This window comes from Paramormyrops kingsleyae, chromosome 19 (assembly GCF_048594095.1).
Source record: "Paramormyrops kingsleyae isolate MSU_618 chromosome 19, PKINGS_0.4, whole genome shotgun sequence".
NCBI classification, from domain to species: Eukaryota; Metazoa; Chordata; class Actinopteri; order Osteoglossiformes; family Mormyridae; genus Paramormyrops; species Paramormyrops kingsleyae.
The window spans coordinates 19,774,986-19,836,473 of NC_132815.1; the positions used below are offsets into that span (position 1 = coordinate 19,774,986).

Sequence of the window (61,488 nt, forward strand, 5' to 3'; positions counted from 1 at the left end):
GACTTTGGTCGCCATGGATAAAAGCAATAACAATGTAGCACACTGGTGTTCTTCAGAGCTATTTGAGAGCACATCCAAAGAGATCCCTGACCGCGTTCGGTGACTCACACACACTTAAACGCTCATATATGCCTAGCGACCACAGTGTCAGGCTTACACCTTTTAATCACTGCGCACAAAGGCAGCGATGCATGAACTTTGTGTCGCATGTCACTGTTCAAGCAATTCTGAAGAGGCGGGCTTCTGGGTCACACATGGGGAGCAGTGCGCTGGAGTGTTTATCACTGTTTATTAGCAGAGTGACCCCTCACCCAGAGCCATCTACTGTATGTAGCTTGTGTTTTGTGTATGTTTGTTCATTTATACAATGGGTGCATTTTTTTAAGCAGGCAGTTTGCGTGAAAGGCTCAAGGGTACGAGCGACGAGCTTCTGGAACTTGGACCACTTAGTGGGGGGGGCCCATTATGGAGAGGGGGCACGCTGGCGTTCCTGCCAGCATCAGCCGTCCACCCTGCATGGCAGGGCCGAAGGAAGCAGGATCGCGGCAGAGGTGCGGCCTCCGTCCTTCATCCACTAGACCCCGAAACCGTTCCCCGAGGAGGGCGGGCGGTGACGGATGACCCCGAGCGGTGACTAACTCCAACAGCGGCATCTGCTAACGGGAGAGAGTGCTGGGGAGAAGCATGAGTACGTGCCAGTCCCTCGGCCCACAGAGACACGAAATCGCTCCTATTCAAGCGCGCGAAACAAAGGGCTGGAAAGTTTCCGCAAAACCCTGTTATATGTGATTCGTTCTATTTTCTCTCTTATGGTGACTAATTGAGAACTGCGTCGTTGGTGCTCCCATCCAAGGCTGGCAAACAGCAACAGCGAATCCCTACATCAAATTATTACAAAAGCAGTTTTACTGAAGAAAGCGGAACAGCCCGTATCGCTGGATAATAGTCTTCATTTCCATCGCAGGAATCTTCTAGAATCTGACTGGAAAGTACAGCAAAAGCACTTTTAATAACCAAAAGCAATTTTGAAATCCGCCACCCCCCCTTACTGCTAAGGGTGACAGAGCGTGCAGGACAGGGGCATTACACCTGCAGGATTGGGGGTCTGAGTCTTGCCTTGGTGGGGAATGTTCTCCTCACGTTGTGGGGATCTCCTATGGGTACTCTGGCTTCCTCCTGCAGTCCATGCAGTTAGACATGCAGTTAGGCTAAGTGACAGCTCTTAATAGCCTATATTGATGTGTGTATGTTCCCCAGTATTGTGCCCCGTGACAAGCCCCGGGTCACCCCGGAAACCTTGAAAACTATTGGATGATGGATGGACTTAACTATTATATTCAGGACTGGAGTAGTAACGGTATGTACGCATATACCATCCCCTTTGAAAATATACCATCACCCTCACCATCCTCCCAAACTGTTCTGCGTGATTACACTCAAATAAAGGTTAATCTACTGACTTTATCAGTGGTACTCAACTGGTGGACTCTGGTCCCAATTTAACCGCATATTTTGTCATCAGCAATCCACTCTGTAAATTTTATCATCCAGGATACCCCCACCAACAAAGATTTGACCCCCACCATCCCCCTTGAAATATTTTTCATATTTTATTTACAACTCAACCTTTGATTCTATTGCAGCAGCGATATTGCTTTTATTAGTATTTTAATGCTGATATTTCTGAACTGAAAATAGCTTTATGAACAGCTGAGGCAGCTGAACCTTCGTGTGTATGAAAACAACTGCCCTTTCTTTTCTGCTAACTCATGAGGATGGCCCGAAGAGAGACGATGTGTATCAAAACTTAATTACTTCATTAAAGGAACTGCTTAACCAAGTGACCTCACGTGGTATTACAGGTGTGAATCCGGAATCTATTGATAAGCTTTGTAAATAAGGTGACTTCCTAATCCATGTCAAGGGGACACTATGAGCTAGGACAGGGTTTGCAAACTATAGTTTCAATTAAAAGGACTTGGATTTCACTAAGTTCTTGCTGTGTGCTGATTGGTCAGTCTCCTGCCTGTGTCACTAATGTTAACATGAAACAGCTGGATGAGGCTTTCAATCAAGGAAACAGTCCAATAAAGGCACAAGAATAAATGAATTTATTAGCCAAGTACAGCAGCCTTTCAGTCTTTTTTCAGCCATGGGTATTAAAACAGAACCATCCTGCAGTTACCGAGCAACCACAGGAAAGCTGAAGGTTCTGTTGCATTTCAGCAAGGTGGGGGGGGGGGGTGCAGTGACACAGTGATTATCTGTGAGCAACAAAAGGGCATAGTGCACATCCTAGAAGAGCATTTGGCACGTCTGCTATATTACTCATCAAAGCAGCGTTTTTTTCCATCTGAGAGGAATTTTGGAGGCATGTTGAAACATTTGGCTGGTATTCGAGTCTGACATCTTTGGCCTGGTACAGCTGTCATCTGGGTATGTGCCACGGTGCTACGGTGCGGGCTATTGGCCCAGGTGCCATTGTGCTGCATTCTAATGGGCCAGGAGCTGGAAGAATGCCATTGGATGGACAAAAACGGGGGCGGACTTTTCAACATTTTGCACCTAGGACTTGATTTTATTATTTTTAGTATAGTAAATTCTAATTTAATTGAAAAAGAAATTGGCAGATAAAAAAATAAAAATTTCTGTTCAAGCATTTGAAGAAGATAGACGGGTGGATGATGGATGTATGGATGGAATAAAGATGTTTGAGAGCTGATTTGGACTTCATGATAACTGCCACTCCTGAAATCTTGAGCCATGGGCTCCTTGTTGATGACCTTTCCTGGGTGAATGATACTCACTCAATTGGACATTTCCAGTCCTGGTTCCTCTTCAAAGTTTCTGTATTGTGAGTTATCAGGCACTGACTTCTTTCCTTCTTTCATTCAGTGTCTGCCATTGCTCCAGGCTACAGTTACCTTAATAGCTTTATAGGGCTGGCGTGGAGAATGAATGAAAAATGTAGTTTTGCTCTTGCAGATGCCTTCAGAATGCCCAAGCAGGATTGTTTCAGTGTGATCAACCCTGCTCAAATGCTCAACCCCGCTTAATTAAATGCCTGTTTTGTTTTAAAGAGAACACGTGCCCCCCCCCCCCCCCCCTTCTGAAGAATGGAAACGCAAGCAGAATCTCTCAGATGGCTTTGCATTACATAGTGAAGAGCATTGTCCTCCTGTTTATGCGCTAATTAGGAACAGACACAAGGCTTCTTATGTAATTTCCTCTGGACGTAAGAGGCTACAATTACAGACAGGACCGGTTATGGGGCTGACTGGCAGAAATGCTGCCTCCATTTCAGTTACCCACATAGGCTGCCTATAGGGGAGACACGGGCGTGCTTCAGTGCTGCTCACTATTTCCTGGGCCAGCATCTAGGTTGCTGGGGCTGCTGACGTCTACCACGATGGTCACACCATGATAACCACAGACATTTGGCACAGCATTGACCATCAGTGGTGCCAGTCTGGCTGTTTTCACCGCCACTGAGGTCAAATTCAGCTTGTAATGCACATTCCTCAATGCTTGATGAATCGGCCAAAATGAACAAGCAGAAATGAACAGCTCCTTAGAGTGTTTCTCCAGCTAACAGAGAATGTGTAAGTGACAGAATCCTGTCTTGCTCTGTTGGGATTTTGAGCCTGATGAAGCCACCTTCACTGGATGTTGAGCTCCATGGGCAGGCATGGAAAAGCCACTTAGCTTTGTGATTTGGTCTTAGCTCAGGTCAATAGGTTACCTTCAGAGAAATGGTTTCTCCCAGTGCCCCAAAACCACACAAGGCACCTCAATCCACCTCAGTCCATTTGTCCCTGATGATCTTTTCATCACTTCTGATTAGGTAATCAGTTTGCACATCAAAATCCCTCCAGAACTGATTGGATCTTAGCAGAACCCTCGCAGTCCCAGTTTCCTTAAAATCCAGTTAAAATAATTGGTGAAATTACCCAAACAGGAAATCCAAGGAATCTTTAAAATGCATCAGTCGGGAAGTAATTTCTCCGTTATCATTCTTGACTTTCTGTAGACTAAGCCAGATAAAAGCAGGCCGGTGTGTGGCTCAGGGGGTGTTGACTCACATCCAAATCCTGTGGTTAGCAGAGTAAAGTGGACTGTCTGACCCAGGCTCTCTCGCAAAAAAATGTATGTCACTCTGGAAAAAATAAATAAATAAAAAATAAAATAATAATTTAAGAAATGTAAAGGAAACAACCTCCCATTATGGTTTCCTTGGAAACCTCCAGTTCACTTGTGCAAGCTCTGATTCCACATCCCCGAGCCCCTGGCACCACCCCGCACGTGGGCAGGAGAGGCTTTTAGAATGGCGTCGCCGTGGCGCCCGTGTGATTGAAGTGCTGAGGGGGAGAGCGCCTCTGGTGTTCCTGGCGCCCGCTGTCCACGCTGGCACCGCTGATGACTACTTCCCGGGTGCACGTCAGCGATGACGTCCTCTCCTGTTACCACCGGCGATACATCGCCACCCCAACAGAGCCGGCGATGGTCACCTTTATGACATGCATTTAATTAGCAGCTGAATGCCATTAAATGACATTAACCTTGCTCTGGCATCATTTGAACAGAAGTAATAACGACAGAGACTGGCCAACAGTCAGTCTAATAAGCATTTGTTTTCAAAAATAGTTTTGCGTTTTAAATTCATTACTGAACATAATCTGCCTTTGTGTTATTGAGTTACATGCTGGGCCTAGATTCTCTGGAAAAAAAAGTACATGAATTCAAAATTCAGAGAGACAGAATTATCTATTAAGCTCTCTTTCATGTTTGACAAACACGCATATGCTAATTTTCCTTTATTGGTCCTGTTTTCTTAAGTACTTCTTTATTCTGTCAAGAAAATGCATAATTATTATTGTGAAACCAGGGATGTCATGATGTCACTAAGCGTCACTCCGAGCGGCTTATTTTAGCAACCTTGTTTTCAGATTACTGCCTTTTTTATTTTTGTGAGTGTCTTTATCAGTTTTAAAATGCAGATCTGTGAAAGCTGCTAAAATTAGAGTGAAAAGGGGAAAAACCTAATGTGATAAGGCAGTGCCAAGTCTAAGCCAGTGAATAAGTCTTTTGACAGTCTGCCGTTAGACACAGCAGCAGTCTACGGAACAGAGCCCGCCTTTATTTAGGCCTAATGTTTAGAAAAAGGCATTCTGCTGATTCAGACCATCAGTGACTTTGGAAACTCTTCCCCCAAGGATTCCTCACACTATTAAACTGCCTAGAGGATCTGTGAGATTCAGCTCTGCGCCCCCCCCCCACGCCCCGCTTGCCTCCTTGTGTGGGGAGGGGGGCTGAGCAGGGATACCCTCAGATTCACCCCGCCGCTTGGTGTCACTCCCAGCCATCAAACGTTACATCGGCGGTATGCTGCACACAGGGGCGTAGGTAGAAATTCTGGGCCCCCTGATAAAATGTCACTTTTTTACTATTGTTTTGTTTTCAGGGGACCCTAGCAAGTCCTGGGCCCCCTGAATCCGCCAGGGTATCCATGCCCCTCCGACGTCCCTGGCAGTGCACTGCCAACACAGCTTTGGAACATCACATACTCCTCTTCAGGAGGTTTTATTGTCGCCCTTTTCAGGTACGAACTCACGCTAATAGAGATCTACAGTCATTATATTGTCAGGGGGGGGAATCTGAGGGACAGGGGACAGGAGTGTGTGTGTGTGACTGAAGGCTCCCTAAAAGGTTGTGCTCATTTCTGCTGTGATGTGATTAACAGAGCCATGTGGGTTTGCAACAGGAAGCCGTTAGCTGTGCGAATAGAGAGGCACGTGTAGTTTCCTGTGCCTCTAAATATGGTGCATGACCTCAATGGGTGTGAGAAGGGGAAAGTGAGAAAGTCAAGATCTGTGTTCATAAATGTCAGCAATCTGGAAGAGAAGCAGCAATTTGGGAACAGGAGCTACCTTTTGTACACTAAAGGTTCACATTTGAAATTTAACTCAGGGCAGTTTTAGTTTGGTTTTTAAAGTGTCGAATTGTGAAAGAGTGTAGCTGAGTAGTGCTTCCAAATCCCTTCTTCAGATTCCCTCCATCTGCGTGTTCTCTCACGAGACCAGAGCACTACAGACACCTAATCAAATAATGTCCAAGCCCATGATTGGTTGAGAAGGAGGTTTGGGAAGAACTGGATGCATTATCTCGTAGGATTAACCGTAACGGGGGGGGGGGTTCAGAGCTGGTTCCAGTCTAGTCCATCAATCAGAGGAAGCTGAAAGCAGGAGGAGGCGGCTGGAGAAGATGCTTGTGGCAAAGCGCTAGCTGAGCCCCCAGTACAAGGGCTAGAAAGTCAGCTCTGTCATTCACCTTCAAATTCACATGAAGGACGATTACAAAATATTTCATGTTGTACTACAACAAAAATATCACATTACGTTGCATACAGTCAGACCTCGGACATTCACAAGCTTAGGTTCCACAACCCGTCGCGAATGAGGAGGATTCGCGGATGTTTGGTAGAGTCACTAAAAATGGTAATATGTGCTTATTTCTATAGTTAAAATCATAAATATGACCCTGGTGATGCTCCCAAAACACTTTAATTTCATTTAAAGTTATGAAATGTATTAGCTTAATACATTTTGATGTAAAAATACAGTACAGTATTGCCTAACAGGTATTTGTCACACTAGCACATTTACAGTACAGTATATTAATGTTACCCCTACTGATTCATAGAACACGACATTGGCTGCTGTTTTCTTTTGCATTCACAGTAAGGTAAAATGAATAAACAAACGGGACTGTAAACTTATTGACAGAAGTCATATACGTAACCAGGTAAAATTCAATAAAATAGGAGACATGTACTGTACGTACAGGGTACAGGTATTCAATCAATTAAAAATTATGTAAAGACGTACTGAAATAAGTTGTAAAAATACTATGTGCGCGCTAACCAGGAAAGAGAGAGAGAGAACAAAAATACATACATAAAAAATACTTAATAAAAAGCAGTAGAACGAAATTTTTGCAGATCTATGAATTTGCGAATCACGAAGCGTGAATGCACGAGGGCTGACTGTATGCGTCTCTCGGCACGGGGACATAGGCTGCTGCTTGGATCATAATTATCTGGGGTGATGCAGGGTCTGTTCCAACCCCAGTGTCAGACTCTTCCCAGTTAGCCAATATAAAGATGTAGATTCTCTATTTTCCATAGCAACTTATTAGTAGAGATGTTGTCAAACTACATGAAACAGAAAGTGGAAAAAATGAACTACGTTTAATGCATGAACTTCTTTCTCAAACCACCCTCCCTTCACAGATGTGTCCTAATGTTGATGTGAAAAACCACGAGTGATGTGACACTCAGAAGGTAGCTGGATGACTGGTAGGGAAATTAATAAATACTAGTAGCAAAAATTCTTACACCCCCCCCGACAACCTCCCTCCACATCCTTGTTGCACAGCACAACATTGTTCATCCCCCCGTAGAACACGTAGGGACAAGAAGGCATCGTCAATGGGTGGTGGACATCACGGTGACGTAGGAAGCAAGCAGACTGAAGGAGACGTGGACGATTAGCCATGCTGACTGATGACTCCTGGGGAGGGGGGAGCTGACTGATGACTCCTGGGGGGGGGGGAGCTCTCCTTGTCCTTTTCTAAAAGCACTGATGTAAGAACGAGTCCTGCTCTTAGCTAAGTGGTCCCTCAGCGTGGGTGTGGAAGCACAACCTGCAAGGCCAGGATGTAAAGGAGGGAGATACCAAGCCTTTCAGATGTTCTGCATGCTGGAACGGTTATGATCCATAAACATAACCTAAAGCATGGCTTTTACATGCACCACTGCATCCATTTAGGCAATTCCATAATTACAATAATTATCACAAGACAGCTAGGATGGAATGGTGACTCAGCGTGCTATGCTGTTGCCTCACACCTCCAGTATCTTGGATTTGAATCCCACCACAGGGGGGTATTCCACGAAGCAAGATTTACCCAGTTAGCTGGATATTTTAAGATAAATGTGAGAACTGCCCAAAAGGAAGAGAGATAAGTGACATTCCTATGGGACATTCACATTTGGCTTAAGTTATCTGGCTAATGAAGATATCCCGCTTTGCTTGTATGCAATCTGCATGTTCTCCCCATGTTGTATGTGTTTCCCGCTGTAGTCCAAACACATGCAGTTAGACCAGGGGTCTCCAACTCCAGTCCTGGAGAGCTACTATCCAGTAAGTTTTCTATCCTACCTGGCTTCTGATGAGCCACACCTGCTCCTGATATTTACCTGAGAACTAGTGTGGCTCATCAGAAGCCGGGTAGGATAGAAAACCTACTGGATAGTAGCTCTCCAGGACTGGAGTTGGAGACCCTTGAGTTAGACTATGTGTCATCTGGAGGACTACCATCCAGGATGTCATCAGCCTTGGGCTCTGTGCTTCCAGCTCCAACTAACCCTGACCAGGATCGGAGGTTAAAAGAGAAAAATAACATCAATCAATTTTCCATAAGTTATGCTTATCCAGCAAAGAATCACAACGTGTGTATATATCGGTATGTGTAGATAACATACCTTTTTCAAAGGTACCATGAGAAATCTCTGCCAGATCCATTTCCTTAACCTGCACTGGGTCTCCTTGTTTGTTTCCCAGCATTCCCACAGGGTGTTTCCAGGATTCTGTAGAAAATGCAGCTTTTTTGTTTACTGATGTGGGCTAAGTCTTTTGATGTTTAAGAGTCAACATGACTGGGGAGGGGGTGTAGGGGGGGAGGCAATGGGAAAGGCTTGACTCAGCCTTCCTCATGCGGTACTAACGGTGTTTTGTGTTCCGCCATGTTTTTGTCCCTAACTCCAGCGATGTCAATAGGCTTCCATGGCGTGGGGGTCGACAAGCTCTATTAGTGGGAGTGTAACAGCCGCCTGTTAGTAACCCAACCAAGCCTGTCACCTCATATCAGCGGAGACTGAGGGCGGCCATCCAAAATGCAACAGGGCAGTGAGTCATCATTTTAACAGGGTGACCAGACTTTGTCTTTAACTTTCTCTGTTTTTAGCGTTGTACTTAATGACATCGTTTTTCATGTAAGGAGCAGACGAGCAGTTTACATCTGTCCACCAGATACTCGTTGGAATAAAAACTCTTTGAATAACATGCAAGAAACAAATGCTACGATGATGACAATTCAAATCATAAATCACCAGCTGAGAATTTATGGGAACATGGGCGAAAAATATGGGAGTGGGGGGGGGGGGGGGGGGGCTAGGGTAACATACCTCCAATAATCAAAGTAAGTGTCTTCGTTATGATGCCTTACGGAAACCTAAACGCACACATACACAACCCTTATTTGCCATTTTATTTTTTTTCATTTTCTGGCCTATGCCTGAAGAATATGGAGGAGCAAACATGGTTGATTCTAAACCATCAAAGTCTTTGGAAACATCTAAAAAACAGCTTGTCATTTAGACAAGTGGAAATTTCTAGGCTATATTTTGGTTGAGATTTTTTTACTGATTCCAGTACAGGCTGCTCTGGCCAGCAGTAACAATTCCTCTCGCTTTTGTGGGCTGTGGCCCAGTCGTTGTCCTTGATCTCCTTCTTGACACATCTATTTATAAAACGAAAATACGTCCTCATAATTTCGTAACCTTGGGACCGGCTTGACTTGGTATCGATGCCTGTCAGTTGCTGTACATTTAAGAGGAATTTAAAGGAGGTTCCAGTCCCCATAGAGCTCTGTGCTTTTAGCATGTAGTATGATCCCACTCAGAATGCTTGCCTTAAGAAAATCACCTTTTCCAAGAATTGACACCAACCTCCTCCTCCATGAAATGATCTGGGTTGCTGACACTGGATGCCACTATGCCCCCGGAGACTGGTGCCTACCGTAATCATGCCAGTGAATCTGCCAGTCAGTTGTGTGTGCTGGTGTTATGCCGGAAATAATAAGCATGCTTTGGTATAGTAATGACGTTGGTGTACAAATGTTTATTGTAGGCATATTAAAAGGGCATAGGGGCCGTGTCACTTTGGAAGCAGCACACTGGCCTCTGTGGGAGGGGGGGGGGGGGCAGGTTCAAACTGAGGCTGTTTAAGGGACAGCTGACTCTGAACTGTAACACTGACTATACGTGTGACTGACTGAGATCTTGCCAGAAGGGGCTCAGGTCCATATCGATCACAGTTCCTGAATTGGGTGGGTGGATTAGAAATGAATAGTTTAGGTAACGTTATAAGCATTAACTGACTTCTGCTGGGTTGGTTTGTTGTTCCCTTGCCTGTGATTGGCTAATACCGGCACTTGAAAGCACTTCCTCATAGCACCTGTGCTGTATTTTTTGGGCCTGCCTCGCCTCCAGCTTATTAATAGGCACCAAGGCCTGCTGTGATAGATGCTGCCACAATCACGCGGACATCTGTGGCCGTACTCTTGATTATAGAATGCACAGTCATTCTGCCGGTTACAGTGGATGCCGCTGATTTGCCAGCCTTTTGTTTTGGATACAGAATCCAGTTTCCTTTGCTATGTCTTTCCATCCGGCCTGCTTCTGAGAAACAGGAGGTCAGCCAAGATGGTTACCAAACCTAGGCATTGACGCTGGCTGTGGCAGGCCTCGTGTGCCTGGTCTACATGGTCTTGTTTTTTATTCGCCCACAGACAGCCTGTAACGATGCCGCAGGACTCTGGGTTGCTGTGTGTGTCAATAAACATTCTCATAAACTTTCTGTGAAAACAGGATCTGCAGTGTTTCAGTTCCTTATGGAAGGCCCCCAAGACAGCCTGCAATTGTCACAAACTCTAACGGCCTATCTTGGTATATGTGTGAATTTTAACTGATACAATATCTGCCTGTTATAACAAGTTATATCCATTTCACCTCCTTCACTGCATGTACTAACTTTCACCAGCAGAGGCAGTGTTGGCCCTTCTTCCTGTTTCCGCTGGACACAGAGCGAGTAGACACTGGTTAAATCCAGTGTCATGTCTCGAAGAACGCCAGTCCCTGGATGGGCCATCGACCCAGGTCAGGGATCCTTCATGACCCAACAGGCAAGCAGCATCAGTGTGGCTGAAAGAAAAACAGCAAGATAGAATAACGGTCACCTGAACTGCTCCAGGACGGCATAAGGGGAAGAAATGGCTTCTTGGCAAATGCCCACGTTATTTTTTAGTTTGTTGAACTCATTTGACTTGATACCCAAGCAGTTTGTACAACCACAATTTCCCATGGAAGCAAGATCGACAAACATTTAATTATAAATGTGCAAAAACCTGCAGCTTGCACACAAGCATCACTGGTGCTGATCAGTGCTGATGCAAATGATTTCAGGTGCTGATAAACCCAGAATGCCTAACGGTGCTCGATTTTTTTTACGAAGCTGACGCTGCTGAGACTCTGATGACGTTTACAGACATGGGTATTTACACGTGTGAATCCATAACCCTGTGCTGCTTCTTAACGCTCTGGATACGTTTATGGCAGTTATCAGATCCACGCAGGGGGTGGGCTTCTGAAACAGAAGTGTGTCATTGGCACCGACTTGCTTCTGCAGCCAACGGGACGCCGGAGACGTGACACACGGACAGGGTGTTGAGCGAACCGCCCTGACCTTGGTCACATGGGTACGGGATGTCACTGCCGGCTCCCAGAAAGCGGCTGTGAGTTGCCAGATGAGGCCTTGAGGCTGTGGGGTGTCTCCGGCGTCCCGCAGCACCTCCGGATCCTTGCTGGGGAGTACTGGTGTTGGGCCAAGGACCCGTATCACCTCAGCAGCATTGGAGACGATCGGAACGGACACGGGATCCCATCTTGGAGGGAACGGACCTCTTTGTGCTCCCCGCATTTGCAATCTCAGATTTCCGCCTGATAGGCCTGCTGCCCTTTGTCTGTGTCGAAATTTGAAAGATATATATTTTTTTAATACTCCTTTTGTGTGCGCGTAATCCTACGCTGGCCTTGAACTGGCTGCGATCAACACCTCTTGTCTCTGTGTCACCCAGCTATTTTTAAATGGGCCCAGGCCGGCCTAGCACACATCTGACCCTTCTGGTGTCACCGAGGCGCATGCATTCATCCCAGTGGGGCTCAATTCAGGAGTTGAAGCTGGCTTTTGGTTTCCGTAGCTAAAGGGTTCTTTCATTACCATATCGCTGGGATCAAGGTGTTTGAAATGGCAAATTCATTACTATGTAAAGCTGCTAATTTGGCACATCTTAAAACAGAACAGGTCATAATTGAACTGAACAGAAAAGGTGACATTTTTAATGATTATGTGACTGTATTATTATAATCAAACAGTCAGCCGTCAGCTACTTGCCAAAGCATGGCGACTTACTGTACAGGGTTGAGGACAGACATGTGACTCATACCCAGCAGTCAGTGCACCATGTCACCTTTTTCCAACTGCGACAGCACGCACCCCGTCCCCCTCCTTAGCCCACTGCCCCATCAAACTCACACTCCTCATTTTTTAGTTTCAGGAATGCTGGACTTGGAATCAGCAGGCAGCAGGTTCGAATCCCAGGTGGCAGGGTGATCCATGCTGTTTCTCCTCAGTGGACGCGAACCCTCATCGCAAAAATGGGCCCCGGGGATTAAAAATTAAGACTCATTCCACAGGATTAGATTTTGGACATTTGCATGCATTCATTTGGCTGAAGCTCTTACCCAGAGGGGCTTAAGGTCTGATCTATGCATTTAGCAGGAGAGATATGCGGATGCGGAAACGGTTACATTAGCAGTGTCACAATATTGACCGTCAGGGAGCTGTAGTGCCTCAAACCCTCTAAGCATTCGAAGACATGGCTTTCGCAAAGCCAAAGGAGTAATGGCGCCTTGGCTTTCCCCAGAAAAAGTGGGAAAAGCGAACGAATGGACATCCAGGGAGCTGCGATGTCTCGTGTCAGATTACTCGGGTGGGGGGTCTGAGGTTACCGAGCGTAGCAGCTGGAAGCCGGTGCTCTGAAAGGCGTAAGTAATCGATGATCGCGCGGCACTTTCACGAGCCCCGATTAGACCCCGCGCCCCTGTAAACAGACCTCAGTGACCCCGCGGCGGAGGGCCTCATTAATACAGAATGCTGGCCGTGGGTCTGTAGCAGCTCAGAGCTCCATAACACAAGAACGAGGAATAAAGGAGAAGCCGAACATGATACCTTTCCCTGGTCATGCAGGACCCGAGCCGTCTGGCCCAAAGAGGTATGGAGAGAAGTCCCTCATGAAGCATGTGACAGGCTTATGGTCCCCTTAGGATTCTTCCTTATAAAGCAATGTCACCAAACCGCCACTGAGCCAGGTTGCGTGGGCCCGGCTGCCACATCATCTGTGATATTTCTCAAAGTGGCCCAGCTTGATGCCAACAGCAAGGCGCTAGTGCCCCCACCTGGTGGAATGAGTGCACTGCAGGATGGTGCTTGTGACGGACACAATCTCAGTGGCCATTAACCTGGGTTTTGCAGACATAACCTTCTGAACGTAACTGCATGGGATCAAATGGGCAAAATCTGGAAGCTGGGATACTTGGCGGAGTGCGATTATGGGCGTAGGTCTAAAGCGGTCCCACGCAGGTACAGGATGAGGATGTGTTACAAACTGCTGAGCTGGACCTCTGAGCTGTGTTCCGCCAACAGAAGAGGCCCTACTGCCCGCAGTCAGTCAGCAGGTGCGTCTGTCACCCATACTGCCCTGGACTATGTAATGCAAGGACACACCAGTTGGCAAAATGCTGTGTCTGCCCTATATTTGCAGGGAGAACCACAGCGAATCTGCAGAAAGTATCTGAATTACATGGATTAATAAGCTTAAGTGGATGAGTGCTGCCATTGCAAGTGATGTGGCAGTACAGTAAAACCCATGATGACATAATGTTAGAGACGGAAAGGTTTATATATGATGGCACATCCAGGCTCCGCCCACAAAAGGCTATTTCTTAAATGTTTTGCTTGACTGTCTGCCTGACCAGTTACGGACCCCACAGCATTTCACCTACGACATTCCCAGGTCAGGATGGCACACCTTTCAGTCACATGACCAGCTTCTCAATCATGCCCAAGAGCAGCACCGAGCGTTCCCATCTGAGTGACACTTGGGCAGCCTCTTGTGGCACTGAACAGTCACTAAATGTGTTTGGCAGTTTAGCTGGCCAATGAGATATAGGGGACTCCGCAGCAATCAGGCACAGTGTGCTGCTTAAGCATGAACATTACCGTTCCAAGTCATCTTTGTGCTGTTAGTGTCTGAGGTTACTGATCAAACCTAGCATGGTACAAAAAGCAGTGCTGACAGAACTAGGAAAGGCCCAGGTCTAATGCAAGTCTGTCCTCCACTTATAAAGACTTTTAAGAACACAAAGAGTGAACAATGCGCTCCTCAGCGTGATTCACCTGGCTCAACATTTCCAGGCCGAAATTCATGGTACATCAAATGGAAATAACTGCCGCAGTTAAATTAGCCCTGAGTCATTGTGCTCCATTTAATAAGGTGCAAATGATTTTCTGGCAGTCAATGGTTTACCCTTAATTGAAGTAATTAGTGCCAAAGGACTCAACTCTGTGAGATGTCAGATGGAAACAGTTCAAGCTATGTCCAGGGTCTGGCCTTTTCACATGCCAGCACTCTAGTCCCCTTTACCATTAACTCCCTCCATCCGCGTTTCACTTCACCTTGACGTCTGTAACATGTCCACTCAGAAGCAGTAACAGTTAGGTCCATAAGGGGGCGCTGTACATGGGAGGCCCCTGTATTACTAAGCATCAGGGCAACTCAGTCATATGACCAGCACCGAGAACAGGACCGGTTTTCAGTCCACAGGCCTGCACCTCCCCGCTGGGATAGCATACGTTCTCCAGATTGCCGAAACAGGAACATTGCTTCAGGAACCAAGAGCATGACAGGGAATCCCAGTGTCTTTACTACTAAAAGGAATAGATGCCTTGATCACTTGCTATGTGGGCATCATTATTGTTTTTAATGATATCATCTACCACAACATGCAGGGCAAAGGTCAACCTCGATGTCATTATTCAGAATCAGAGACAAAGAAGGTGTGGTAGACATTTTATTTTACAAAAAAGAACATAAACATTGAGAGAATCAGTTGGACTTCAATGCTATGGGCACAGAAAGCGACCCCCCCCCCTTCACAGTACGGGTTTCCTGAAGCATCTGACACCGCTCCCTACCCCAGGTGGGATCTCCGATGGCCTCATTTTGAAAAGCTACACCTATAAATTCAATGCACAAGTCAGTGTTTCTCAACCAAGTTTTTGCTCTTTCCCAGTTCCCTGCCAGATAGTCCACATTTCTGCTCCCTCCCTACTGGGCACTGGGAGGGAGCAAAAACATGGACTGTCAGAGTCCCTGCAGACTGGATTGGGAAACCCTGCTGTTAGTGATGCTTCTGTAACATTGTGCTCACAGCCTTTTTCTGTCCATGGCGGTAGAGGAGCAAGGCACAGACCCGAAAGCTGTACAGCGGTATCGTTCATACCTCTGGGACAACGCAGCATGTCCCTTTTTACGCAGGAACATCTGCAATTGACGTGATTCATACGGGGAGCGTGCCACACGGAAAGCCGTTTAACCTCACTTAATACAGAGCACCCTGTTGCTCATTATTCATGATACAGTACAGAAAACACAAAATGCAGGCACTCCAGAGCCGCTTTGTGTCACGGGGAAAAAAAACACAAAGAATCCCGTTTAATAACCCAAGACTAATGCCAGCAGCTGCAGCTCAGAGCCTTTTCGTGTGACGGTGGGGGGGCCGCCATACCTTCACACAGCAGGGCGGATCGACACACTTAGGACGCTTCACAGTTCAGCACTTCATTGGGGGGGGGGACAGCAGTGTGGCATTCCGATCTGTTCCCTTTCTGTTTCAAATACTTGCATATGGAATGGAAGTTGGGAGCCACAGGACGATCAGGGTCGCTCACCGACACCCCCCCAGAGGGGCAAACTGAAACAGAGCAGGGGAAAGGCAAACGGTGGCACCAACCAACTGCTCTCAGACTAACTGCAAGTATCTAAACTGAATACAGTACTGACGATGCGAGCATGCAAGTGCATTACATAATAATCAAGTCACATGTACCGTGTAACTGACCAGAAAGCCAAACACGCTCGGCGCTAACCAGCCAGCCACAGGGCTTCATTCTGGGAGCCTGACCGCTGTTCTGAGAGTTAGCCAACAACCCACAGGCGTGTCCCCCAGTACTGCCGGGGTTTGAACGGAGTGGACGCGGCCCCGCATTCCCAGCACTGCCTGAGGGGGCCCTCAGCCAGCAGTTCAGAGGGCCGGGGAGCAGACCGGATGTCTCGCTGGGGTCTGGCCGCGGTCTGTTGGGCTCCGAACCCACACCTCCGTCAGCTATGTTTGCCACCACCGACACCGACGACCTCGGTCAGCCGGCGAGGAGGACGTGGGTGTCCCGAGAATAAAAATCAACTGCAGGTAAACCGACCTTTGGGCCAAGAGGGAACTAGGGCAAGGGGGACTGTTCTGCAGCAAAAGAGGCAACGGACTCCAAATCCTTTTTACAAAGGCAATGAAGGAAAACACAAGCATATGTGAAACATGGAGAATATGTAATATTTATGTGACATGACAAGCATTTGAAAACGGATCCTGTAAACAGATAGAAAAGCACTCGCGGTATTTCCTCTGATAAGGTCAGTCTAAACTGGAATCTTCCGAACACTTATATGGGGGGGGGGGGGGGGGAGTCTGATAAGGTCAGCTGGTCATGTGACATGAACCGGAGGCTGAAGCGGGTCGAGGATGCAGCTCCGATACACCACATAATACTGCATGGGGAAGGACCGAGAGGAACGGGGGAGAGAGAGAGGAGTAGAGAGAGAACAGAAATAGCAGATAAATCGAGCCCCGTGCGTGGGTGCCGGCAAGACGCGCTGTGACGGTGTTATGGAGACCATTTGGCAAGGGCTGCTGCAGTGAGGAGGAACGGTGCGATTCCCGGAGGCGCTCAGAGCCTCGCCACGCCATATTTAGCTCACATGGTCGAATCCGAGCAAAGCACTAAGTAATAACGTGCACGGATCCACTGCGGTGGGCCAAATATTAGCTTCCCCCAGTCCCTGATTCGCTCCCCTTGGCAGCCATCGCACCACTAGCAGCGTGGAGAGTCGCAACCCCACACATGCGAGATCAGAGCCGTGACTGACGATCATCTCGCAGCTGGAGGGAAGAGTAAATGTCTCCAAGGGGCAGCTGTTCAACTACAGGTACGGGTAGCGTAAAGACAGGACACGGCCTGTCGTCAGAGTCACTGGGGCAACACAGAGGAGGCGGGGCCAGTCCGGGCCCCGGGCCCCTAAGAGTGCTTGATAGTGTATTTGCCTTTCTGCAGCTGAGAGATGTAGAGTTTCGACTTGCTGCCGTCGAGTCTCTTGAACCAGACCTCGTCGTGGTTGATCGTCGTGATGACAGCGCTGAGGGGAGGAGGTGATGGAGGGATTTAAAAGCAAAGAGAAGTAGGGCACAGCAAACAGGGAGAGCGGACAGGAGGCTCCGGTACCTGGTGGGGTACTCGTCCTTCCGATCGATGCATATGGTCTGTCCCCGGCTGTACCACTCGCCGTCGTAAAACAGGCGCCCGTCTTCGGAGCGCACGCTGTGCTGGTGCTTCTCGCTCTTGGCAGGGACTGTCAGGAACAGAGAGGGAGTGTCGGGTTAGCCGTCGCTGGCAGATAAGGCCCCAAAGATTATAGGTTTGAATCCCGATTGTGCTAGGCTTTAATTATCAGCTGCTTTAAACATTCAGAGCTTATAGATGGACTATTTAAAATGTGTAAAAGATACGAAATTCCAGTGATATGAGCATTCTGCTTTTCAAACAACACAGCACATTTCATCACCAATGTTTCTTTTCCCTAAAGAGGCACATAATCTCACACTTACCATCGGTCTTCACTCTGTGCTGCCCCAAGCTAGCTGTCGCCTGGAAGATAGACGCCGGGGGAGACATTAAATGGGAAAGCAAACCACCCGCGAGCCATGATGAAATTCACACCCCCCCTGTCCCGCATGCCACATGCCCCTAGTACTACCTTTCTGATAGCGGTCCAGTCTTCAAGAATGTCCAGGTCTTGCAGCATGTAAACAATGTAGGGTCGTGACATGGTTAAGGAGGAATTTTTCATCTGAGTGCACGCAAAAAACGCAATGCAATTACAGAGCACAAAAAAAAAACAAACAACTAGGGCACACAAGCAAAAACCACCTGAATCTCACCGGCACCAGCATACCGACAGCACTGCATGGGAGATATACCAAAAGAGTAATAGAAGAGTAATGCAGCACTGCACCAAAAGAGTAATGGAAAAATGCATGGAGCCTTATTGCACCGACGCACAGAAACTAGATTAACAGGATATCTGAAACAACCACTGGTTTCTTCTTCTTGTCAGGGCTGAAGGGGTCTTTCTTCTTGTTTTTCCTAGACTGCAGTCCGTCATTCCACAGTTCTGAAATGAAGCAGTCGATGATGCATCAGCACATCGTATCCCAGAATGCCAAGCACCCTTTGTGTATCTAAGGACAGCAGAGTTTACAAAAGGCTCTCCTCTCACCTTCACCCCTGAATAGCATTGTACACAATCCCTGAAATAATATTACGCTGAAGGTATTGTTATTCTTAGTTGTACTTTGGGTCATGTTCATACTACACCAGTGTGCTTTGCAGACCTTAGCTAAGAGCCATTATGTACTGTTTGACTGATGGGGCATCCCATTGAAGTTAATGAGTATAACATATCCACAGCATAGGATGCTGGGTATCATGTACCTGAGGTAATGTCTATGCTGTGACGGTCCTCCTCAAGTCGCCGAATCTTCTCCTCCAGCTCGCTCTGCACCGTATCGAACAGCAGCAGCTTCTCACTCTTAGAGGGGTAAACGCCACAAACATGTCAACCCGCTGCTACGCTGCCATCCGAGAGACTTCATTAGGTGCAGAATCTACCGAAGCATGAGGATAAAAGCCTTCCTGGGAACCAAACTAAGTCCTTTTCTGCGGTCGTGAGTCAAGGTCCTTAAGCAATAGGCCGCTTTAATTGACCAGCATAAAACGGCGAAGCGTGCAAATGCGGCGGCAGAATGGAGTGGTGATTAATGGCCCGTGAGCATGCTGGCTGGCCCTCGACGTGACAGCCTACCTCCCAGTGCTGGAAGGCAGCCTGGATCTCACAGTCATACTTGTTCTTCACAGACTCCAAACAGAGCTCCCTATAGATCCCTGTTGTTGAACAGGGTTTAAACAGTCTTAAAGTCGGTCACAGAACACAAAGACCTTCAGAAGGTCCTCATCCAAAAACGATCAGACAACCCGACACATGGGGAAATACGCTACAAGTCAAATGTTTTTGCACATAGAGATTTTCTACACTTACTAAAAATACACTCAATATTCTTTGCTAGCAAATAAATTCACAGTATGTTCACCATCCCAGTACCTTTATTCGCAAGAAAATGTCACGTCTTTGATCCATCAAACTAACCTGCTCTAGCAGTTATAACAGCAGAGAAAATTTGAGGCATTCTTTCTACAAGGGACATTAAAAACTGCTCTATTTCATGGGATGAAACAGTTAACTAGTGCATTTAAAGTTAAAGGACAGCCTATAATTTGACTATGCAATCACCACACAACTAGTTAATAGGATGTCAGACATGCACTGTTGCAAACTCTTTACACGTTATAAAGGAAACTTTTCATTTGACTAATATTTTCATTTACAGTTGTTCAATCAACTGCTTAACAAAAATAAAAAATCTGCAGTTTACGAAATGAATGGGAAAGTGGTAAAAACCTGTGGTGTGCAAAAACTTTTGACTGGTAATGTAATATAGTACAACTAAACAGAAGTGAATGGTAGCTTAAACTGTTCATTAAAAATATAATAATTCATAGCATCAATCATTGCAACAAGTCTGCAGTACCTGCTACTTTGGTTCGGATCTGCATGTTCTCCTGCAGGTTGGCGAGGGGTTCAAGGTACTCTGCAGCATTGCCAGCAATGACCTCCTGCAGCTTGATGTCTACCTGACTTAGTCTTTCCTTGTAAAGCCTACACAGCACGACAAAAACGCGTAGGTGTGGGGGTAAATATAGGACCACAGCACAGCAGACAGTGTAGTAACATCGCTGACATGCGGAACGCTGCGGTGTCTTACTGGTCTTTCAAATCTGTGAACTGCTTCTCTAGGTTTGTCATTTCGTCTAAGCATTCCATTCTCCTCCTTTCGCAATCTTCATCGTCCATCTCTACATCAGAGAAGAAAAAAACAGCCATACTAACCCCATCGTCAAAAAAAAAATTAACAGCAACACGGGATGGCAATGCATCCCATCCCATGGGCATTGGTAGTGTTAATACATTAGCGGGCACCCTGCAGATGTCATTGCACGGGGCTACCCGCAGACATGCACAGCTTTAGATTTTAACGCCAGCAGATACAAATGCAGCACTGCTAACATTGGAAACTATATCTGTGAATGTAGGTAAAGGGGGAGATGTGGCCATGCGCTCAACTGGTATCGTCTAGCTAGTTTTCTGTGGACACCGGTGGCTGGATCGTGCTCTGCTTCGGACGCATGCTGTGATAGGCGCCGTGGCCAAGGCCATCGTGTCACCGAACACCTCACAAACGGACACGTCCGGTGCTCATGCTGATCGTGCCCACCTGAGCTGTCCCCATCTTCAGAGACCGACGAGCTTTCCGTGTCCTCCTCGTCTGAGCTGCTCGCCTCCTGCTCTTGGTAATCCACCTCCATTTCTTCGTGGTTGCTCTCTTTCTTTTCCCGTGAGTGCACCGGCATTGTTCGCAACTGGAAAATATACGCGACGAGGCACAGACGAAAAGGATCAAACCGCGTTATTAACTTACTTACGGATTGGTAAACAAAAACAATTAAACACCAAAGGAAATGAACTACGAGTTCGAAATATGGCTACTTACTGTGCCCAATCGGATTCGCTGTTTTACGAACGGAAAACCCTCTATCCAGCCAATCAGAGTGGCGAACCTGCGTTTCCGTTGACGTATGGTATGTGGAATCTGGGGCTGTTATGTAGGGGATTGTAGTTTTCTGTAGCCGTAAGTTGTACCGTCTAGGCATCAAAACTACAAAAAAAAATACAAATATGTGTGATTTGCTATCTGCACAGGATAACGAATAAGCAACGATGCTTCCTTGAGTATAATTCTTGCCTCACACCTCCAAGGGTTAAGGTGCGGATCCTGTCCATGTTCTCTCTCACTCACTCTGTTTGCGTTTAAGTGATTTGCAGACTAATACTACTGCCATTAAAAAATAGTATTTACTTATATTGAACATGTAGTATATTTAGACAAAGCATATAAGATACCCTACTGCATTCCGTTGTTTGCTTTGAAAGATTTTGCCATAAAGAAAAAAAAAACAATTTGAGCTGGTTTAATTGATTCACATGTGACAAGTCGTATAACAATTTATGCGGGCATTGTCATGTCGACTGATTTGAGATATGCGTGACGTTTTTTTAAAAAATATTTTATTTAATCCTTATTTTATCAGACAAGTCACTAAGAACAGTTTCTCATTGACGTGATTATAGTCATTCCACTCTTTATTAACGATAGGACGAATATGTTTCATGCAATTGTCTCTTTATGGTAATATTATCAGATATTTCCCCGTTGACGCGACCTGGATGTGAAGATGTAAGTGATTATCTTCTCTGCGATTGTTTGTGAAATTCAACCAGCAGAGGGCAGTCTTCAAAATAAATGCAATTCACTAAGCATATTACCCCAAGTTTCCCAGACGCTTAGGGTAATCAAGACTGTGGTTGAAGGAAACTCTGGAAGGGTGAGGCTACAGTAATTACACCTAATGGACAACAACAGAACATAGAAAATGGGCACATAATTTCTTTTTGGTTTGGTTTATGTATGTCTGCTTTTAGAACAACATAAACATAAAATGTAATAAAACAAGCATTCCATGATGTATGTTGGTTATCACTCAGTCTTCTACTTTATACTATTGTCGCATATATATAGTGTTACGATCATAGATTTGTTTAGTTGTGTTATTTTTATCTATTTTTTAAATTCCCTTGATTGCTCTGACATTCCATGCCAGATTCCACACACACACATCGGTAATAATAAAATTGATTGTAATATTTCTAGATTGTTCCCCTAAACTCAGGGCTTGAGATGCTGCTATGTGACTTCGGGGCTGCAGTATACATAGTAACACGTGTCCTTGGCATAATGCCCTCACTGAATATGAGAAATGCTGAGCTGTATTTGAATAATAAATGTTTCACAGTTTATGACTAAACCCGAATGAGAGGGCATTGTAGTTTTTAAATGACTATAGGTTAAGTTTAACTTGTGGTCACTGTAGGTCTACATTGCATTCGGGAAATTGACCACTTTCACACATTTATACAGGCACTACTGTATTGTACGATTCTTTTTTCAGTGATCCGAAACAATTTTTTTTTTACCACAAAGTCAACAGCCTACACTGGATGCCAGGCCATAAGAGTCACTCATACACAGATGGTAACTATGTGAAATCAAAAATTCATCTGAATCACAGTTCTGTGGACCGAGAAAAGAAACCAAAGTACCTAGAGGTAACCCACTTACCAAAAAAGGGGGGGTTTCAAACCCACAAATTACAGCCCTGGTGGTGTGCAGTTCCAGTTGCGACCACTGTGTCACAGCATTGCCTTACTACACTACTAGCAGGAAGAAGTCTGTGTCAAGCAAGTGGAAATGTAATGACACTCATGGCATATCCCCTCAGACTAATTTGTTTACCCAGCAGGGATTATTTGTCTCCTGTTTTCATTTTTTGCTTTGAATAGTATGTAGAAAATTTAATTCTTCAGTTCCGGAAACTAAAACCGATTCACATTTCAGATTTTTATTCATGCTTTTCCACAAATTCCCCACACTGTTTATATAACATATATTTATAGATCTGATAATTTAGTCAATAGGACTCAGTTTTTATATAGTTTTATATAGTATTGTGAGTGCCTAATTTTCTTGTATAGATATTTAATATTGAAGTATTACCCTGTTAGATTTTAAAACAAAACTTACCTTGATAATAAAGCTAACTATGATAGCATTTGTGTGTCTTCTTTTCCTACTTGGCCATTAATGTTAGAGTGTCCTTCTATCGATTCATTCGACAGATGCTTTTACTCAAAGCGACATTGAGAAAGCAGAGTTAAGGGCCTTGCTCAAGGCTTCAACGGTGAAGTCATTCTGCCGACCACGGGATTTGAACCAGAAACCTAAATCACAACCCACTGAGCCTGGAGCCTATCCACGGTGTGAATGGTAGGAGACACCTTAGATAGCATGAGAAGTCCCTCAGATATTCATATAAGACAGGGCCTGTGCTTATTTGTCTTGTTTTGCTGTGTAATCATTTGCTAATTTATTAGATACTGACTTTACCCTTATCTTCATACATGTAACTATGTATATGTACTGTAAGATGTATGCATTCATTTATTTGTTTGTTTATTTATTATTCTTATTAATTGTCTTCTCCTAATTATTATTATTATTATTATTAATAATAATAATAATATGTCTTTTTTGCCCACTGTCTCCATGTTGTTTGATTATTGTCCTCTTCCTATAATTGTATTGTTTAATTTTTTTAAGTCCCTCATATAAACAGAATTAGGGTTTGGATAGATAATTATAAGAAACCATAATTTCTCTGAAAGTTTATAAAAGAAAACTCAAGGGAAATGGAGGTTGAGTAGCATGAAAGCTAAAATAGTCAAAAGCTCACTTCATGAAATACGGTTCACCACAAGCTGGCTTTTGAGTTCTCTTTGTTTTCATACAGAGGCTGCGAAACAGGAAGTTTAAAGCTGAACTGTAGAGAGACTGAAGGTAAAAGTCTTTGCTCTGCATCTCGCCCTTTGCATTCCAATCTCAGTGAGGTGTTTGCGGGGGCGACGTCGCACAGACGACAGTGGAGTCAGCTGTGTGCCTTCCCAGAAACCATGTACACCGTGCGATAATACCTGCAGTTTCCGGCCGGAGATAAACTCTGGGTGACAAAATAAAAACAGCAATGCAAAATGCAAAGATGTTTGATGATGCACCCTATGGCAAGAAGGAACAGAGAAGAGTTTTGTGATAAACCCATCGCCTTAAACAAATAGTCAGAATCAGTGAGGTGACAATGTCATGCTATGAGCAAAATGGATCAAGGCTGTTCATCGTAGCAGGTGTGGGAGAAGACTTCCACTGGTGCAGCGTGAGGCTCAGACCTATCGGGAGACAGATCTCAACAGATCCCAAGCAGATATGCTGCTGTTTTGTAAGATCGTCATCGAGTATGGCAGTGTTAGAGGGCTGGGAACGTGCTGCGCTCGAACCCCACTGCCAGTGGAATACGCGTGGGCTGTGCGTGGCAGGTCAGCCCCGGCTGCGCCTACACATTCCCGAAAGCGCGTGCTTGACACACTCACTTTGAGATCTCAAAAGGCGTTGGCGGGGGGGGGGGTTATGGGGCAGCTGACTCGCGTTTTTGCCATGCTTGCTGTAAACCTGCCAATTATTGTAACACAGTATGAAACCAGAGAGAGGTCCATGACTGTAAACACGCTGGGAGTCTGACCTATCGGTGCTGATGACACGTGCGGCTAACCCAGGCCTTGATCAGAATGCCACGGATGCTACATTGTTTCATTACTGACCCAGTCAGCTAAAGCAAAGCCACTACTCATAACAAGGGGTTTACCTGTGACCAAGGCTGCTGTCAATCAGGCTGCTTTGCCTCTGCATTCAGAGCAGCAAGGGGCAGCTGATTGGTTGTTAGCCATTAGGTCCATCAGCTGCTATATTAATAACCTGCTGTTTTTAACAAATTTTATAAAAAGGTTTCAGTGAATAAAGGATCAGATTTGTTGCTGTTTTGCACCACACACTTGGCACCATGCTGTGCTCCGTAGTTTAACTGGTCAAGCAGGAATGCAGATCCAGATCCTGCCAGTCTTTGTGAAACAGTCCTGTCAATACGTCAATATTGTGTCATCAACAAGAACGTCTTCATTGCTATAGTCTAGTTTCTCTTGGGTTTGCCAGCATTTGGTCATCCTGTTAGACAGAGCCGCCTAACAGAGAATGATTCATGTTGTGTGTGCTTGCTCATTACCTGGGCTAGTAATCTTACAAGAACTTAAGACATTCTGGTAAAGGTAGCTAATGGCACCAATGCTGTCACTTCCACAGTGTCCTGACTAACATTCTCAAAAGTGACTGTCAGAGCCCCCACCGCAGAGCGCTTACCTGCTGAGTAAAGCAAAAAGTCTGTGTAGCTATCATACTGAGAGCATGTGTGCTGATTTTTTTTTCCAACAGCAAAACTGAAAGGTGCGGCAGCTGATTGGGATCTATTCATGTGCCCCAGGGTAGGGGGGGGGGAGTGACACGTTTCCTCTGCTGTGTTACAGATCTCTGATGATCCATGGTAATTTCCACATAAGTGGAAATGACCTGCTGTTGTCACCCTGTCCGGCTCAGTTCTGTGCTGGGCTGGTGATTCTGACCCTGGGACTCCTAAGAACGGGCATTAGCCTGATGTTGAACCAGTTGTTTGTCATGTGGGCAAATTATGCAAGGAGTTGGATGGCTTAAGTGGTTGGTGATTGCAATGCTCTGTTGGGGGATCTGAGTTCCAACCTTTGTATTTCCCAAACAGTGCTGCAATGGTTAATGCATCTGTTTACGGATCAGAAGATTCCTGGTTGGATTCCTGGCAGGATTGAGCATTTCCCCCTGCTCTTCTCCTTCGGAAACTCAGTTGATACAGCGGAGGATTGTAGGAGCATCATAATAAACAGTTTTAGGGTCAATTCTGACTTAAGGGGAAGTGTTTCGGGGCAGTGTGTGGCTGTGTGTGTTAGGACTCTGAATCTGTGATCAGCAGGTCTCAAATTGAAATCATTTTTCATTCAACAATCATGTTTTCACCGTGGACCCTTAACCCTAACTGCCCCAGGGACCGTCTAAAGAAACATAAATGTTATCATGACGTAGAAGAATGGAAAACCTTTCAGAAACATGTTCTGAACATCAGCAAGGATGTGAGAGAGGAAAAAAAATAACATCTTCCCGAAACACTTACTTAAGAGAAAAACAGGATGTACCTGAAGATGTACCTCAATGTGTTTCCATCATCAGTTTTTGCTTTCCCTGTGTATTTTTTTTTTTTACATTTTCCTTGGCATAATTTCATGTGGGGTAATACCTGGAGTTCACAAGCCGGATTTCAGTTCTCATTTTGTCAACTCGAAGAAGTTTTATTCCAGTTTCTGTCCCTAACAAGCATTTTTTATGATTCATATCAGTACGGCAGTAATGTATAGATTTTCTATTTCTATATTTTTTGCATATGATTGGAGTCGTTTCTATGTCCTGTAAGTAATTCTTGTAGGTCCCCTCTGAAGTGATAAAGCTTTGTACCCTTTAAATGTCACAGGTTTGCTATGACCAAGCCGTCACATATCAGGCTCTTGGTTTTGTGCAAGGTATTGCAGACCCCTGAGGAGACAGAGATAGGCCGAGGGTGGCATCTCCAATCCGCCGGGACTATTGATCTCAGTCATTTGGGTTTTCACCGCCGGGGGCCATGTGCTAATGTGCACCGCCAGTGATTCCACGCATTTCCCTGCACCGTGCCACATCTCGGCAGATGTGGGGGAGAGCGCTTTGTCATCAGCGCAATTTCAAATCGTTAATGTGCCCGATATTACTCTTAAACGCCAAGTTGGATTTAGCTTTTAAAAAAAACTACCCAAAATGTAGGTATAGCAGAGATCTTTTTTTAGGGGGGACTGGGCTGGGGATTTTTTTTAACGACGCATTGTCCTTCGATACCCAGTGTATAATTGCACCATTCAGTCCTGGTCAAAGAGCAAGGGATTGCAATCCTAAGGCATTGTGAGAGCCCGTTACAGACATACTTTCATGTTGCTGCATTATGCACCCTCGAAATGGTCCACTTTGCAGTGCAGAAAATGAAGACCATTACTTTTAAAAGTTTGAGGCCCAGCTCTTTGGAAAGTGAGAATACAAAAGGGGGATAGCTTTTTTAGGGAAAAGTTACGTCGGTGATTTGACCATTCTGCTGCCCCTTTTGGAAAAAAATCTCTGAGATCTCTCAGTCACATGAAAGATGCAGACATCAGTCGCATGTAATGATGCATGCGAGGCCTTTGGGATGGCACGATGGCCGTCACCATCAACTGCAACTTATTTGTGGGACCTCACTCAGATGTTTTCACCTTCTTCTAATCTTTGTTTCAGAATGGAGGAGGATTCCGCCCAGTTTGCCATGCTACTGAACCGGCCTCTTATTTTTAATGTAACCTCACACCCTGCGATTTGCCTTAGAGACTATTTTTAAATGGAGAAAACAGGCCCGGCATCAGTGAGTTATCGCTTCTGCCCACCTTGTCGATCCTGACGTCGCCCTACTCAAAGAACCTTTCCCAGGAATCTGTGACAAAAACAAGCAAGTGGGATATTAACTTGAGCTGCAATAATGACAGGAAGTGCCTCTAAAGTGTGTTTTGTGGGTCAGCCAGTTGAATAACTCTAGATGTTCAGGTTTCTTGTTTACCCCACACTGTGAATCAATCCGAGAGGTTTGTAGGCTTGTTGGTTTATCTCACTGTGGTGGCACAAATCCATTTGACTTGTGTTCCCATATATCTGTGAAGCCACCTCTGATTGGGTTGGTGGACATTTACAATTTACAGCCCATATTTCGCCCCCCACTTCGCTGTGATGAAAGTTTCTCAGGTGTGTGTGAAATTACAATCGGGGAAGGCGGCAACAAAATGGAAGCAGCAAGCTATTGGTCAGATGGCCTCCCGTCAATCATCTTCTGAAAGAAAACTGAACCTTATGACACGAGTCTCCAAAATTATGTCAGCATTCAGTGCCTGTCCTAACAGCAGAAGGCTTGATGTATCCTCAGGACAGGGCTGAGAAGGGCTCGTTAGATTTTTCTGAAGAAGTACAAAGGTATATAAGTAGAGGCCGTTGTGTCAACACTGAACAGACTCTATGTGAAGAGACGCTTGGCGAACGCAATGAGGACCTAGATTAAATATATCGAGAGAGTGCTGGAGGAGTGAGATTGAGGATTATATTCTAATGAAGCCTCCGCAGGCATAAATGGGGCCGGGGCGAGATTTACCTGGCCGTTCAGCATATACTGATAGCTCTCATGTGGGATCAGCGGTGTGCTGAGCGTGAGGGGCCCCTGCACTCTGCCGGGGCCCGCTGGAGAATGAGAAAGCAGCGGGGGGATCGATAAGTATCGACGCCTCTCTTCATGTCCAAGGCGGCAGCCGCTTTTGTTCGACGGAGCAGTTGAGGCAATTTGGAGAGCTGCCTCAATTGGCCACCTCCGAACAAGGCTGTGTAGAGGAGGGTGATGGCGGTGATGATGCTGGGTTATTTGCTTTTGTAAAGGCAATCTGTCCCCCTACATTAATCTGAGTTAAGGCAAAAGCAAATATTTTTTCAAAAAATAGTCAAATGTACCTACAAACTTTAGCCTTACCATGTACATGTATGTGATAGACTGCTAGGCATTGTCTGTGTTGCTGTGCTGCTTTCAAGAAGTATTTTTCATTCTGAAGATTTATTTGTTAAGACTTGCTCAGTGATTTTCGTAAATCCTCTTTTTTAGATCCTCTTATTTGCCACTTTGTCCCTAGTTTCATGTCTGTTTCTTTTTCTTCAACTGAATTTACGCAGCGTTTGGAAACATCCCAATGTTATTTTGAATATACAGCTCTGGAAAAACGTAAGAGACCACTCTCTATTAAAAAAACATTATATCTGCATTTTAAAATCCTGGTTTAATCCCAGTTTTGCTGCTTCCAAGCTCAAAGTTTCTAAGACAGTGGTGCACGAGAAAAAGGTGAAGCAGGAGACACTGGGAAAGACCCAAAAACAGCCAGGAAGAGGGCAGAAGATGACTGCCAACTTATCCGGCAGTGCCTCATAAATCGGTCGATGGTCTCAAGTGACCTTCAAAAATAATGGGAAACATTAAGTGGTGTGAAGTGCACTGCTAGGTCAATTCATAACAGGCTTCTAGAAGCAGGAGTGAAGACCCATAAAGCAAGGAAGAAGAATTCATCAATGAGAAGCAGGGAAGAGCCAGGCTGTAGTTTGCAAAAAAATGTATATTTTACACAGAAGTGTGTGAAACTGAAAATTTTGCTGTGATCTCTTAATTTTTCCAGAGTTGTATGCGCTGCAATGTGCTGCTAAGAGTTATAGTCAGATGGATAAAATTTAAAAAATGCTTAGTAATGTCTAATCATTAGTTGTTCCTCAAAAATGCTTTTTCCCTATATTTAGCAGCTCAGTCCTGCTGGTCCTACTCGCTGGCATCGTAAGGGGTCCTGGTTTGGCTCTGCTTGAGTTACATTAGCACTCTGACTCAGACTGTGAGATAGCCTGGTTTCTGTCCTCTGTGTTGCTGGGTCTTTATATACATTTTTTCTAAAGTTGTCGGAGACAAGTCCCCACATGGAGAGTGAACTATGAAAAACAAACTGTGTTGGGGCATCTGCACAGTTAAATGTTCATTTTATGTTCATGTATATTGTTGTTTGTTGTGACCATTGATAAGCTTTCAGTTCTTTTTAGTATCAGAATATCAGGAGCTATGTGGTATCAGAATGAGATTCAATGTGGAGTCACCACATTACCAGAAAAACAGTAATTTGTGTATGTGTGTGTGTGTGTGTGGATTGAGTTTACATGACATTGTGGGGACCAAATGTCCCCCACAAATGTGATAAAAAAACCTGTTATTTTGACATTGTGGAGACCATTTTTCAGGTCCTCACAAAGATCTGCAAATGCACTCAAAAAAAACGAAAAATGCCAAAAGTCTCGTATTTAGTTTGGTTACTTATGGTTAAGGTTAGGGCTGGGTAGGGGTTAAGATTGTCATGTTGTGATTAGAGTTTTCCCCATAGGAATGAATGGAGAGTCCCCACAAAGACATGAGTACAGGTCTGTGTTTGTGTTTGTGTGTGTGTGTGTGTGTGTGTGTGTGTGTGTAATGAATATCAGAATGGAGAAGAGACTAAGCAAGCACCCATGACCTCTGCACTTGTGTACATGTTACATCTAATGTGCCTTTGATATAAAATAACTCTTTGTGACTTAAACTTCCATGGCTGATGTACAGAAAACATATTTTTCTATTTTATTTTTCTCGTCATGTAGTTGCCACATTGGACTGCGAGATAATTGCTGTGTTGAAATGCTTAATGGCTAAGATTTACAGGCAGCCATAAAACAGGCATTTAAATCATTTATGGGCATATGAGGTATTTCAGTTCTGAAATGTGCCTGGTGTGTTATATGAGCAAAGATGAAAGACGGACATGCTTGAAACTATATAGACGGTATCTGTGTTCTGGCTACTCTGATTACCAGTAGTGTCTTATTTTTGAAAGGGCATGTCCTATGTTCAGATCCAGGCAAGAATAAACTGTATCATTTGGTCAGACTTGTTGGCGTGACACAGAGACGATGTGATTTAAAGGGGCTGCGTCTTTGGAAGTCCATCACCAAGCAAACAGGCAACGAATGAAGTTTGTTCAGTCTACAGTCTATGACACGTTTTTACTACTGTCTCTGTATTTTCTGCAGGGAAAAAGCAGTTAGTCAATGGTGATGTGATCCAAGCACCAAAATGTCTGTCTTGGTCTTTGTACTCGTGATATCTATCCCTCCCTTTCCTGCACCCAGTTCATCTCTCATTCAGCGTGACCATAAAGCTGAAGCATGGAACTGAATCAAGCCAGCTGCTTTTGGAAGCAGCGACGGTCCTACTGATGAGCGTGACTGGTGGGGAGTGTGGTGCAAATGAGGATTGGGCTGCTGGTGGAGGCCTGGGTGCTTGCCACTGGGCATCTGGAGGTGAGGTGGAGATGACTCCACAAGTCTTTCACCATTGTCCATCTGCTAGGGGCCGATTGTAGGGAAAAACAACTAAAGGAGGCGGCGTGGTGGCCCAGAAGTGGAGGTGTGAGCGACAGAGGAGGGTCCGTGGATGAGAAAAGTTGTGATTGGTTGGGAAGGAGGTCTTGGCCAGCTGGAATTAATGAAGGACGAGGCATGAGTCAGTGCTTTTGCTTGACTCTGCTCTTGAAATGGCAGCTAAGCAGTTGCATGGCTTATCGTTGACTCAACATTGATCCTGTACTGCAAAGGCTGCACAGCCAGGCCATGCCAAACACTGCCTTCTGGGCAAAGTGCATGGTGTAGCGCCTTCAGAAAAGTGCTTGACTGCTTGAATGTTGTAATGATCTGCATGCGATGTGGCGATCAGAATGGAAGTGGCCTCTTCATAAGTTCCACCTACCAGCCTGTCAGGCTCCTCACTTTGAAACTGATTTGCCTGCTTGGAACTCAGGTGACCCTCCATATAAAGAAACAAAAATGCTTTCTGCATTTCTGCAAGGTGTGTGTATAATAAGTGTACGGTCTGCCTCTGATGCATGAAAGTGTGTATGGGTAGATGTTCTGTGTAGGTGAGTCTGACCCTGAATTAGAAGCATCTTACGTTCCTGTTGTCATGATGCTAAGAGCTCGGCTGAGTACTGGTCCTGCATCCAGCACAGCTGACAATGTCAATATGAACAGGACTCGACAGGTCCAAAGACTCGCAGGTGTTAAATATGCTCCTTTTCTAAGGTATTCATGGTCCACTCATGCCAGTGTAGATGAGTTTACAGTCAGGGGGAGCTTGGAATGAACTTTCTAGAGGCTAGAAGATACAAAATGTGTCTAAATGTTTTTTTTTTTGTTATGTGTTGTGTTATGTAAGTGTGGTTAGAGTCCTGTGGTGGGTAGTGCAGCCACATGCCCCTTGGGAGCTTGTGCAAGGTCTTCAAGCTCCGAAAAATGCTCCAGAGGTGATGGACAGACAGTTGACCCTGCGCTCAGAGTCCAAGCTTTGCTGTCACACACATGTCTTAGAAAAGGAGACCAAGATGAGATATGTGAGGAAAAAAGACATTCCAATGTACCTCTTCCTGTACTTGTACAAACCACAAATAAAGCTTCAATTTATTTTCATTTGACCTCACAGCTTCAAGGCTGTAGATGTTTCTGTGTGACAATTTTTTCTATGCTCAGTACAGCCAAGCCATTTGTGTGAACCTTCATGTATATACGCGAGTGAGTGAGTACTCTGTGATGGTCCATCCTTCTCTCCTTACTTCCTGGGCTCAAAGTTGCCATAACTCTTTTGTTTTAAAAGCTATAGTACCAAACACCTGGAAAAGCAGCATTACAAATTATCATACTAGTATCACACTGATGTGTCTTTGGAGCAGATCATGCATGCTATGGATAATTCAGAAAAGGACTCTTGCTAATTAAACACTGCTAATGCATCCTAGGGCGGACTTTGTTATTAATACAGTAGGCCTATAGTATATTTTTTTCACTGTGCATCTATTACAGGGTTGCGGTGTATAAATTAGAGGGTGTTAAATTCTATTGCATATGGAAATCTAGTAATTCTACGCAGACACGATGCGTCGGTGCAGATTTCGTAAGTTTCATAATCACACTTCATACCAATTGCTGAGTGACTTTGTTTCAGCAGGGTTAAGAGGACAGCTGTTGGAAGTCTGAAAACGTTTAAACAGTGCGAAGTGCAATACCTTTGCAAAACGGCACTGAACGCTAAAACACGTTCAAATACGTGCCATTCTTTACGGGGAAAGCGAACTTGAGTTTCAGTTAATCTGCAAAAACTGTTATTATTACTGCCAATCATCAAGTTTATTTTTCCGGTCAATTTCTCACTACCGAATTCAAATAGTGCACTTATTACATAACGTACGTGTTGCGGTTCATTAGGTGTCTTTGTCAATATAATTGTTCTAAAGCGTAAAACCAGTAACATCTGCACAATGTATAATTTACAATACATAGGCATACAGTATACATAACTGCAGTATGCAGAAGCATATATCTATTGTTATAATGGCTAACTACAAGTCTTTGAATATTTACTTCATTCTTAACAAGATACATAAAAATTGTTCGCAGATGCGCATATTATATATTAAAGAATAGCATCGTTGATATTACAAATAAATGCTTCACATCACGAATATATCAAGTAAAATAAAATAAAAAATGCCGACTAATTACAGATACGGAAAATTACAAAAACAAGTCACTGTGCCATTTTGAAATATGCGTAGCCTATATACACAGAAATCGTCATTATACGGATGGCATGTCCATAGAAACCGCCTTCTGTCGGCTTAGGTGAGCTGGTATCCCCACCGAAGAGAGGTGCATGGCACTGGGCGTTTAGAAAAGAAAGATCTGACGCTCTAAATTGAAGATTCCCAGTCTCGCCACCGTATTATCGCTCCCACCCGGATTACCGAGAATCTCTTCAGATCTGACATGCCACAACATGTGTTTATCCCGTATTTCCGCAGAGGGAAGAGGGATCCCGCAAAACAGACAGGAAACTGGTGTTTGCCCTGCTTGTGTCTGGTAATAAGTCGAAGATCCAGCGTTGTCTTGGGCAGCCATGTGATTTCCCAGAAATTCATGTCCACGGAATGTATTGCTGGATACATTTCCTACACTCAGCTGCTGTGTTCCTATGCATGGAGAGTAGAGACCAGTGTATATAGAATATTTTTCGGAGTTAGCGGTTACTGTCCTGCTAGCGCGGTCCAGCATCGTACGATATTGGTTGAAACTCTTTTCTGACGCTTTATAATTAAGGTTTCGGGGTGACCTTTCCTGCGATTTCAGCCTTTTGTATGGTTTATCTGTCTTGCGCGTACTTTGCGAATGGGAACTCTCCGGGTGTGAAAGGTGCTGATCATTCATAGGCATCTTCTCGGCATCGCCTTTCTGCTCCCGCACCGGATCCCCTAACACGCACCGCTGTGTTTGCCTGCCGTCGTGGATCTCGTCCTTTTTTGTGGGACGAGGCTTGTGCCATCTACGATGAGAAGCCAGATTTGCTGGGCAGCTGAAAACTTTGTCGCACTCCGGACAGCGGTAATCTACCCGAGCTAATCCGGAGCACATGTGCTGCGCCAGAGAAAAGGGATCGGGATACTCCACCTTGCAAAGCTGGCAAATGAAGTCACCCAAAGGCTTGGTGTCTACCGTGAATAGTCGCATTTTCGAATCTCCCCTTTTCTTTATTTTTAGATCGAGGGTAGAGCCAGTGATGACATTCTTCCTAAAGCTAATTTTGCTCTTATCTTTGTGATTTAGAAGCGAGCATTTGACTTCGCAGCCAGAGTCACTATTCGTGCGTCTGACAGTATGATGAGGAGGCGCGTAGTGATGAAGCGGCGAGTCCGCTTTAACAGGAGCAGGTAAGTTCACGTGTGAGCGCATCTGCAGCCTCTCCTCTGACCCCGTGCACTGAGTTGAGTCTGGACACGCAGAAAGGCGAAGTCCGTTTTCCATGCTCCAGTCATTCAGCCGTTTTTCTGTCGACTCTGCGTGACTTAGAGAGGTTTCGTTTTGGTCACAACATCTGGGATCCTGGCCCCCGACCGATAAGTTTGTGCAGATTTTGCTTCCCACTTCCATTGCGCATTCGGATGGGTGTGTGCGTTTGGTTTCTGAAAATAGCGCAAACGATTCCCATAAATCTGCAGGCGCCCTCCAGACATTACACGGGGCACCAGGCATATTGACAAGCTCATGTGGAGTTCCCGTGGTTGGATCAGCACTGGGATGTTTTTTGTCCCCATAACGTATTTTACAAAGCGACGTTGATATCCATCTGTTCCTCTTCACTAAAAATCCCCTCGGCATTTTTAAATGGCGATCTGTTTCCTCCGCTTTCTGCTTTTGTGCAGGGCAGATTGTTGACTGAAACCCAGGGAGTGCAAGGTTCGTGAATAAGAGAAAAATGGGCTCTCACGTGATTGAATATGAGTTTGGAAAAATAGGCTATGTGGTGCTGCTGCCTTTTGTTTCACGTGAAGTCACGGTTTGAGTCTCGCGAATCAAAGCCAATCCCAACGGCATAGTGTGAAGGAGGGGCAAGGTTAAACGGGTGCTCTTGTTGCCAGTATCCTTTGGGTACCCTTTTTATTTATTTATTTATTTTTCTGAGTTTAAGTCAATTTCACAAAACCTTGAAATACATAAAAAGTTAATAGGCCCATATATTAAATTACGCAGTGTTATGTGAACATCGTATATGTGACGGTCTTCATTTCTGATGAATGAAGCTTGGAGAATATCTAAAATCGGCATAAAATACGGCATTATTTATTTAAAAGTCACTGTTAATTACTTCGTTGCTCATCCTTCATCGAGGCATCCAAAATTTCCCAGAATCCCAGTCCCGTCAAGAAAAAAAATGTAGCCTGCATTTGTATTTTAACATGCGCTCAGCTGTTTTACACTAAATTGTGACGCCTTATTTCAACCAACCAAATATGAAACGGAACTGAAATTAATGCTTCAGAAATAAGTCAGGAAACCATCAGTAATGCATTCAGTAATCTGTGCATGCAAAAGTGCTTTAAATGAGGTGTAGCCTATATACTTGTAAGCGGTAACTAGCAGCTTCGGATGTTTCAGCGTTTTCTAAGTCAAAGCTTATCTAATGAACACGTCCACTTAAATTAAGGAAGGATTTATGGCATTGGTGAAATAGTTAATTTGTGTATAAGCCTAATTGCTCTTTTCCCAGTTTTTTGTTTGAACTGTTTTGGTAACAACCATTCAAGATAATGAATACATAATTTACAATTTGCATAATTTGCAAAACCATTTCTGTAAAGAATCCAATTTTCCTCCAGTCCATAAAGCTCCAACAGACATGTATATCCACCCCTATAGACATAATCTTTATCGATTACAATCAATGTATCTCATTAACATGCAACATTTGGAAGCTCACGCCATGGCTTGCGGCACCAACGAAAGGAAATGTCTTTATCTGCCGCCGTCCTGCGTTCAAGGGGGTTGTGGAGTCATTGCTATCTCTTTTGGCAACGGAGTACAGGTGCTTGTAGCTTTATCGCGTCCGAGAGTGGGACTGGCCTGGGAGGGTGCCCACGGGCGGCCGGGGACCGGCTGCTCTCTGGGGTTCACGCTCCTTGCGAAGCTGCTGAGGCTGATAAGAATGAGGACGCTTTATTCTCATATTTTCGATGGCCAGCCGCTTAGTACCAAATTAACTGGAGCTGGTCATATAGGATTATGCAGCTATGGAAACTGATTCTGAATTGTTAATTGTAAAGGTCTACTTTTGTTTCTCTAAATCATTTTGTTTTCATGAATGATGTCTTTAGTCACTTCAGCTTTCATACTTCATAAAGACTTAGTAAATACTTCTTCAAAATCGGGACTTGGGGGTAAAGGCGTAAGTTTGGTATGATCATCAGTAGGGACCAAACCAGCCCCGAACCCCCACCCACCAGGCCCGTAGCCAGAAATAAATTTCGTGGGGGGTCCGATAACCCTCTTCATATGTCCAACTCGGTAGATTTTTCCGCCCCGCGGGGGGGTTCTTCTCCGTAGATTTCGTGCTGTGGGAAATTCACTACGTGGCCAAGTGCCTGAAACACACTGTACTCCTACAATACTGGTAGAGCCGCGTCCCTACCGTCCATAGCTAAATCTACTCACTTTGAGTTCAACGAAATACCGTATGTTTAAACGCCATCTTTTTCACATAAACGTCTACAGTAAACAGATCCGTGTTATGCGAGTCGGATACAGGCTACAACCAAAAACTGTGGATTCCTAGATATGAAGAAAGCCAAGATGAGATGATTTACTGATGATCTTTGAAATGTGTGGCCATTTATAATTGTTTTTAAATACTAACTTCAATTGGGTTCATACAAAATCATACCAGGATTAGAAATTGCGTAGATAATGCATTGTTACCCGTTTTGTCCACCTGAAAATAGCGATTGCTTTAGCACAAGTTCCCTTTCTATATTATCAGTATTTATTTATTGATTCTTTTGTACTAGGCAAGAAGTCTTAGTGGTGGCAGATGAACTTCAATCCAAGACCGAGGAATTTCAGCACTTCTGAACTGCAGACAGCTCCGCGGCGAAATTCCGTTTCACCCGCGAGGACAGGGACTCGGTGTTTCATTTGGTTTTATGTCTTTACATAAAATGGCAAAAATGCCTATTTGTTTAACTGACTACAGCGCTGTAAAGTGAACCTGCATTTGAACAAGCATCACCAATACATATTTATATTATTAGTTCCATTGATTTAAGACAAAATACATTATTAAATTATCGTAACATAATTTTATAGGTGAGTGTAGGTAACCAAATTTGGTTAATATCTGTGCAATTGCTTGACCGCTGTAACTAACACTTATTTAAATAATAGCATTTATTTTATTTTATTTTTGCACTTCGTTTTATAGTCTTCTGTTGTCATGTCACGTTTAATCACTTCAAGTAAACAGACATAAGGCTTCTGGGTGGCTGTTCATCTTTCCCTCCAAACGTCCTGATATTAGGCTGGCCTTGATATAACTCAGTCAAGCGCTGCCCTCTAGTGGCAATGGTTTACAAATACCGGTATTATCTACAGTATTTTTCTATGACCGTCCTATTTGTCTCTTCTGGACTGGATAACTTCCACGACAGATTAATTTCAAGTATGGCACAGCTGACTGTTTTAATAATAGGAATGACAGAATTATACAGCTGACACAAACACCCCCAAGTTTAACAAATGATCTCATCTTAAGTCAGTAGTGACTAGCTTCACCATTTTTGTAAACTACTCCATCTGTACACTTAAACAAAGGGACTTCCAGCCATTTATCCATGGATGGCTATAGTTTTACACTTGGCAGTATTTATGCTATGGAGATTGCTGTTTAGAAACATGAAGTCATCAAACATAATGGTGGTGCTTTTGGCTTCATCTGATATGCAGACACATAACGTTGAATTCTGGTGTCTTGGCTATCAGGGTGCCAGTGATTTGGAGCACACCCCAGCAAGGAGAGGCTCCAAGAGAGGACAACACCATGGACTGCATGCTTGTCCATCACGGGACACGAGAGCCCACACTCAATTATCTGTTTACTAACATGAAAGAAATAATAGCTATTTGGGGAATGTGTCTCTTATCAATGACTGCAATTTTGTGACTAACTCGTACAGTAATACTTAAGTCATTCTACAGTGTAAAACCCCGGGCTTCAGGCCAGGAAGGTAGATACTAGGATGAGATGTGAGTTGGCTGTGTGTGAATCACGTGTGACTCAGTGCAGCAGAAATCCAGCGTAAACACACCCATAATCGTCTTCCATACCCATCGTGAGATCAGAATAGAAAGTGGAAGAACCGAAACCACAAGGCATGTATGATGTGTCACGCTGTTAATTCTCATCCATCATGCAGAATTGCTGTCTAGGATACAGCCAAAGTACACAATGACGCCGTTCCAAAGTCGTCATGGTTGGGATGCATGACGCTATCCAGGTGTGCTCCATGCACACCCCCACTGGCACGACACACCCTTTGGCAAAGGGAATGTGATTATCCTGGTAACACAGTGCCATGACAACCATTCCTACAGTGAGAGAGCCAAACTACTGCACTCCATCCTCCTTCCATTTCATTGTCCATCTATGTTTCTTGGGATTTTTTTTATAAGCACAGCATTCATTTCTATGGGAAAATAATTAGGAGGAATTTTATAGCAATGCCCAGACAACGGCTATTTAAAATGATCTCAGACATCACAATTTATTTTAATTACATGTATGTCTGTGTTTGGAAATGATAAATATACACAAGTGCATTGACAACAGGAACGAGTCATGCTGAGATCCACAATCAGGTGGGACTATGAGGAAATCCTGGGGCCAGGCAGCATGCCCCCCCCCTTCCCAGGTATGGGGCCCCCCTCCCCAGGTATGGGGCCCCTCTCCCCAGTTATGGCCAGTCCCAGATACACCACGGCAGACCTGGAGTCACCTCAGGTTCGCCCCCTAGTCTTCTCGGGTTTCCCCCAGGTTCCCATTCTCTGCAGGCGCCAACGTTCGGGCCTGAGTCTGGCCATAAGAACGGGCGTACATGCTTTGCGGGGAATCACCTGTAGACCCGCACTCCTGTCACTTACCGCTGACACTACACTCAAACTGCAATGCTGTGTTTTAATTTTCACCAATAAAGCAAGATGCACACAACACAGTCAGATGGTTGTTATTCAGTTGTCTATATAATATTTATTATAATGACATGGCATGTTGTTTTTTTTTTTTTTTTTTTTTTTACATTTTTTTCCTCTTTAGCCATGTATTGTAAAATGTATCAAACGTTACCTTCTCTGGATATGAAAGAATCTCAGTACTTTTTTTTTGCAAACTGCTTCTTAGTGTTTTGTAACTCGCAAAGCCTATTTGCCTGTGATTTGACTGCAGAACAGTTTAGCCTGACACAGAAGGCTTGGAAAAGCACCTTTGACCGACTGAGGGTAACTCCCTACGAGTTAATAAGATACTGCAGCACCGGTTTGATCCCCCCCCAGAATAAAAGGGTTAAACCACAGTTCAGGAAGAACTTTGTGTCCCTGGGATTTTTTTTTCTTCTCAGGGTTGAGTCCAGCATGAACTAGCGCAAGGGACATTCCCGTGAATCTTGCTGGAGTTGTGCAGTGAACGTGATCAAGATGTTATTATTGGTGCTTTTTGGACTACATCTAATAATATCTTGTTTAATAATAGCCACACGTTTTCCATTGGAATCTACAGGCTTTACGTGTATGATGAATCCCCAGAAAGCAGATTTGCTCTGGTCTCCATTCATACCTGCTCCAACAAGGCAGACTGCAAATTAGCAAATTACATACTATATATAGTGACGTTATATATAGGCTATATATATATATATATATATATATATATATATATATGCATAGTTTTTAAACAAATGACGTGTGTGTGTGTTTGTGTTTATATAAATCGCACACACACACACACATATATATATATATATATATATATATATATATATATATATATATATATATATATATATATATATATATAATGTTACGTAAATGACGTCAGGCGCATGCGTCTCTCGGAAAGAATATACACGGATACTGTTACTATGTTGCCGCTGTATTTACTAATTCCCCAGCGATTGTGCAAACCCGAGGTGCCCCAGCGTTTCGTGTCTGAAGTGTGAACAACCGCATGTCAGTGGAGTGTCCTTTTAATCCGTCCCGATAAACAATCCCATATATAATGCTAACCTTTAACCATATTTTTGTTGCCTATACGCCGTCTGAAACGGGGATGTAAACTTAGGCTTGAAGGCAAAAATCGTGAGGTTTAAATGTCTGATTCCGATATCCTATAAACAAGACCTTTGTGGTTCTTTTTAATGCTTTAATGGTGCAGCATAAAATAATATCATTTATTATAGTATTAACAAGAATAAGAATAAAACTCCCAGTCGCTGCATTTATTTTTCGTACTGTTAATTCTTCGATTAATTTACCTGCACCCAAAAATGTATCTGCATACATGCACTCATGTTCAATAACAGCGATACAATGGAAACGGTCCTTTTTCACATGCGGAATAGGAAACTACACTATTTCATTATTACTCCGTGAACTCGTTTTGAGGGGAATTTCACCATAAAAGCCCGTGCTGAGTTTCCCTTCTGTTCCTCAGATAAGTCATACCTCCTTCGGAAAGCCCCCTATCGTGCACGCAAGCTCCTCCCCATCAGGACTTATAAAAACGCAAGATCCTCCCATCCGCAGTCATACCATTGTGGCTTGTAGTAAGAAGAACTTAAACCAAACTTCAGCGAAGGAAAAATGGCTTTGTGTCGCGTTTACGGCACCAATAACCAAATGGATTATGAAACTGGTATGGATTCAAAAAAGGTACCTTGCAGTGAAGACCGCCTGGACAGCGGATTGGATTCCTTGAAGGAAGAGTTGGACAGTATTGTGGATAATATGGACACTTTGCGCGTGGATAACCACGACTATACACAGACTGATTACATCAACGAACCATGGAAGCTGCAAAGGACGGAGGACGGAGACACGTAAGTTTCCTTTTCCCATATCTATTCCGTCAATACTAGCTTTAAATAACATTACAGGTTAATTTAACAGTCGGCTGCAAGTTTGTTCGGACCCTCGCTATCCACATTTGCAAGAATGTCTCACGAACTTAATGTTCGACAGTATGCATTAATAGTTAAAAAAAAAAAAAAAAAAAAAAACATTACAATTATCTGCTGAACAACCACTGTGGTCGCTACATAAAACATTGCAAGTTATAAAGGGTACAATTAAACAACGTAGAAGATGGTGTGTCCCATAGGAGTATGCAAAAGAGTAATCAAATGATGATAATAATACATTAACATGCTGTGATACTCAATTGTACTTTAAATAAAGAGTACTTTATGGGGACTGAAAGTTCAGCCACTGCGTCCCTATGGTCTGGCGTAAGATTATTATAGGCGGCGCTCGCATGCGTAAGCTGGAAAGTCCCTGGCGCTTTGCCCGGAATCGAGGCTGCTGATAGTGCATCAATGTAGAACCGCCTCTAGTGGAAATAACCTGACCAGAAAAAAGAAACGCATGTGTGAAATACAGATGCAAATGCTCCGACTGTTGTGGCTGACTTCTGTTCCCCCCCCGACATATTTCCAGGATTCTCCACCTCGCCGTCATTCACGAAGCGAAAGATTACGTTTTCCAGATCATCAACAGGTCCCGGAACGAACCATTCCTGAACGTCCAAAATAACCAAAGACAGGTAATTGTTAAAATTGTTTCATAAAATGTTAATTCATTTTCTGAAGATCTGACGTGAAAGTAAAGGAATGTCGAGCTTAACATTTCCCTCTCTGGTCTTCCAGACTGCCCTGCACCTGGCCGTGATTACTGAACAGGCTGACTTGGTGGATACGCTGTTAAAGGCTGGCTGTGACCCCCAGCTGGTGGACGACTGTGGAAACACTGCCCTCCACATCGCCTGCAAGAAAGGCTCCCTGCACTGCTTCAGCGTTCTCACGCAATACCGTCCCCAGCATCTCGCCTCCATCCTCGCTGCACCCAACTACAGCGGTAGGTTCACCTTTCGTACCTCCGCCCGACAATGATTGCCTTCTGTTCCCTGGCCTGGACCCCCGTCCCTGAACTGGTGTCCGCTCTGCTCGTTACAGGTCACAACTGCCTACACATAGCTTCCATCTTCGGTTTCCTGTCACTGGTAGAAAGCCTCATCCAGCTCGGGGCGGATGTCAATGCACAGGTGGGTGTCTTCTCCACCATCTTCTGTTGAGACTTGAAGTGCCCGCAAGGTGACAGGAAGTGGTGGGAAAAACAGCAAGACCTCATATGCATTTTACTTTGCCCCCTCCCCCCAGGAGTACTGTAATGGCCGAACGGCACTCCACCTGGCCGTGGATCTGCAGAACCTCGAGCTGGTGAAGCTCCTCGTCGCCAAGGGTGCCAACGTTAACAGTGTGACGTATGGTGGCTACACCGCCTACCACCTGACCTACGGGAGGCAGAGCACCGAGATACAGCAACAGCTGCACGCTCTCACTGCACAGGATTTGAGGGAGCTTCCTGAGAGTGACGAGGAAGACAGCGATGAGGAGCCTTCATCAGAGGAAGAAGATGTAAGTTTTGTGTCAATCTGGTGGAATTTCAAAGTGACCCTGATGGGGAGAATTTAGGTAGAATTTGGTACTTTTTTCCCTCTGGTCCTAATGTTTCTGGCTTTACCTCCACAGATCTACGATGACATTTTCGTCAGAGGGCAGAAGTAGGGCCCATTTCCCATCCTTCCCTCCCCCTCGCCCGGCGGTGCAGAGAAGACTACAGAGTCCCCTGACAGGTCCAGCGCTGACATAGCGTACAGCAGTCCCAGGTTCCTGCCCTGGTTCTGGTCCGACTCCGGCAGACCCGTCACAGCAGGTCCAGTCCAAAACCAAGTGGAAGCTGAAAGCACAGAAGGACCGGGAAGAAAAGACTGAAATCATCCATGGCGAAAGACAGAAAAATATCATCCTGGCTTCATGGAAGATTTATTTTTTTTTCAAAATGTTTATGTAATTATGTGTATAGATATATAGTGTACATAATGTAAATTTAATGTATTGTGTAGATATCTCATGTTCATTTTGTGCAAACACCATGGAAAATAAAAATGTTTTCTTTACGCTCTTGTTGTGGTTGGCTGACAGTGGGAGTAAGCAAAATGGTGATGAAAAGGAAACCCTTTAGCTGTTTAAAATGCCCCATTTTCCGGCAGCCTTTGGTTAGGGTGACAGTGATCCAGAGTTCTGTGAAGATGGAAATGAAATGACGCCTTACAATGTGCAGAAGTGCAAGTACATTGACATGCTTTGCATCTCCCATCTTGCTCTCCTTTGAAACACAAACACACACAGCTGGGAGCAGAAGCTTGGGGTTCATGTACAAGGTTAGGTCATATACCCAGTACCCCTGTAGCATTATGGATGGCTAAGGGTTCTTGCTCAAGGGTCCAACAGAGATGCTACTATTCTCCTGAGGCTGGGGATCAAACCGGCGACCTTCTATTCACAAGGACAGAGGCTTAGCCTGCTGAGAGCACACATAGGACAGACTGTCTTACATATTTACAGTGACACATTCAGTGTCATGTCTGCGATTATAGGAGGAAATTCCATGGAAAGACAGCAATGCAGGGAAATCCCTCAGCTGTTTGAGTGTGTCTTCCTTCATAACGTGCTCTGAATATTTGGCAAGCGTTCCAGAACATTTCTTAGTAAATAAACTCCAGTGTTGAGCAAAAACTCAGAATCAACAATGTTACGACACCGGGCAGGAAAATGCCTTTTCTCTTGTACCTCCCTCAGGCCCAGAGCAAAAGGAGTGGTTTCCATGCTCAAGTTAAATTCCCAGCTTCTCTGATAAGTAAACAGGAATTTCCTGGGGATGTGTGCAGAAAAAACTCCCAGCTGATTAACGAGATGAGCGTGTACTCTCATAATGCAGAAGTGCGGAACATTAGGGACTTAATGTGTTCATACTAATATTTTCCAAGATGAGTAATGTTTATCATACTCATTAACTCTCTGCAATTAGTATACTACATGTTTCTGATTTTACTGGGACAGAAGAGCCCTCAGTAAATAAATCATCTGGGCAGCTGTTAGTTACTGTGGTTTTTTGAAGATTTTTAATGAACTGAAATCCCATTAGATTAGAAAAAAGAATCTCTTCTTTACAAAGGACTGGTGAAAGCTGCCAGGAATCAGCTGTCTGGTATATTGTTACATACATCCTGTATAATAATCATCCCATCAGAGCTATTGTAAATCAAGGGAGGACCTCCTGTGCAGGTCACATCCAAAGTAGCCTTAAAATGCGACATGCCTTTGAAGCTACGCATGCACCTCTGTGAATTATTTTGAGAAGCACAGAGCAGGAGCCTCTGATAGTCTAGGGAAAGCGAAACGCTTGCAACGTAGCAGAGGTGAAGGAAGCCATACCGTGAGAACCACGCTGCAGAGGATGGCCCGTTTTGAAAGTCAGAGCAAACAGACCTGACTGGCTTTTTGCAGCAGTTGTAATTTCCTGTTGCGTGAATGGGACACAGTCCGGCAGCCCGGAGTCGGTGCAGGCTCCTGAGATTACGCTTTTGCTCACAACACCTTTGATTGAGGTCGCAAGTTACGTCAGCGACCCATTCGCTGCCGGGGACGGTGAATTCCTGGCAGCGGGTGAGGCCCCCCTGCACCCAGCCAATGTAAATGACTCGAGTCATACTGGAGCCACGTTCAGCCCGATTGGTGCAGATACCCTGCTCCGGTGTGGTTGGCACATCTTGCAGGTGTGACAGCATGCAAGGCACACAGTCCAGCCAACTCCATGGTACACGAGACAATTGGACAGTTTACTTCACATCAGAAAGGACACAATTGCACAGGAAACTGAAGTATTAAGTAGACTACATAAAAGAACAACTCTTGTTCAACAAAACCCTTGTTATGTAACCAGTTTTTTTTGTAACTTAAAACAAAATAGCCATTTAGCATGTTACCTTAAGACAAAACTCAGTAGCCTTTCAAAGTACTAAGCTAGTCTTTTAACACATCACCCTGAGAAAGTAAATGAATGTCAACTAAAAACAACCTGGTCCAATCCAGTTTAGGCATTGAAAAAAACTTCTCTGCCCTGTGGTGCATGTCATGTGACAGAAAGATGTGTAGAAATGAACCCAAACAGGAAGGAAGAGGAGAGCAAAGTCTCTTAGCTTCTGCAATAATGTCCTTGTGAGAATTTCCCTCGCGACTAAATGTGGCCTCGAGACGGAACTTAGTAACACCGCTGCCACTGAGGTAGAAGGCATTTTCCCAGAAAGAAGGAAAGTTTGATGGAGACTTTACAATCACATACCACTCATTACTCTTGGGTACAATGTGTGGAAGACGATGGGGAGGGCACATGTTTCTGGGAAAAGCATGAGAAACACCAATCCCCCAAATCTCAGTTTGAAAGTTTCATCACCAGGTACCCAATCATTGAAATGCTTCTCAAAATAGGCCAATATGCATTGTAGAAGTTACCGCAAACATCAAAGAAAAAAGAACGACATCCGGGAGATGGGGATCTACCAAATGAATGATTTCAAAGAAGTGGTGTTTTTTCTCCAAAACATTATCTTTAATGCAGGGTAAATATACAGCAAACAACAGCGTTGCTCTCGGGCTGAACTCTGGAATACGAAGTGGCCCTCTGCAGCTTCCCTTGTGTGGTGACATCGCTCAGTCCCTCTCTGCTAGTGACACCAGATGAGAGTCGATCTCAGACTCAGAAAGGATCCTGCAAGGGACCAAAAGTAATGGAAATCAGAGCTATAGAAAGCTAAGAGAAACCAGCTAATACTTCCTCAGGATAAATAACATATTTACCTAGCAGTCAAAGGAGTTAGTTGGAAGGCCTGAGTGGTTTTGATGCATTTGCACCATTTCTTCTACATGTGCTGCCGCAGATTAGCAAGTGCAATAGTATGCAGTTTAATCAAAAGGAATATCAGAGACATGATGATCTTTGCTACCTGTTTATGGACAGTATAGTGCTCAGAGTAAAACTGACTTAAGCTCTATCTGAAATATTACAAATGCATTAAGCTCAGGCGGCACACCTCATCGGAGTAATAATAATAATAAGACGGTAAAGAAGAGTAAACAAAAAGCTGTGCATGGGCCACACCCTCCTTGTAGAAGGGTAAGGCCTCAGCTCCTATTACCTGAACTTAGGGTTCTCTGTTGTCACAACTCCAATCTCCAGCTCTGAGGGCTTGAAGTCAATGGACAGCACTGTGGACAGGCAGGTGATCGCCGTCTGTTGGGCACAAAGCAAAACATTACTGGTTCATTGGACTGTGGTTGAACCCTCTGGGGTCTAAGGCCTTGTGAGACACTTTTGGAGATGTCTTGATATGGTCTGACTTCTCTACAGCAAAAAAGATAATTCAATATGACCTATATTTTTGTTTTCAGTTACAATAATAGGGCAGCAGTATCTTGCCAAGATTTTATTTTCCTTTTAGGGTTAGGTTAGGGTTTTTTTAATAAAAATGCATTTTGCTAAAACATGCTAGAATAATCTTCATAAATCACAAATTGTTAATATCCAGCACACTTTGAAACACAGATCATTGTGTTGAACAAGTCTTAGCTATGTAAATGTATTAAAGTCATTTACAAATTCCTTTCAGTTTAATTAAAATAATAATAAAAAAAACTATGACACTGTTTCTGTTAAATTGTCTCTACCTGGGCAAACAGCTGTGGTCATGAATATGAATGTGATTCACCTGGGGAACTCCCAATACCCAAATAAGCCTGTCAATGGGCCTGTCTTTTGTTGAATGTCAGTGTGAAATGAGACAAAAACATATAGCATTTGTAGTTTCTCTGTGTGTAGAAAGCAATAGGAATAGTAGATATGGCAGAATAGGGAAATCAAGAACTATTTTAGCATGATAAAGCACAATCTACTTGTTTTGTGCCAGTCTTTAAAACAATTTCTTCTTAATCCTCATTGTTGTCTCAATCTTCATCGGAGGATGAATTAATTTCATCACTGCTGTCAGGAAATGATGGAACTTGTAGCAGAGCTACTTCAGCGGAGAAATGAGAGCGTGCCATTGTGAAAATAGCAAATACAAACTGCCTTATTTTGCGTGCCATTTTATCTCATTCTGTCTGTTTTTTCCACACGTGGCTTATCTCCACCTCTGACGAACTTGTCGCTGGCATATCAATAGCCGCTCAAACTTGTGGCCGTGTCGACAGGTAAGAAGCAACGAAGGAATGCAGAAGCGGATTATTCTCATGATTTCATATAAAATCGGAGGTTTGTAATGATATTTTTCTTAAATCTGTCTGACATAAATGGAATTCTTTTGGTTGTCGTCGTGCACTTTAGAAAATCTGCTTTGAGAGGGAAAAAAATAAAGCAACATAACACAAAACGTAATATGTATGTATTTTATGAAAACAACAATGTATTGTATTTGTGAGAACACATTTTGAAGTAGATTTCAGTTTTTAATTATGTATTTTTTGAGCATGCGTAATAGACATAACGACGTTAGTTTCATGCATTTAAAAACATTTTCCAAGTTAAGGTGCTGGCACCACTTAACTGGCTAAGTAATGCCATCTCTTTAGTTTTTTTAAGATGTGTTTTTCAGATGTTTCTTATGGATTAATTTTCAGAGTCAAATTTATTAAGTCGACAACCTACTATGGAAGAAACAGTCAAAACTGGTCATTCTTGGAGCCCTTAAAATGAACAAGCTATAACACACTTAGAGTCAGGATATAATACATCATAATATATCGACTGGGTAAGAAAACTGGAGGGAGCACTGTGCATCTGCTTTTGACTTCTTTGGAATCAATTTATCTACTCAACAGCATCTTACCTCTACAGTTTGCTCAAAGGTCCAGTCAAGTTTCTTCTTCACCTTCTTCTCGAGGAAGCTGGTGGCCTCCGTCTGTTTCACGCCGGCGGCCGTGGCCTTGAAGCCACAGTAGTAGCCGGCAGGGTCACACTTGTACACCTGGGGGCCAAACTCCTCATCTACTCCAATCACAATCATGCCTGGCACGGAAAGAACCATTTCAAAAACACAACTCGGCCTGTTCTTTCTCTAGTCTTCACAAGCAGTTAATAAGACTTGATAAAAATGTACAGTTGCTGCACAGCTCAGTCCTACAACACCATTGGAGAAACACTCCTGGTGTTGGGATTCCAGGTACTTACAGCAGCCGAGTGGCCTCATCTCTGCGTTCTGCGTGTACACCTGCGAGATGTCCGCAATCCTCTTGCAGAGCATGTCCACGGGGATTTCATAGCCATACTTGTACTGCCAGTTAGCGGCCTCATAGCGTGCTCTCTGTACCTGGGACCTGCTGTCAGCTGGAAATGGAAAGAACAAGCAATCCGGCAAATAAATGCCACCTGAAAGCCACCCAAAGCACCGCCTTTCAGAATTTCAGGGGCCTTCAGTGGATAATATTTGCATAAATAATTCAAATAGTATATATAGAAGCCTGCTCTGCACGGAAAACAGTTGTTCTACCTCTGGATATATGCTATTCTATTCAGATATGCTATTCTATATACCTGTCATCCCAGACATCACGCAGCCGATGTTTTCTGTTATCCTGAATAAGTGGGTGACTGTGGCAGAATCCAATAGTTTGTCCTACAGGAAAGGAAAAACATAGATTTTGAATTCATTAAACATGTCAGAATTCAAATTAACTATATCTGAACCAAATGAAAAAATGTCACATTTCATGCACTGATGAGACGCTAAGAGACGCAATCATGGAGTACTTACGGGCACTTTTTTCTGTGTGACAACAACGGCGCAGTCTTTGCCTCTAACAGCTACTGAAGTGAGGCCGCCTTGGTTTATAGCCTTGAAGGCATACTCTTTAAAAGAAAAAGTCAGTTAAATAAATCGTGCACATCACATAAGAATAACTGTAAATAGTTGGGCTACAAAAACGCTAATATGTTGACCAATCCAAACTGCAATAAAAATCGCTGTATAATAACAGCAGATAAAATGAGTATTCCGCTCACTCACAAATTGCAATTATAAAACGCAAGGTTTACACACACTTAACGGCCAGCAATAGATCAGAAATGACCGCTACTTGCTGATACGCTTATCACTACAAATTTAAAAGCATATAAATGTGTAAGATGTTAATCCAGGTTTAATACTTTGCTAGACATGTATAGCTTCTGAAGCACTTATTAAAGTTCAACCCTAATGTGCAGGGTTCTTTCCCTTTCGTTATTCAAAGCAATAACAATAGATAGGCCTACAAAAAGCCTACCGTTACTTTGCAATTATTCATTAAATAAGAAATACTGTTTCAACTCACTAGCTCACTATGCGCCGTAAAATAAACCTTTAAAAGACACCAATCCTCACAACTTCTTCAAAATACGACATTAGCACAATAACATAAGAAAAATAGTGGTGGCGATGGGAGCCATGACTGAGCACTTCGCAAGCCAGCGGCTAGCCGGCGTCGCTTTGCTACTTACCTACTTGGTAGAGCCTACCCTCAGGTGAAAAGATTGTAATGTGTCGGTCAAATCCCGCACTGGATCCCCGGGACATTGTATTTCTATATTTACAACGATCCAAGTATAAAAACTTGATTTGAATAAAGCTGGCTAGCTGTACCGCACACAACTGTCAGGCAACATGAAAAAAATCCCTCACCCGGAAGTGCAGGATCACTGCCGGGTCACGGGGGCGATGGAAGCGTTGCTATAGTGACATGGCATTTAGAAAGTGCCGCTATCTCTGTGTCTCTGTTAGGGATCATCTACATTGCGTCTTCTTCTAAATAAAATTATGTGGAAAACAATTTAGTAGCAATCAATCCTAGATTAACACATTCTAAATATGAATGTAATGTATTTTATTTCGTTTTTACAGATTATTTTACAGGTTTGGTGACTGCAGTTTTGTGGGCCTTGGTGATGAAGCATGATTTAAATCTTCAGATGAGGCTTGCAGTTTACTGGCCAATCTCCGTCCCTATCCTCACCTATAATTACGAACTGTGGATAAAACCAAAACAACAAAGTCACAAGTACAATAGGCTGAAGTAGTTTCTCTGTAGTATTCTTGGAATTTCAGTTTCGGAGTGACATCAATATAGAGCCACTGAGGTAGTTTATCCATTTTTATAAGGACCTGGCCACTAGGTTGGCTCCCAAGGGAGCTACTTATTGTGTTACAGGGTGGAGGCCCCAGAAATGACCTAGGAAATGCTGGAGATGATTGAAGATGGTTTACATCTACTAGCTGGCTTGCGAATGTCTGGGAATACCCCAGAACTATCTAGAGTCCGCGGCTATAGAAAAAGAGCTCCGGTCTGATGGGCTCAGCCTGCTGCCACTATTACCATCACCAGGAAAAGTGATGTGAAAGATGAGATGTGATCATTATCACATTGAGCCTATAATAGGATCTACAAGATAAAATCCGAAGATACCCTGGATAGTATGGTGGTCCATCACAAGCCACACACAGAGAGTCCAGTCTACCTAAACAGCACACTCTGTGGGAGGGAGCCGGTGTTACTAGGGGAAACCCACAAGTAGTAGAAGCATACAGCGCAGACTATGGTAGGAATCAAACCCACAACCATGAAGGTGTGAGGCCACAGAGCTATCCCCTCAGCCACTGTGTTGCCTGTTTAGGCTATGGGGTTTCGGAACTTTTAATAACTCGGTGGCATGACCTGTGTATAGTATTTAGGGTGCAAAGATAAATATAAGATAATGTAGGACAGATCGGCAAAACGTAGGTGGAAATGCTATTGTTAGTAAAAGCTGGGGACGCATGCTACTGAATAAAGCTCAGTGTAGATGGGAGAGGTCTATGCTATACTTGTGTTTGTGTGGCTTTGCCTGGGTACCTCCCATAGTTAGTTCAGTTGAAGTGTGTATACTATATGTTGTATATTACCTGTTTTACTTTACTGCCGCTTTAAGCGTTGGTCAGGTGTGCCATGCATGGTGAGCAAAAAAGGGGAGGGGTTACATAGTAGCCATAATGGAGTGCAGTGGCCAGCCCTTAAAGTGACAGTAAAATAAAATAGGTAGTACATTACATACAAGTCACAAATAAGCCTCAGGATTTATGTGTGACTTTTATTAGCATACATTATTACTTTATTCTAAGGAGGCTTGAAGGTGTTGTTCTCCTAATTTTTGCTTTATGGCTACCAACCTTGAAAATGTCAAAACACTTTGGAATTCCAAAGGACAGCCCTTTGGGCATATTACTCAGGAGAGTGGTGTGAATTATTATTGGCCTGTTGGGCGATTACATATATTTTTTTCATTCTGGACATCAGAATGCTACTAAAACGTCCCAGTGGTCCACTGGAGCTGAAGATCTCTATTCAATGCCTCCCTCCCCCCAGGCTGTGTGAGTTTTAGAGCTACTGATCTAGAGCAGTTCTCTGGGACCTACAGATGATCCATATTTTTGCTCGCTCACATCCTGGTTAATTATTAGGCATTTTGAGGAGAAGCATACCAGACAGTCCACATTTTTGCAGCAAAAATATGGACTGTCTGCGGGTCCCCAAGGACCGGATTGGGAAACATTGATCTAGAGGATGGACTCACACATGAACACTGACACTAACACTTACTTAATTTTCCTGTGTGTCAGAGTTTACCAATTTTACACACGCATAACATATTATATGCTCAAAGCTGTTATTAAATGTTACCATTGTATACCTCATGACTTCTAAACATTTCATAACTCTGTCCAAACAGAGCAGCCCAAGTATGAGACACAATGATTTTATGAATTGCCCATTGAATCACTTTTAAGTCATTTGACGACAGATCCCTCAGTCTGGAATGGGGCAACTCAAGCACAGACTGTCCCCGACTTACAACTGGGTTCCATTCTGACTCCATTCCACTCCATTTAATTGCGGACAGGTCATATGTCACAACGGCCGTATGATGGAAATGTGTAATCACACTCAGTGTTACAGTTTGTGTGAGAATGAGACTGGGAGGTGTTTAGGGCTGCAATGGTCATGTTGACATTCAGTACAGGACTTTCCTGTGGCAAATACTGCGCAGTGTACAGCCATCCAAAATTTATTTTTATATATGTTTAGTTATTATTATGATGATGATAATAATATACTTCAATCATATATGTGAGTTGTCTTAAGTTGCAAAGGTTATAAGTTAGGGACAGTCTGTATATTGAAAGTAATTTTGGCTTTCATGTAAATAAAAGGCCAATAAAGTGAATTCTCATTCTGGTTGATGCACCAAAACCACAGGAAGAACGACTCACCATTTAAACAATTAAGCCTCCTCGTCTAAAGTTCCACTTCCTTGCTTCCTGAATGAAGTGCCATGCTAATATTAAAATAATAGTCATTCTTTAGCCTAACCCATATGGCTACATGACAGAGTGTGGAGTAATCACATCCTGGTTAAGTATGAGGCATTTCGAGGAGAAATATACTTCTCTAAGAAACTGGAAGTTCACCAGGTCAATAAATGCAAATCGAAATGCCATGCTTATTTTATCCTGTTCCCCAAGACTTGTAAATATCATACATCAGATTCAAAATGGACTTTCAGCTAATAAAACCAGACAAGTGAATCACACTGTGTCCCAGACCAGTAGAGGAAGGTGTTATATGCAGAAAATACGTGTGTAGACAAGGTCAAAAGGGGGAATTCAGGTAGCACCTGAGATGATGTTTGTCTGGTGTTGTTATCAAGCATTCTCCCTTGCTCCAGAATATTCTTTATTATTTGGATTTGACCTGAACGGGTTAGGGTTCTTAAGGGAGGAGAACTTTGACTGCCAATGATGCTCATATGTCGACGATCCCTGAACCTTTGATTAAACTATTTCTTGGGAACTGTTTCTAGGGATTCTTTTCTTCCGGACAGGGAAATGGGTGTTTCCAGTTCTGCAACACAAATGTCTTTTGACAAACTTTGATTCAAACCAGAAGAAGGAAATGCTGTAAAGGAAATGCCTGTTTTTAGAAATGGGAATTAGCTATAATTACCTGGGTGTTTTTTTTCATTTAATATTTCATTGAGGTATGAAGGGGATTTTTTACAAAAAAATCCAGCATTGTGGAGTTTATGGATTTTTTTTCTTGGCCCAACTGTTTGTAGTTTAAATGAATGAAAGAGGTTTCATTTCTGTTTTATTACATCCTTTAGATTTGAAAGCATTTAATAAGAGTACTTGCTCTTTCCAGGGCCTATCCAGCTGAACACTACAGTGTTGTTAGAGTAGATTTTCATCATATGATTCATTGTGTGACCTTTGCAAAATTATTCATTCATGATTCCATACCACATCTAGACACGTCTACTCAATAACGCGTGGAAACTTGTACACCTATGTATCAAAAGGAGAGAAGCTTTGATGCTCATTGTTAAAGTCAACATAACAATGTAATACTGGGGTTTCTCAACTTTTGTTTTACATTCTTTACTGTGACCTATGAAAAATTACCATGGGAATATTTCGATGTGGAAGCGTCTCTTCCTATCTGACCAGATTTGCAGTGGTACATAGGAATCAGGATTGAAGGTAAAGTTCCTAGGTTCTGCAATAACCTTAGCAGAGACCACACAGCATGCTTCCTTTGCCGGCCCACCATGCTGGTCTCCTTTCCTTTGAAATCATGGCTTGGCTAAACGTAGCTGCGGTTAGCACCCTGGAAATCACCACAGCACTGGCTTCCTGTTTCATGCCTGACCTTACAACTATCCCAGGTGCCGTTCACACCTCACGGGGGCTGGTTCCCGGTTCCCGGTTTCATTTCGCTGTGGGACAGAAGAACTGGTGGTGGGAGGGGAGGTATTTGGGGTGGGGGGTACTTTCGGACATAGAAATGCGGCAAACTCCCCGGTGAATTCCCCTACCTATCTCTGGTGGCAGACTGGAGGCATTGTGGTGCAGGGCTTGGAGATGGGATAGCGTGACTCAGAGACTAAAAAGAAGCTCAGTCACATATCAGCACCAAACCTGTAACATGTCAGCGGACCTGGGTAACACTGTCACAGGTATAGGGAGCTTCATTCCTTAAGGAGAAGAAAGGACATACATACCCCTTGGATGAATGTTCACCTGGTACATTTTTAAATTCTCTTTCAGTTTTGAAATGAATGCTGTAGTACAACATGTCCTCTTTCTTTTGTCTGGGCCGGGTGTGGTAAGGAGCGGAAAGCTTGCACGCAAGGGTCGATTTCTCTGTGGCTCTGGCGACGGGAAAGAGGTAACAGGATCACTGGGACGATGAGGAAGGTCACGTCCAGGCTGAAAGTGCAATCCAGCAGGATGGACCTCAAGGGAAGCTGGTCCTCTTCAGTTTCCTGCACATTGTCCATTATGACTTGAAAATTGGTCACTACTTCATTCCAGTTTCTTAGAAATGCACGCAAAATCAAAAATATTTATCAACAGCATATATATAATTTTTAAATATGCAAATCTGTTGCACAATAGAGTCTATGCCTTTTCATAGGGTACAATAAAAAGTCCCCTAAAGTGCCCTAAAACATACATCCATCCATTTTCTGAAATCACTAGTCAGGGTCGCGGGGGATGCAGAGCCTATCCTGAAAGCTATGGGCACAAGGCAGGGACCCACCCAGGATGGGGCACCAGCCCATGCCAGTCACTCACACATGCACACCAGCGGGCAATCTGGCAACTCCAGTTTGCCTCAGCATGTTTTTGGACTGTGGGTGGAAACCGAAGTTATCAGGAGGAAGCCCCCTTGAATGCTGGTCTCAGAGGTGGGAGGCAACAGTGATAACCACAGCACCAAAATGCTAACTGTCCCTAAGCATACGGTACTGTGCAAAAGTCTGAGGCTGCCAAAGAAAATGATATTTTAATGATCATCATATTGGTGTAAAACTATGCTATTATGCTTGTCAAAGGGTGTTAGCTTAGCCATTTCAAAACTGCTAAAATCACCCCAGTATTTGCATTAAGATATTCTTACCGGTTTTTATCGAGTTACTCTTAATTTGAATATGTTCTATGCTAAATTGTGTTTTTTTTTTTGTTCAACGCAAAAGTGCATTTATTACCCAGCTTTAAACATTTCTTTTGACTGCCTAAATCTTTTGCACAGCATTATACATGGAAGTATCCTGATTTAGGATTTTTCAGCCTTGAGGCAGGCAATTGGTTTAGCCAGCCCCGAAGGGCTTAGGTTATGCCAAGTGAGACATGTCTGCTGCACCCACTCATGCACTCAGAAGTGAAACAGGCGGTTTGCGCTCCCCTCGGCCCACACTCAGCAGGTAGACATTTCCCTCCTTTCTTCCTCACCCCTCTCTCGTTTTTTTCATGCAATGATGGGAGTTTTCAGCCGTTTCTGCACTATGCATTATAAAGCCCCTTCACACACCCCTGGAGCTAAAAAGGGGGGTTACCGCGCCTCTGCACAAAGATCGCCCACCAACTTGTGGAATATTTCACTCTTTTAAATGCCAAAACCGTTACTTTCTTCATTAGTTTGCACTTGTGTTTTTACTAATGCTTCTGCTACAGAATAGCCCCAGACAGTCCATGTTTTTGGTTCTTTCCAGCTATGTGCCAGGTAGTCTACAGTTTTGGGGGCCAAAATAAGGCCTGTCTAGGGGTCCCCAAGGACCAGATTGGGAAACACTGTTTTATAGTGTGCATAATTAAAATATTTTTTTCAAATGCAACCAGTATCAAGTGACAGTAATTAAATGCATATTATGATCACATTGTAAGCTGATTATTCTATCCCATGTGACATTTGGTGCTCATACCTCTGTAATTTAAGACACTCATCCCTAACTCATAATACAGACTGCACATTTGTGAGATGCTTCTTTTTAATAGTATGCTTGATAATACATGCTATACAGACACATTTTCTTTAACAATGCATTACTTGGGTTTATTTTTTAATAGTGTGGGGGGGGGGGGGCACAGCCCCAAACGATCAGCACAGTAATAGACACATAAAGAATAATAGGAAGTGGAATAATTGCACGTTGATATCTTTTATCGAGAGATCAATGCATGCACTGCAGCAGTCGGGCACCATCATCTCTGCAGAATCTGTATCTCGCTGATTTTCAAGATTTTGAAAGTCGCCGATGAAGTCCTTCGATTCAAAGTAGTGCAATTAAAAATAGAAAAATAACATGGAGCCTTGCGGCGTGTCGTGCTATCGCTTAGCGTCTTAGAAGCGCTCAAGTCAGCAGCCACTTCCATTGACATCACTTCAGCTCCTCACTGGCACTTCTGCGGCTAAGGGGACTGTGCCTTATCGTCACAATACTCCGTTCAAAATAGGACAGTCACAGCCACATGCTAAACACAGAAATAATACTTGAAAAAAACCCAGAAGAATACATCTTAAATCTGTATTTGGCTTTCAAGGTTAGTCATATTGCAAAGAGATGGAATTCCCCTCTGCGTCTCACCACGCTTCTGAGAGGGGGTCCGTGGGTGTTTTAATGCGCTGCTTCCTCCCCTGCACCCAAACCACCATCTGCTCCGGGGAGCCCGAGCTGTGCATGTGAAGGCCGCACCTTTCCCCCTGCCCGCCTCGGAGGAGCTTGGCTTAACTGAAGGCACCGAACCGGGGCCTAGCCACCCTGCAGCCCTGGCAGCGTGGGAAAGCACCGGCCTCCACAGCAAAAGTGCAGGAATTGCACCGCGCACCGTGTGAACCCTATGTAGGCTGCAGGGTTTAGCATTAGCATTAGTGTTAGGTTTGCAAGCTCCTTTAGTGTTGAGTTTCCCAAAGTGTTACAGGGTAAATTAAATACTCCTGTATGTCTGACTGGGGCCTACAGGACAAACTGAGCCTGAGGTGAACTGCAAGTCATATGGAATGGAGGAAACGGCATCATATGTAACAAGATAGACTTTGAAGCATGTGATAACTTGTTGATGGTTCCAACACACCTGTATTAAAATGGGCAAAGGCCAAGTATTATAGAGTACACCCAAATGTTATTGTCATTCTTGGGATGGAAGGGAGCCCTTCGGGTCAAAAGCCTCTTTGGATTACTGGAATCCGTCTCATGCTTCTCCAACCTGGTTTGGTTACTAAGTCAGGTCGGTCGTTGTGTGCAAGTTCTGAAACAGCGGTATAATGTATCCATCTTCCTGTGACAGCACACTCCCTGAGGCCCTGTTGGTGTGGAAATTCCAGTGGAATTTTACCAGTATAATTCCAGTAAAACATTTAGCGGTTTCAAATGGGCTGGTTTCGGATGGCTGCTTAACCGGTTTATTGATTGGGCTAAGAAATTACAGTTGTTCTGTACCATTAGGTGTACCAGAAGATAATCTGTGGATCATCTGTAGTGACAACCAGCTCACACCAGTTTATACTAGTCCTTGTAATCCTTTAGGTCAAAATGGAGATTCTGTGCTATGCTCACACTGACGTAACACAGACGTGTCAAACCATCCGGAAGTTTCCTTGCAGTCAGCAGTAGCAGCAGACAGTGTGGTTTCAGAATTGGTCTTCAGTTTATAGGGTTAGTAAGGGAAGAGAATCAAAGCTTTCCAATATCAAAAAGTAAGCCTGATCTTTCACCTCTAGCCTTGCTGCTACAGCTGCCTTTTTAGAGAGGTGAAGACTATCTGCCCTAGATTCGAATAAAGATTATTTATTCCCTCCTTTCAGTGAAAAAGGCTTGCTAACACTTTCTATGAATGCCATGTCTATAAGAATCTATGAACACATTCATAACAAATTGCAAGGCATTCATAAAACATTATGAACATAAATATTTATAAAAAGGCATAATGCATTACAGCCATGTTTATTATGCATTATGAATACTCTATGAAGCTCTCATCTATAATGCACTATAGATATCTCACTTATATAAGGCCAACATCCTTAATGACTATATAGCGACCATTATAATGCATTATGAAGGTATCTGCAGTGCATTATAGATGGGAGCTTCATTGGAGCTTATGAAGCATTATATTTAACACTATAATGCCTTATGACTGTCAGTAGAAGATGCTGTAATGCTTTATTAATTCTTATACCAAACATAAAAATGCATTATGAAGGTATCTATAGTACATAATAGATGGGAGCTTCATTGGAGCTTATGAAGTATTATATTCAACACTATTATGCCTTATGACTGTGAGTAGAAGATGCTGTAATGATTGATTAAATTATAATATTATAATGCATTATGAAGGTATCTAGATTGCATTATAGATGACAGTAAAGGGTTACCATCCAGTTCTAACAGGGTGACACTGAAATGACGTCCAGGACCTGGTGGGTTTGAACCAAGCCTTTCAGATGCCCGACCGGTCCATGCACAATTAGCTCAATTCCTGAGCACATGACGTTTTTGCAGGGCAGAGCAAAAGCTGAGTGGAGGGAAGTGTTGATGTTCAGCACTTCATTCAACCGGGTCAACTTCTAAGAAACTCAGAGATGTGCTGAAACAGGGGAAACTCTCTTGTCTGTAACATTAGATAGCACGACTCATCAGCTGCTCCTCCAGACCAGGTCAGACTGAAAGTCCCCCTCATATTTTCCTCTAGATCACCCATTCTTAGAATGACCATTTAATGGTTCACTATCCAGTGTTAGATCGCAGCAGTATCCTGTCCTTCAAAAAGATTGATAGATGCGGCATGCTATCGCTGGCATCTGTTACGGATCCACTCAGACGTTTGATCTTGCTTGGAAATGTGCAGGATAAAAGGCTGCATATTCATTCCTTACCGGTGTCTAGCTACTAGCATAATGTTAGCAATCTAGCTAATGCTCAACATGGATCCATCCATTCCATTTTTCAGAATCAGTCATCAGTGCAGGGACGCAGTGAGTTTGGAGCCTGTCCCTGGAAGCACCAGTGTTATCGACACTGGTTACTAAATGACACTACGTAACTAGAGCCATTCCCTTAATACTTGTTTAATTATGCATGCTGGTTAACACCTGATTCACCATACTTTCAAAGCGCTTTGATAGTGACATCAAGAATAGTATTTGATAGTGACAATAGTCATTGTAACCATTTGCACTAGTTACGCTATAAAGCAGTTTCCCAGTAGGACTGGCTAATAAGCATCCTGTTGCACAGTGTAGAAAAACCCCTTTCCAGTTACACTTGATGCAAAGTGGGACCACCTCTCATGCATATGACGTGACGCTCATGCTTTCAGACTCACACGCTCATTCAAAAAATTTTGCGGTAAATCTATATTATTCCATTATAAAGCTATAATTAGCTACATCAAAAGCGTCGGGGGAGTTTGCAAACCCTACAGACTATTTACAAGATAATTAAACTGTCACATGCATGTAAACGTGTGTGCAGACTTGTCTCCAATTGAAAATCTCACTCCAGCCAGCTGACCAAAGTTGGCAGCCGTGCATGTGATGGCCAGGCACGGGTGAAGGAAGACAGGTATGCAGACATGAGTACAAGACGTTTATTAAGCAGAACACGGAGTACACTAAGAGTACACTAAGAGTACACTAAGATGGCTGAGGTCAGAAAACCACCGACAGCAAAGACGACACTAGCCATGAAACACTACCAAAGCTCGACTCGCCAGTCAGGGTCTAAGACCTTACATATAAAGGGAGAAACATGGGCACAACATACAGTATGAGGGCGATGACGGCAGGATAACAGATGCAAATTACTCGACATAGCAGGGTAACAGACTAGGCAAACACTGTAGGTAGCCCTGACGGTGTTGCCCTTTTCTGTGTCCTTCTATTGGCTTTGCACTAGCTTTGTGCTGGAAAGCCCGACAGAACTCTGCAGAACCTGAAAAAATATCACAAAAACAAACAAAGCGTTTAAGGAAGTTATTTGTCACAGATGACAGCTGAATTTCCACAGGTGGGTGTCGACTGTGCTCCTGCGGGACAGGTGATCATTGTGTGTGTGTGTGACAGTCATATTTCCACAGCTCGCAGAATGAAGTACCATGGCGGTATGATTCAAGGGGGAAGCCGTGCTCTGGGTTTTTAACTGTCCATGCACAATGACGCTGGGTGATGCCCAGGGGACTGGCATCCTGGAAGCCTGCACTGCATCCCAGCTGAGTGGAAACACTGGAGAGCATCCAGTGCGCCTTTCGCAGCTCATGACACTGTGCCTGTACACAGAAGTTTCTGAGAGAACAAATTATAAGATGGATTGTTAAAGTAAATTGCAGCTAACAAACCCCTCTCCCAGCCCCGCATCTACACTGTATCTGCATGTCCCCCCCACCACATCTACGCTATATTTGCATGTTTTTTCCCCCACCGCATCTACAGTATATCTGCATGTCCCCCCCCACCGCATCTGCACTATATCTGCATGTCCCCCCCCACCGCATCTGCACTATATTTGCATGTTTTTCCCCCACCACATCTACACTATATCTGCATGCGCCCCCTCCGCATCCACACTGTTTCTGCATGTCCCCCCTTCAGATCCACACTGTTTCTGCATGTCCCCCCTCCACATCCACACTGTTTCTGCATGTCCCCCATCCACATCCACACTGTTTCTGCATGTCCCCCCTCCACATCCACACTGTTTCTGCCTGTCCCCCCAGCCCCCGGCCTACCCACTGCTATCCTGTGGTCTTTTCCTCCCACTTGTGCTCTGGAGCCAAGAACCGCTTCATGGTTAGATGAGGGTTTCAGCGGAAGCACAGATACCAAGGGCTGCCAGCAGAAAGTAAAACTCTTCATTCCTGGAGCTAGATAATGCTGATCACTTAGCCAAACATGTCGCGGGGAGACGGCCACCTACCCCAGAAACCACAGACTGGGCGCCCCCTTCATGCAGTGCCAGTTCAGCGCAGGACACACACCACAGGCAGTTTAGAAGCATCTGCTCACCTCATGGCTGGACTTTGGACTGTAAACTGGAGTACTGAGTGCAACACGGGTGAGGCCATTGTGCTGCTAACTCAGGCACCTTGGTGCCAAGTGTTTATAAGCAAAGCCCCTTTCTTTCTGTGTATCTTTGATGTTTACATCAAGCATCAAAGTTGCCAGGGAGAATCTTTGATTTGAATAATAAAAGACCAAATACTGAGATCAATGCTGATAGTGTTTTCTGTTTTCGGTAGAAATGCAGCTTTGAAATAGACATGACATTGCTAAATAAGGAGTGGCAGTTTATATGAATCCCACACCCCTTATGGTATAAAGCCACCCCCCTACTCTCTCTCTCTCTCTCACACACACACACACACACACACACACACATCATAGAAGGTCGACACGGGCCTTCCACTCTCACAAATG

At 44.0% G+C, this 61,488-nt stretch overlaps 4 protein-coding genes and 1 long non-coding RNA gene across 6 annotated transcripts; 1 reads left to right on the top strand and 4 right to left on the bottom strand.

Annotated features, from left to right (window-relative positions):
- Positions 1-15,015: 15,015 nt before the first annotated feature.
- LOC111841752 (breast cancer metastasis-suppressor 1-like protein-A) lies at positions 15,016-20,952 on the bottom strand. Its single transcript, XM_023807724.2, has 10 exons — positions 20,678-20,952; positions 20,168-20,258; positions 19,934-20,061; positions 19,150-19,229; positions 18,780-18,876; positions 18,370-18,459; positions 18,043-18,107; positions 17,894-17,933; positions 17,511-17,637; positions 15,016-17,424 (listed from the first exon to the last, which is right to left on the bottom strand). The coding sequence occupies exons 1-10, from the start codon at positions 20,811-20,813 to the stop codon at positions 17,307-17,309; spliced, it is 972 nt and encodes a 323-aa protein (XP_023663492.1). The 5' UTR covers positions 20,814-20,952; the 3' UTR covers positions 15,016-17,306.
- A 12,286-nt stretch (positions 20,953-33,238) lies between these two features.
- On the bottom strand, positions 33,239-34,537 carry LOC111841785 (insulinoma-associated protein 2-like). The gene has a single exon (XM_023807777.2). The coding sequence runs from the start codon at positions 34,535-34,537 to the stop codon at positions 33,407-33,409; it is 1,131 nt and encodes a 376-aa protein (XP_023663545.2). The 3' UTR covers positions 33,239-33,406.
- A 6,305-nt stretch (positions 34,538-40,842) lies between these two features.
- nfkbiaa (nuclear factor of kappa light polypeptide gene enhancer in B-cells inhibitor, alpha a) lies at positions 40,843-43,286 on the top strand. The gene is made up of 6 exons (XM_023807722.2): positions 40,843-41,151; positions 41,768-41,873; positions 41,977-42,184; positions 42,283-42,371; positions 42,487-42,744; positions 42,859-43,286. Exons 1-6 carry the CDS (start codon positions 40,916-40,918, stop codon positions 42,892-42,894), a joined length of 933 nt encoding a protein of 310 aa, XP_023663490.1. The 5' UTR covers positions 40,843-40,915; the 3' UTR covers positions 42,895-43,286.
- A 2,468-nt stretch (positions 43,287-45,754) lies between these two features.
- Positions 45,755-49,907, bottom strand: psma6b (proteasome 20S subunit alpha 6b). Its single transcript, XM_023807779.2, has 7 exons — positions 49,697-49,907; positions 48,975-49,069; positions 48,755-48,836; positions 48,392-48,547; positions 48,051-48,229; positions 46,365-46,459; positions 45,755-45,937 (listed from the first exon to the last, which is right to left on the bottom strand). Exons 1-7 carry the CDS (start codon positions 49,770-49,772, stop codon positions 45,880-45,882), a joined length of 741 nt encoding a protein of 246 aa, XP_023663547.1. The 5' UTR covers positions 49,773-49,907; the 3' UTR covers positions 45,755-45,879.
- A 9,769-nt stretch (positions 49,908-59,676) lies between these two features.
- Positions 59,677-61,107, bottom strand: LOC140581191 (uncharacterized). 2 transcript variants are annotated; one of them, XR_011984278.1, is made up of 4 exons: positions 60,989-61,107; positions 60,801-60,900; positions 60,170-60,357; positions 59,677-60,007 (listed from the first exon to the last, which is right to left on the bottom strand). It is a non-coding gene; the product is annotated as an uncharacterized lncRNA (long non-coding RNA). The 2 variants fall into 2 exon arrangements; XR_011984277.1 differs by lacking the exon at positions 59,677-60,007 and having other exon boundaries at positions 60,068-60,357.
- Positions 61,108-61,488: the final 381 nt, after the last annotated feature.

What these genes read in the sequence shown, in the direction of transcription:
- nfkbiaa (XM_023807722.2), top strand. Translation starts at nt 40,916, where the DNA reads ATGGCTTTGTGTCGCGTTTACGGCACCAATAACCAAATGGATTATGAA. An exon ending in CGCTGCACCCAACTACAGCG is followed by an intron (nt 42,185 to 42,282) that starts GTAGGTTCACCT and finishes TGCTCGTTACAG; the next exon opens with GTCACAACTGCCTACACATA. An exon ending in CTTCATCAGAGGAAGAAGAT is followed by an intron (nt 42,745 to 42,858) that starts GTAAGTTTTGTG and finishes TTACCTCCACAG; the next exon opens with ATCTACGATGACATTTTCGT.
- LOC111841752 (XM_023807724.2), bottom strand. Translation starts at nt 20,813, where the DNA reads ATGCCGGTGCACTCACGGGAAAAGAAAGAGAGCAACCACGAAGAAATG. An exon ending in CAGCATAGACATTACCTCAG is followed by an intron (nt 18,460 to 18,779) that starts GTACATGATACC and finishes GCTTCATTTCAG; the next exon opens with AACTGTGGAATGACGGACTG. An exon ending in AAGGACGAGTACCCCACCAG is followed by an intron (nt 17,425 to 17,510) that starts GTACCGGAGCCT and finishes TCCTCCCCTCAG; the next exon opens with CGCTGTCATCACGACGATCA.
- LOC111841785 (XM_023807777.2), bottom strand. Translation starts at nt 34,537, where the DNA reads ATGGAAAACGGACTTCGCCTTTCTGCGTGTCCAGACTCAACTCAGTGC.
- psma6b (XM_023807779.2), bottom strand. Translation starts at nt 49,772, where the DNA reads ATGTCCCGGGGATCCAGTGCGGGATTTGACCGACACATTACAATCTTT. An exon ending in GATGAGGCCACTCGGCTGCT is followed by an intron (nt 48,230 to 48,391) that starts GTAAGTACCTGG and finishes TTTCCGTGCCAG; the next exon opens with GCATGATTGTGATTGGAGTA. An exon ending in CCTTTGAGCAAACTGTAGAG is followed by an intron (nt 46,460 to 48,050) that starts GTAAGATGCTGT and finishes TGTGCCCAACAG; the next exon opens with ACGGCGATCACCTGCCTGTC.